Source organism: Phyllobates terribilis, unplaced genomic scaffold (genome assembly GCF_046119375.1).
Source record: "Phyllobates terribilis strain yellow unplaced genomic scaffold, ASM4611937v1 Scaffold_4__5_contigs__length_816908805, whole genome shotgun sequence".
NCBI lineage: Eukaryota > Metazoa > Chordata > Amphibia > Anura > Dendrobatidae > Phyllobates > Phyllobates terribilis.
This window is the reverse complement of record NW_027362764.1, coordinates 477,215,858-477,287,946: the sequence shown is the minus strand read 5'-3', so window position 1 is coordinate 477,287,946 and position 72,089 is coordinate 477,215,858.

Below are 72,089 nucleotides of genomic sequence, written 5' to 3'. Positions count from 1 at the left end.
TCCTCCTCCGGTCACTGAACTCTCTTTAGATAGCTGCCTCCCGTAACTGATAGTCGAGGTTTCAAAGCATTCCTGAATTGTAGTGTAAGGGAGAAAGAATCTGTGACGAATTGAGGAGTGCTCTTCGTCTAACACAGAGACTGCTGTAAAGTCAAGGTTAGGAAACAGTGTATTGAGGTGTCTCTACACTGTCGGGTGGTGCCGTGGTAGGAAAGGAGATAGATTGAGGTGTCTCTCTATCTCATCAGTGTATTGAGGTGTCTCTACACTGTCGGGTGGTGCCGTGGTAGGAAAGGAGATAGATTGAGGTGTCTCTCTATCTCATCAGTGTATTGAGGTGTCTCTACACTGACGGGTGGTGACCTGTAGTCAGGGTGCCGTGGTGAGTCGCACTGTAAAGTCGCCATTCAAGGCTAGGAAAGGAGTTAGATTGAGGTGTCTCTCTATCTCATCAGTGTATTGAGGTGTGCTCTACACTGAGGAGTGGCGACCTGTGGACTGCACCAGTGATCTGAGTCGCGACAGATCATTGCATTCTATAAGAAAATGTTGCGTGTATTCAAATTTGAAAGATCTCGTAAGTTGCGGAATGCTGCTGTGGGAGTTAAGCCAATTAGTGGAGTTACGGGAAGGCAAAAAGGCAAGAAGAATGTTAGGAATTTGTATAACATGATAAGCTTATCCAGTACAGGCAGGCTTTAGCTTTCAGTGTAGAAAGAATGTGTTACACAGAAATTGGGAAAGCTGGGTGAGGACTTCTGCACCAGGCTCAAGCACATTTTAGAGTAGCGAGTGATTTGAAGTCTGAAGGCTGGAAAGAAGTAGATGGTGTGGGGGGGACAGAGAATGCCGAGCCTTTGTTCGGATACATGAAAGCTGCAGACTGTGATTTGTTATGTGCCCCCAAAATGGCCGTTGCACCTTTAATGCCTGTCACTACACCGAGCCCTCAGCCACCGCCCTATAATGGTGCCAACAACAAATCACCGGAGGGGTGGACGTGTCGGGTGTGTGGAGAGCAAAACCCACCATGGGCGGAGTTCTGCTGTGTCTCTGGGGCGGGCCGCCCATGGCACGATGCCCAGCCTGCCTCCAAGAACAATCCCACTCCGCCTCCTCCCTCCAATGGCCATCTTACTACACCTTTTCCTGCCTCCAAGAACAATCCCACTTCCACTCTAACTCCTCCCTCCCACGGCCATCTTGCTACACCTCTTACTTGTTGTGGGAGGCCCGGAAAGCCCCAATCCGGCCTATATCCACTACTAGATCCGTCCGGTGCATATTACCAGCCACCAGCACAGGTGGAAAAGCCCGCAGTCCCAGAGCACCCATCTGAAGCTAATGTGACACCCTCTACTCCAGCCTCCCCTCCTTTACCCCATACGTCTCCTATGGCATCCTCCACCCCACATCCATTACCCGTACTCCGGCCCTTGCTCCAAGCAACTGCTGAAAGAACACCACCCCCCAGCCTCTCAGAAGTTTGGGACCCCTGCCGCTCCCGTAATCTAGTAGACCCATCAGGACGCCCTGTCACTCTGTCAATAGGCTATGGTGACATCCTTACACATCGGCTGGGGGCCATAGTCAACCCTGCAAACACCTGTATGAGCCATGTTGGAGGATTGGCTCGCAAAATTTCCCTTGCTGCTGGTTCTACTCTGGCTGCAGAATAGCAAAAAAGAAGCAAGACAAAAATATATCTCATACCCTACCATAATTATATATAAATGTAAAGCAAAGTTGCATAATAAATATAGGGTACTTAGTGAACTATTTTTGATCAAAAAAAGTATACAAGCCGTCCCACCAGCGGCAAGGTGACCCTAAATTGGGACGGTACCTATACTGCCTATATTAAAAACCTTACTGTATATCAAAGTTGAAATAATGCATATAAAAGGGTAGACAAATAGGACCGGGTCCCAACTCCAGACCACCTAGGCCCGTGGTAAGCTACATATATACCAATCAGCTCAACAAAGGGCATGCCACACCCTTAAATTGCACAGAATGCAAACAAGTCAAAAAACCAGACAATGTGAACTGAGGTCTAAGATGGCAGACATACAAGAAACAGAGGCATGTTCACACTAGCAAAAAAGAAGCAAGACAAAAATATATCTCATACCCTACCATAATTATATATAAATGTAAAGCAAAGTTGCATAATAAATATAGGGTACTTAGTGAACTATTTTTGATCAAAAAAAGTATACAAGCCGTCCCACCAGCGGCAAGGTGACCCTAAATTGGGACGGTACCTATACTGCCTATATTAAAAACCTTACTGTATATCAAAGTTGAAATAATGCATATAAAAGGGTAGACAAATAGGACCGGGTCCCAACTCCAGACCACCTAGGCCCGTGGTAAGCTACATATATACCAATCAGCTCAACAAAGGGCATGCCACACCCTTAAATTGCACAGAATGCAAACAAGTCAAAAAACCAGACAATGTGAACTGAGGTCTAAGATGGCAGACATACAAGAAACAGAGGCATGTTCACACTAGCAAAAAAGAAGCAAGACAAAAATATATCTCATACCCTACCATAATTATATATAAATGTAAAGCAAAGTTGCATAATAAATATAGGGTACTTAGTGAACTATTTTTGATCAAAAAAAGTATACAAGCCGTCCCACCAGCGGCAAGGTGACCCTAAATTGGGACGGTACCTATACTGCCTATATTAAAAACCTTACTGTATATCAAAGTTGAAATAATGCATATAAAAGGGTAGACAAATAGGACCGGGTCCCAACTCCAGACCACCTAGGCCCGTGGTAAGCTACATATATACCAATCAGCTCAACAAAGGGCATGCCACACCCTTAAATTGCACAGAATGCAAACAAGTCAAAAAACCAGACAATGTGAACTGAGGTCTAAGATGGCAGACATACAAGAAACAGAGGCATGTTCACACTAGCAAAAAAGAAGCAAGACAAAAATATATCTCATACCCTACCATAATTATATATAAATGTAAAGCAAAGTTGCATAATAAATATAGGGTACTTAGTGAACTATTTTTGATCAAAAAAAGTATACAAGCCGTCCCACCAGCGGCAAGGTGACCCTAAATTGGGACGGTACCTATACTGCCTATATTAAAAACCTTACTGTATATCAAAGTTGAAATAATGCATATAAAAGGGTAGACAAATAGGACCGGGTCCCAACTCCAGACCACCTAGGCCCGTGGTAAGCTACATATATACCAATCAGCTCAACAAAGGGCATGCCACACCCTTAAATTGCACAAAATGCAAACAAGTCAAAAAACCAGACAATGTGAACTGAGGTCTAAGATGGCAGACATACAAGAAACAGAGGCATGTTCACACTAGCAAAAAAGAAGCAAGACAAAAATATATCTCATACCCTACCATAATTATATATAAATGTAAAGCAAAGTTGCATAATAAATATAGGGTACTTAGTGAACTATTTTTGATCAAAAAAAGTATACAAGCCGTCCCACCAGCGGCAAGGTGACCCTAAATTGGGACGGTACCTATACTGCCTATATTAAAAACCTTACTGTATATCAAAGTTGAAATAATGCATATAAAAGGGTAGACAAATAGGACCGGGTCCCAACTCCAGACCACCTAGGCCCGTGGTAAGCTACATATATACCAATCAGCTCAACAAAGGGCATGCCACACCCTTAAATTGCACAGAATGCAAACAAGTCAAAAAACCAGACAATGTGAACTGAGGTCTAAGATGGCAGACATACAAGAAACAGAGGCATGTTCACACTAGCAAAAAAGAAGCAAGACAAAAATATATCTCATACCCTACCATAATTATATATAAATGTAAAGCAAAGTTGCATAATAAATATAGGGTACTTAGTGAACTATTTTTGATCAAAAAAAGTATACAAGCCGTCCCACCAGCGGCAAGGTGACCCTAAATTGGGACGGTACCTATACTGCCTATATTAAAAACCTTACTGTATATCAAAGTTGAAATAATGCATATAAAAGGGTAGACAAATAGGACCGGGTCCCAACTCCAGACCACCTAGGCCCGTGGTAAGCTACATATATACCAATCAGCTCAACAAAGGGCATGCCACACCCTTAAATTGCACAGAATGCAAACAAGTCAAAAAACCAGACAATGTGAACTGAGGTCTAAGATGGCAGACATACAAGAAACAGAGGCATGTTCACACTAGCAAAAAAGAAGCAAGACAAAAATATATCTCATACCCTACCATAATTATATATAAATGTAAAGCAAAGTTGCATAATAAATATAGGGCTCACTTAGCCGAAAACGGAGAGCTTTCACAAGGCCAGACCTTAGTCACCCGTGCGGGTAGACTGCCCGCTGATGTCATCATACATTCAGTGGGTCCTATTTATGACTCCCGGAACCCTGAAGAGTCATGTTCCACTCTCGCATCTACCATCCGTTCAGTACTCCTTCATGCAGGAAAATTGAGTCATCAGGATATGCCCAGATGCACTTTAGCGATACCACTCATATCTTCTGGAATTTTCGGCTACCCACTCGGGCCGTGCATGGAGGAACACGTACTGGCCCTCAAGGAAGGCATAGAGACCCTCCCTCATGGATTGGACTCGATACGCATTGTCTGTGTCCGTAGTCCAGCAGTTCATGTTGCTATGCCTTTGGCCCTTGAGCTACTAGTGGCAACCTCCTCCCCGACACCGATTCCCAATGCGGTTCTGTTGCCTGAAGAATCCTCCCTAGCGGCCACCCCAAACATCACCAAGGAACAAGCGACGCTGCCCGGTCCTCAACAAGTTCCTGGACCTTTAGGGATGATTAAATATCAACCCTTTACCCCAGTACAAGTAGACACTCTGGTCTCAAAGCTTCCTGATCCCGATAAATCTCCCATGCAGTATGCTAGACACTTGGACACAACCAGAGCCATTTATGGTGCAACCGGGGCTGATTTGGCAGGTATCACATCTGTGAAGGCCAAGTAATATTTCTTGCCTACTATCGAAAAGGCCATGGATTCCACAAAAGCAGGATTTCTTAGTACGTATGAATCCGGCCTAGAATACATGAAACAGTTAAAGGCCTGGGCTCAGGATCGCTTGTCAGATCAAGCTGGGTCTGTACAAGATGTTCAACAAGACCCTGATGAATCTGTGGAAAGATATGCTGCAAGACTCAGCATGCATTTTGAGGATCTCGGATACAGTACTCACGTCAAGACGCAGGCCGCCCTGTTGGTTCAGGCCCTAGTAGATGGCCTACAAGACGCTCTCAGAGATGAAGTCCTGAGAGTACGGCCCGAGATTCGTTCTTCTTCTTTCAACGACGCGGTGGACATCGTTAAAGCTTTCCAAAATTCAATGCTAAAAATGAAAAAGGATACTAAGCCAAAGAAGAAAACCGCTCCTGCCATGGTATATCAAGCTCAAGAAAGCTACCCACCCCCTGGCAACCAACATGGAATCAAGTGGGTAATGGTTAAAGGCACAGGTGATGATACTCCTCCCACATATAGAAAACAAGACAGAAGAGATGACAAGGGACCATCTAGAAACAGAAGACAATCTCGTGATTCTGGAGGACGAATGTTGTGTTGGGAGTGTGGTAGCCTTGACCACATCCTCAGAGACTGTCCAACCCGCAGACAGTACCATGACCGGTCGTTCCGTGACGGTCCACACAACCATGGACCTTCCCGTGAACCATCTCATCCACGCCAATGACGGCTCGGTCAACCAGTGTCCACTTTCCCGGCTACGCATCTCACGTCCGCCTGTGGGACTGTCACTTTACAGGTGGACACTGGGGCGGCCACATCTGTCATTTCCTCTGCACAGCTCCCTCCTTCTGTATCCCTATCACCGGATACCCTCACCTGTGTTGGGGTGAAAGGCCAACATATTTCCTCTCCACTCACAGTCCCTGTGTCTGCAGGACCGTTCACCGGAGTACTCACAAGATTCTTGGTCTCTGAAACTTGCCCTGTCAATCTATTGGGAGCCGATCTCTTAGAGCGGATGAAGGCAACAATTACCTTCGGAAACCATGGTATGGAGCTTCTTTTGCGGGACCCTCATTCCGAACAAGGGACTGAAGACCGCTGTGTTCTTAAAGCCTTCCCTCTCATGATGATGACCATACAACCTCTGTACGACTGTCTCAAGGATGAAGGCTCAGTTTGGCTTCATGCTGAAGATCCACGTGTTTCTCATCAACACAGACTATGTTTTGACCGCCTTAAACAGGCTGTTGTCTCTGCCCCGGCCTTGGGCTTACCAGACTATACTCAGCCATTTCACCTTTTTGTCTCGGAATCGGAAGGTCATGCCTCTGGAGTTCTAGCACAACGCTATGATCATAAGTATCGGCCTTTGGGCTACTACTCAGCCCGCCTGGACCTTGTCGCCCGAACTGCCCCCACGTGCCTTAAGGCGGTCCACGCTGTTCACATCCTCCTTGACAAGTCAGCTGATATCGTCCTTGGACATGATCTAGTTATACAGGCCGGCCATGATCTCTCAGCTGTTCTGCAACAAACATCTCCGAAACATCTAACCAACCAAAGACACCTGCGGCTGCAGTGTTCCCTATTGTTGCCCTCCAATATAACATTTACCAGATGTCTGACTATCAATCCTGCCACTTTGCTTCCACCTTCTAGGGGGGAAGGTGAAGAGGGTGAAGGTCCATTGGTGGAACCTCATGATTGTATAAAAATTTTGCAGGAAGAGACTTCTGCTCCAGAGAATATGGTGGCACATCCGCTCGCAGACCCTCAAGGGAAGTTCCACACGGGATATGCTGTCACAACGGACCTAACAGTCCTCAAGGCTGAAGCTCTACCACCATACATGTCTGCACAAGAAGCTGAACTTGTGGCTCACAGAGGCCTGCCACCTGGCAGCAGGAACAAAGGCGAATATGTATATACCGATTCCAGGTATGGACATGGAATTTGCAATGATTCTGGACTCTTGTGGAAGTCTAGAGGATTCATCACAGCTGCAGGTACACCAGTGAAACATGTCTCATGGATTAAGGCCCTAATGAAGGCCCTGGAACTACCCATTCAGGTTGCTGTTATCAAGGTCAAGGCTCATGGAAGACTAGAATCCAGAGAAGCCAGGGGCAACCACCTAGCTGACCAAGCAGCCAAGACTGCAGCAGTGGAGAATGTGTCATCAAAGTGGCAGGAAAAGGAAGAAGAGATGGGGGAGACCCTGCAAACCGTAGCTGTGGCGCTCACTAGAGCAAGAGCCAAAAGAACAGCCGGCGGAAGACCATACAAGTCCAGCGGAGACACGAGTGGAATCCAGGGGGGTCAAGATGCCTGAAGAAAAATTGTGTGAGGAACAAAGGAAGACCCCCCACTGAAGAAGTCAAGCAATGGAAAGCGGCAGGAGCTGTGCTGGCAGGTCGCAAAGATTCAAAGGTCAACTCGACTCTTTACCAAGTGGATGGGAAGCCTTGCTTGCCTAGACGCATGTACTCAGCTGTGGCAGCATGGGCTCACGGGCCTACACACAGAGGAAAGAATCAAGCCTTGGCATGTATCAAGAAACTGTACTTTGCACCCGGAATCTCTTCCACTGTGACTGCGCACTCAAAATCCTGCTCTGTCTGCGCTACCTGCAACCCAACGTGTGCGGCACGGGTCCCTCTCCAACACCTGGCTAAACCAGACTACCCTTGGCAGAGAATACAAGTCGACCATATCCAAATGCCTAAAGCAGGAAAATAGGAGTACGTTTTGGTAGCCGTGGATATGTTCTCAGCCTGGCCCGAGGCCTACCCGGTTGTCAACATGACTGCTAAAGTCACAGCCAAGAAACTGATCACCGAAATTGCCTGCAGATTTGGAGTTCCCCAAGTCATAGAATCGGATCAAGGACCAGCTTTCACAGCAAATATCTACGAAGAACTCTGGAACATGTTGGGAACAGATTTGGGCCTCCACACTCCATACCATCCTGCCAGTTCAGGTAAAGTGGAGAGAATGAATTCCACACTCAAGACCCAGCTCTTGAAAATGACCTAAGATCATCCCCTCCCCTGGCCCGACCCACTCCCCATAGTATTGTATCACATCACACACACTCCTCAGGCCAAACATGGGCTGACTCCCTATAGAATTTTGTTTGGGACCCCACCCAAGATAGGAGAGATTAGGCCCCAAGAGTTGTCTGAAACACATGATAGAGTGGTAAAATTTGTGATTGCCTTGTCTAGAGAATTGACTAACACCCGCTCTCCAGTATCTGCTTCTCTCCCAGAATCTACAGGTGATGCAGTACATGATTTCATCCCAGGCGATCTAGTGTATGTGAAGAAGTTTGTCCGGAAAGACTGCCTCCAGCCGCGGTTCGAGGGACCGTACACTGTGCTTCTCACCACCACGACGGCTCTGAAGCTTGAGGGCAAGAGCACCTGGATTCACGCCTCCCACTGCAAGAGAGACAGAACGAGTCTATAAAAGATGACTACCTTCTTCTATATCCTTTCCATATGCTTACTGTCTGTCCCAGGGTGGACAGCTACCACACAGAGGTAGATACCTCCTTTTTCTCAGGTTGGTTGGGAGGGCTCAAGGGATTCCTCCAACAAGTTTGTCTAGTAATGGGAGGTCTACTAGTATTGGGCCTGGTGGTCCTGTGCTGCATAGTCCCCTTATACAGGAAAGCTATAACCAATGCTGTCCCAACCTCCGGGACCTTTCTGAATCAAGAGAAGATATGGAGAAATACACTCCTTTGAACAAGCCTGACCAGCCCCCCCATGACAAAGTCCAATTGAGAGATTTAGTTTAGGGACAGTTGGGAGAACTCCATGTGTCACCCAGGATAGGGCTCGATTGTCTGGGGGCGTCCCATAAGGGGGCAGCTTCTAAGATGATTGGGTGAAGAAATCCACCTCCCCTCTCCCCACACATGGACAGTCTCAAAGGCCCCGAAGCAAGGGAAAGCTTAGTGTTTAGGGGGGAATGTCGGGGTAAAAGAGAATATATATATTTTGTAACTTTTATACTTTTGTAACTTTTATACGTTTTTTTTGCTAATGTACTAACCACCATTTTGTGTCTTATAACAATAAGCTTTCCTTGCTACGTATTACTTAAATCGAAACTTAAACTAAGACAGTTCCAGTGTTGCCAAGATTTATTTCAGAGAAACGAAACAAGATTATAAGCTGACGGCTGCAATATCTGCCCAGAGACTGAGATAAGGAGATGTGGACCAATCAGGAGTGGCCAGACACTGGACTTTCATGGCTTACCCCGCCCCGGACAACCCCTTTCCCCTCCCCCTTATGTAGTGTATTTAGATTTGTGTATGTAGGAATAAACACAGAACATTGCTGAGAACGTTGTCTGTAGTAGTCTTTTGAGCGTGCTCTGAGTTTGAACCAGCTTGTTGTCTGACTCATTCTTTGAATGGTTGACCCATGCTCATAGCCTTAATTTGGAGTGACTGGAGGACGAGTGGAATGTCATCACGACCCTCACACTATCAGCTGTGTATCCACCTGACTTCTGCACAACACAACTGATGGTCCCAACCCCATTTATAAGGCAAGAAATCCCACTTATTAAACCTGACAGGGCACACCTGTGAAGTGAAAACCATTTCCGGTGACTACCTCTTGAAGCTCATCAAGAGAATGCCAAGAGTGTGCAAAGCAGTCATCAAAGCAAAAGGTGGCTACTTTGAAGAACCTAGAATATAAGACATATTTTCAGTTGTTTCACACTTTTTTGTTAAGTATATAATTCCACATGTGTTAATTCATAGTTTTGATGCATTCAGTGTGAATGTACAATTTTCATAGTCATGAAAATACAGAAAAATCTTTAAATGAGGTGTGTCCAAATTTTGGTCTGTACTGTATATCCAAAACTGTTAACCTATATCCATATCAGTACATACAATATAGAGTACATAAATATCAATCCCAATAGAGCATTGTACAATACAATCTTCTGCAGATTCGTCTCATTAGAAAAATAAATAAATAAATAAATAAATTTAAAAAAATAAAAAAATAAAAATAAATAAAATAAATAATACATTGATGTAACAGCAAAAACCACACATATCTCTCAATATATGCTATATCGGTGGATTATGCAATCATCTTCTCATGGTGTCTGCAAGACTACATCATCATCATTCTCCATGGAATCCAGGTAGATAGCTGCATGATGTCAAACAATGGAGAACCGGCAGGTAAGGGCAACTCACTCATCACTGGTAACAGAGCAGATAATATGTCACGGGCAACAATCTAGTGAAGAGTCAATGTTCAGCATTAAAATAAGAACAATGATAAAATATGTAATGCAAAAAAGAATATAAAAACAACTGAGGACACCACATGCAGACCGGAAATTAAAGAATTGGGACGAAGCTAATACTCTCGTTCAACCCCTTCGGTTGCAGGGTTTTAAGTGCCCATATCCATTTAGACTCCAGCTGGGCCAACCTCTGGGTCACTCGACCACCACGGATACTTACAACTATATTGTCTATACCTCTCACTCTCAGCCCAGTGGAGTCACATCCATGGTATAATTTGAAGTGGCGTGGGATGGTCTTGAGGGTGGATGCATCAGTGTGGCCAAGTGCCGCCTCTATGCCCAGTATGTGTTCCCTTACCTGTGTTTTAAAATGATGAGTAGTCATGCCCACATAGATGAGACCACACGGGCAGGTTGCATGGTATATCACGTACCATGTTTGGCAGGTGATGTAACTAGTGATCGGAAATCTATTACCGTCAGAGTCCCAAAATTCATTACTTCGATCAATGTTGGGACAGGCGACACACCGGCCACACGGACTACATCCACGCCGTACACCACCCACACCACTCAAAAAAGTCTGTCGGGGTACCCCCTCATAATGACTCCGCACGAGATGATCCCTTAAATTTTTAGCGCGTCTGAAAGTTATGCATGGTTTTTCAGACACATATCTCGTTAGAATCGGGTCATTCATGAGCACCGGCCATGCTTTCTCCAGTGCTCTCCTCATAGCCGGTGCTTGAGTGTGGTACTTAGTGATGAACCTAATGATCTCAGTGTTGGTATCATCTCTTGACCCATATAAGAGATCATCTCGTGCAGAGTATTTAGCCCTATTAAAGGCCTTTTTCACAGATCTACGGCTATAACCACGGGCATAAAACCTCTCCATTAACTCCCTGGACTGAGCGAGAAAATCACTGTCCGTTGAGCAGAGCCGTCTTAAACGCAGAAATTGGCCCACCGGAACCGACCTTATCATGTGTTGTGGGTGGGATGACGATGCATGCAGCAATGTATTGGTGGATGTGGGTTTCCTGAATATATTGGTCTTAATGCTCTGATTCGCTTCTCTATTAAGAGTCACGTCCAGAAATTCAGCCCTGTTGGGATCACACTGATATGTAACGTGGATATTTACGTTATTGCATTTGAGTTTGTCCATAAATTCAATTAAGCATTGCTGTGAGCCCTGCCAGATCAGGAAGATGTCGTCGATGTAGCGTGCCCAAAAGAGGACACGGTCCATCGACGACCCTAGATCTGACAGGGAGAGGTCTCTCTCCCACAGCCACAGGAAGAGGTTAGCGTATGAAGGGGCGAAAGCCGCCCCCATCGCTGTCCCCTGGAGCTGTAGGTAGAAAGACCCCTTGAAAATAAAAAAATTGTGCGTCAGTGTGAAATCCAACAATTCCACCAGTAAGGACCTCATTTCTTCTGACAGGTTAGACCCCCCCAGGAAGAAAGCCACAGCCCGTAAACCGTCAGTATGCTTGATATTGGTATACAGGGATTCAATATCCACTGTTACCATCATAGTGTCATGATCTAAATAAAGGCCATCAACTCTCCTAAGGAGATCACCCGTATCACATAGAAATGATGGGAGGTTCTCTACCAAAGGCTGCAATTTGGAATCAATCCAGCGGCTAACAATCTTGAGAAAGTTACCCCTTCCCGAAATTATCGGACGCCCAGGTGGTTTATTAATGTTTTTATGTAATTTCGGGAGTAGGTACATTGTAGGGATGGTAGGCTCAGTCACTCTCAATGCTGACGCTAGTTCACGGGTGATCACCCCCTCTCCACTCGCCCTATCCAAAATAGATTCCAATTGTACACAGAATGCCGACAAGGGGTTGAACGTAAGCTTCTTGTAGCAATTTTTATTGTGAAGCTGGCGGAATGCTTCGCATTCATACATATCAAGAGGCCAGATAACAACGTTTCCCCCCTTGTCGGCAGGCTTAATTACTACTCCTGGAAGTTCCCTAAGTACCTTTAATCTCCTCCTTTCATTCTTGGTCAGATTGTCACCAGATATGTATTTAGGAATTTTATGAAATTCTTTGCTGACAATCTGAACAAACATGTCCACATTGGTACATGAGGATAATGGAGGGAATTTCTTTGATCTAGGGCGGATGGAAGGGGGTATCTTACCGCTTTCAGATGTATTATGATCTACTGCCAGTTCCTCCAGTGCCTTTAATGCCATTTGCTCTTTTTCTGAAGGAAATAATTTACAGGTATTATCAATATGAAAATGGCGCTTGAACAGCAATGATCGTGCAAACATATGTAGGTCCTTCACCGCGGTGAACTCATCGAACCCAGCAGACGGCGAAAAGGAAAGGCCCCTGCTGAGAAGCGACAGGTCCTCCGCAGAGAGCAAATGACCACTAAGGTTAACCACCTTATTATCAGAATCACTGCCTATGCACGTATGATGTACAACAGCACTGGAGGAACTGTTTACCTTAGCATTCCCAGAATCAGATTGTTCAGAAGGTCCACCATTACGACGTTTATACGGATGAAAATTACGGTACTTTCTGGTATACGTCCCAGGTCCCGTTGAAATCGATGAGGTGGACCCATCAGAAATATCACTTAGGGAAGACGTAGAAGCCGCAATTGACATACGAGGTACATTGGATCGTGCACTAGGGGATGGTCTCCATTTATACACTTGCTTCATTTGATAATCACGTGTATCCCTCTTGAGTTTAGCAGCATGGTTTATTTGAATTTTTTTGACAAGGTCATCAATCATCTGATCAGTCGTGGTTTCAAACTTGGTCAATCTATCAGACTTAGGGTCCAATTTAATAGAGGCCTGAGAGGCATCAATCAGACTGTCCAATTTGTCGATCATGTGGGTATTTAAACCTATTAATAATTTCATAAATCCAATTGAACAACTGTTGTCTAATTCCTCCCACTTTGCTACAAATTCGTCATCCTCCACATGAAAGGCCGGCACCACTCGAACACGTAACCCCCTTGGAATCAATTTTCTCGATATATAGGTTTCCAGCAGGGCACGGTTCCACCATAATTTAGTACGTCTACATAATAGCCCCTGTAGATTATTACATTCATCAGCCCACTTCGCATCTCCGATCTGCTGTGAACCACCAGCCTCTGCCCCAAAAACCTGCTCCGCTTGTAAATGCCAAGTGCGTTCTTTGGCTCTGTAGTCCATGGTCTCAGTAGCCAAACCTGTGCTGAACACAGTAGATATATATAGTGAGAGACAGAAACACAGATGCAAACAACACAGTGAAGATAAATCTAATCCCAATGGACCCATGTTATTGGAAACGTTGTTATCTGGCCTCTTGATATGTATGAATGCGAAGCATTCCGCCAGCTTCACAATAAAAATTGCTACAAGAAGCTTACGTTCAACTCGTTGTCGGCATTCTGTGTACAATTGGAATCTATTTTGGATAGGGCGAGTGGAGAGGGGGTGATCACCCGTTAACTAGCATCAGCATTGAGAGTGACTGAGCCTACCATCCCTACAATGTACCTACTCCCGAAATTACATAAAAACATTAATAAACCACCTGGGCGTCCGATAATTTCGGGAAGGGGTAACTTTCTCGAGATTGTTAGCCGCTGGATTGATTCCAAATTGCAGCCTTTGGTAGAGAACCTCCCATCATTTCTATGTGATACGGGTGATCTCCTTAGGAGAGTTGATGGCCTTTATTTAGATCATGACACTATGATGGTAACAGTGGATATTGAATCCCTGTATACCAATATCAAGCATACTGACGGTTTACGGGCTGTGGCTTTCTTCCTGGGGGGGTCTAACCTGTCAGAAAAAATGAGGTCCTTACTGGTGGAATTGTTGGATTTCACACTGACGCACAATTTTTTTATTTTCAAGGGGTCTTTCTACCTACAGCTCCAGGGGACAGCGATGGGGGCGGCTTTCGCCCCTTCATACGCTAACCTCTTCCTGTGGCTGTGGGAGAGAGACCTCTCCCTGTCAGATCTAGGGTCGTCGATGGACCGTGTCCTCTTTTGGGCACGCTACATCGACGACATCTTCCTGATCTGGCAGGGCTCACAGCAATGCTTAATTGAATTTATGGACAAACTCAATTGCAATAACGTAAATATCCACGTTACATATCAGTGTGATCCCAACAGGGCTGAATTTCTGGACGTGACTCTTAATAGAGAAGCGAATCAGAGCATTATGACCAATATATTCAGGAAACCCACATCCACCAATACATTGCTGCATGCATCGTCATCCCACCCACAACACATGATAAGGTCGGTTCCGGTGGGCCAATTTCTGCGTTTAAGACGGCTCTGCTCAACGGACAGTGATTTTCTCGCTCAGTCCAGGGAGTTAATGGAGAGGTTTTATGCCCGTGGTTATAGCCGTAGATCTGTGAAAAAGGCCTTTAATAGGGCTAAATACTCTGCACGAGATGATCTCTTATATGGGTCAAGAGATGATACCAACACTGAGATCATTAGGTTCATCACTAAGTACCACACTCAAGCACCGGCTATGAGGAGAGCACTGGAGAAAGCATGGCCGGTGCTCATGAATGACCCGATTCTAACGAGATATGTGTCTGAAAAACCATGCATAACTTTCAGACGCGCTAAAAATTTAAGGGATCATCTCGTGCGGAGTCATTATGAGGGGGTACCCCGACAGACTTTTTTGAGTGGTGTGGGTGGTGTACGGCGTGGATGTAGTCCGTGTGGCCGGTGTGTCGCCTGTCCCAACATTGATCGAAGTAATGAATTTTGGGACTCTGACGGTAATAGATTTCCGATCACTAGTTACATCACCTGCCAAACATGGTACGTGATATACCATGCAACCTGCCCGTGTGGTCTCATCTATGTGGGCATGACTACTCATCATTTTAAAACACGGGTAAGGGAACACGTACTGGGCATAGAGGCGGCACTTGGCCACACTGATGCATCCACCCTCAAGACCATCCCACGCCACTTCAAATTATACCATGGATGTGACTCCACTGGGCTGAGAGTGAGAGGTATAGACAATATAGCTGTAAGTATCCGTGGTGGTCGAGTGACCCAGAGATTGGCCCAGCTGGAGTCTAAATGGATATGGGCACTTAAAACCCTGCAACCGAAGGGGTTGAACGAGAGTATTAGCTTCGTCCCATTTCTTTAATTTCCGGTCTGCATGTGATGTCCTCAGTTGTTTTTATATTCTTTTTTGCATTTCATATTTTATCATTGTTCTTATTTTAATGCTGCACATTGACTCTCCACTAGATTGTTGCCCGTGACATATTGTCTGCCCTGTTACCAGTGATGAGTGAGTTGCCCTTACCTGCCGGTTCTCCATTGTTTGACATCATGCAGCTATCTACCTGGATTCTATGGAGGATGGTGATGATGTAGTCTTGCAGACACCATGAGAAGATGATTGCATAATCCACCGATATAGCATATATTGAGAGATATGTGTGGTTTTTGCTGTTACATCAATGTATTATTTATTTTATTTATTTTTATTTATTTATTTTTTATTTATTTTATTATTTTTTTTTTTTCTATTGAGACGAATCTGCAGAAGATTGTATTGTACAATGCTCTATTGGGATTGATATTTATGTACTCTATATTGTATGTACTGATATGGATATAGGTTAACAGTTTTGGATATATATATGTATTCCACCTATTATGGTAATACTTTTGATTGCAGTACTTATTTGTATACACATTTCCTATTTGCTCCCTTTCTTGTCTGCCTCCTATGTTCCACCTGAGTCAATTTTGTCCTCTCCTCCTTCTCCTTTTAATCCTTTCTTCTTTCGTTCCCTTTCTTTGCCTTCTGCCAGCTGTCAGGTGCCTTGGTGGTGGCTCCGGTGCACGCCATCGCTGTCCGGACGGTACGCGATCCCTCCGCTTCGCGCATGCGCCCAGTGGCTCTCGACGTCCTTGTGATGCCGATGCCGCTGTGCGCCTGTGGTGCGGCGGGGTTTCCGCGTCATTTTTGGCCGGGCAGTGGTGGTGTTTATATCCCATGATCATGGGGGTGGCACCTTGGGCTTGATCATGTGAAGCGAGGGGGCGGAACTTGGAGCCACATGACAGGGCTGTTGATGCCTCTCCATGGATACGCAGTGAATGTGGCAGGAAGTCAGTCACATGCAGTGAGTGAGACAGGAAGCCAGTTACTCGGGCTTGATCATGTGAAGTGAGGGGGTGGAACTTGGAGCCACATGATAGGGCTGTTTATGCCTCTCCATGGAGACGTAGTGAATGTGGTAGGAAGTCAGTTACAAGCAGTGAGTGAGACAGGAAGTCAGTTACTTGGGCTTGATCATGTGGAGCGAGGGGGTGGAGCCTGGAGCCACATGACAGGGCTGTTGACGCCTCTCCATGGAGACGCTGTGAGTGAGGCAGGAAGTCAGTTACATGCAGTGAGTGAAACAGGAAGTCAGTTACACGGCACTTCCGCTTTACTGTGCAACATATGCACGCTGCAGATATGGATGTGGGGGTATAAAAGGTGGATGGCTGGTGTGCAGTATTACCCCTTGAAAAAGGTTTTCCTACCGAAACGTGCGTCGGGGTGACGGTAGCAGAGCCTGTCTGGTGGCCTTACCCAGGTACATAGCTATTTTAGCTTATTTATGACCAATTGTTTGTATTACTTCCATCTGTATAAGGGTTTTAACCCTTTTGTTTCTGGGTATTTTGATTGTGATGGGATATTATTGTTTTGGGGGTACAATTTGGAAAAGGTATTCTTGATGGGTGGTATATATTTATTAATACATGTGACCCTGTTGCTGTCCCCCTTATATTTCCACTTGCTATATAGGCTGACCTTTCGGGCGCTGTGTCACAGTTTTTAACATTGTTTTATTCATGTGGATCCAGCACTCTGTGTCTACTCTGTCGTCCGCATTTATCTTTGTAATTTGTGTTTACTACATGTGTTAATAAAGGAATTTTCTTACTTCTTTACAATTTTGAACTTGTGTGGCCATCTTTTTGTTTCTCTGCTTCACAGAGGAACAATCCCCCCTTTCCTTTACTGCAGCTAAACTAGTCTGAAGGTACTCCTTCAAAGCCTCCCTCTCAGGAATTGTCAGATTAAACAGCCGACTCTTAGGGAGCTTAGCATCAGCGAAGAAGTCAATAGCGCAATCGTAATCTCTATGAGGTGGTAAAGCTTTCGACTTCACCTCCGAAAAAACCCTCCAAAAATCCTGAATGGGTTCAGGTAACCCCCCCTTCACAACAGCCGCAATGTGAACATTACAACACTTACCATAACACCCCTGACCCCAGGATCTTATGGAACCAGTCGACCAGTCCAGCAAAGGATTATGCACTTTTAACCAGGGCAACCCCAGGACGACCGGGGAAGGCAACTTAGGAAGTACAAATAAGTCAATCTGCTCCTGATGTTCCATATTTATAGTAAGCGGAAACCCAGTGACCTTTCGAAGAATGCTCCTATGCTCCAGGGGAGTATTATCAATCGCCACCACAGGGAAGGAGACGACAAAGGTTCAGAATCAAACTTATACTTTTCAAGAAATTGTTGATCAATCAAATTAAGTGCAGAACCATAATCCACCATAACCTGAAACTCAATCAAATGACCCTGACAGGTGGTATTACCAGGAAAAAACACCACAGCAGAATGTAAAAACGCAATGCGAACGGGAGTGTTATTTCTGCTGACCATTTTTTTTTCTTTCCTTATGCGAACCTCACATTGCTTTAAAAAATTATCAGCCTTACCGCAATACAAGCAAAGTCCCTCAGAGAACCTCCTGTCCCTCTCACAGGAACGGGATGACATTGCCCCGACCTGCCAAGGTTCCCCAGTGTCGGCAGGAATATCGTGAGAAACAGAATCCAACAATACAGGAAGCTTCTCCTCATTCTGTCTAGCCCTCAACCTTCTATCCACAGGGCATAGCTAACTGCATGACAACTTGCAGAGTATTAGGTGCAGGACATGCAATGAGCAAATCTTTAACCCTTTCACTCAAGCCTGCCAGAAACTGTATCTTGACTGCAGGGTCATTCCACCTGACCTCTGCAGACCATCATCTGAACAGGGTGCAATAACTCTCAGCATCAAGAGAACCCTGTTTGAGACGTCTGAGCTCTGCCTCAGCTGATGCAACCCGATCAGGATAATCATATAGTAAACCCATTGCATTAAAAAATGCCTCCACAGACCTCAGACAATGGTTATCAGGAGACAAGGAAAACGCCCAGATTTGAGGTTCCTTACACAATAGAGACATAATAATTTCTACACGCTGTAGTTCACTACCAGAAGATCTAGGTCTGAGCCGAAAATACAACAAACAAGCATTTTTAAGTGAAAAAAAATCCTGTTGTTTCCCCGAGAAACGCTCAGGTAATCCTACCTTAGGTTCTTCATAGCATTCTGCAGGGTATTTACTGACGTACTGCTGAAGATCGGCAACCTCCAAAGTTAACCCTTGCAAGCGTTGAGCAAGAAAATCCAGGAAGAGGAGAGGAGAGGAAAAAAAAACCTTTTTTTTTTTTTCTTTTTTTTTTAAACGCGTCTGGACATACTGTTATGTTCTGCAACTTAAAACTAAGGAATAGGAGGGAAAAGCTGCCCCTGCACTGAGACTTAGCTTTACCCTATGCTGGGGTGGGTGCCCTATTCCTTTTGAATAGCCCCACCGGAACTCCTGCACTGAACTCAAACGAAGACCTCTAGAAAGGGGAAAAGGGGTCCCTAAAATATCTAAGGACTGGGAGCAAAAGCAGGAGACCTCCAAACAGAAAAGCTAGTTGCAGAAACGAAAATTAAAGGAAACAAAACTGGTGGAACAAGAAGTCCCAGGATTACTATAGTCCAAAGCAAGAAGAACTAAACAAGGCTACTTAGCCAGAGCACGAGCATTACAACACTGATGTCCAGCAGGGAATGGGGGACAGGTGCTGGGTAACAAAGAGTGCAGAGATCACGTGACTAAGAAACCCAGCACCAGAGGAAAAGACTAGAATCAAGCAAACGACAACAAGATGGCCGATAGTAAAACAACAAAGATTCTAATAATTACGCCATGGTATCAGCAGTGCCCCCAGTACCAGTAGCGAAGCCATCCACAACTTCCTTCTCAGGAATTTTATTTGGTAAACTGAGTGGCTGCCCAAATACATTAGTTTCTCACAAAGGAGCTGAAGATACTGAGTGGCAGTAGGTGCAAGTTTCTCCAGTTCTCCAGCATGTAAGATATCAGAGGGAGAACAGAGAGGGCAGCACAGTGGCTCAGTGGTTAGGACTGAAGCCTTGCAGCGCTGATATTGTGGGTTCAAATCCTACCAAGGACAACATCTGCAAGGATTTTGTATGTTTTCCTCATGTTTGCGTGGGTTTCCCCCTCATAATAAAGGAGCCATAGAGTGTCCAGGAACCTTCATACAGACTTTTCTTAGCCAGGACTGTTTCTCAGCAGGGTTGGACGGGCCCACCAGAGAATCCTCCGGTGACCTCTGGCTTCTCCATCAGGAGAGTTCATATAGCACAAACTTTGCACCTATTATGAGGCTCTTGAGTGGGGGAGAAAGGTGGGCCCTCAGAATCAAATCCTCTGGTGGGCCCAATGTTTTTCAGTCTGATACTGCTTCTCGGTGAGAGTGTTATTTCACCACAGCCATATTCTTTAGCTCGGTGAAAGGACTGGCATAAAGGGAAACCGTATCTGCTCCGGCTGTCATTTCTTCCAGGAAGTCCTCTAATGCAGCTTGTTGAATAAGCAATGGCAACCCGTTCAACATAAGCTGACACTTCTCGGTGGTGCTTCGACACACAAAGATCTTTCTTTGCGCCTTGAATTTCATGACTACAGAGTTGGGCAATGGCCTGATCTGCAATGAAGTTTGAGAAATAACATGCATAAGTAGCACATCCAATCCACAGTAAAAAAAAGCAGCCATATAGTGTCTGGGAACCTTCACACAGACTTTTCTTAGCCAGGGCTGCTTCTCGAAGAGAGTTGTATTTCACCACAGCCATGTTCTTTAGATCAGATGAAAGGACTGGCATACAGGGAAACCATATCTACTCCGGCTGCCATTTCTCTGCCACCTGGTTCTGGCCACTGTCACACACGACCATGCCTGGCTATATGTTCAGCAGTGAGAGCCACAGATCTGCCTCCTGTGTTACACCTTTCAACAACTGTGCAGCAGTGTGCGGTTTGCCACCTAAGCATTAAGCATATTAGCTTCAGCACAGCCTGTTGCCGCTTGGCCGAGGCAGTGCTGCAGTGCTTCCAGCTTGTGACTGATGTGGTCATTTCAGAGATGGAGGCTGAACAGGAGGAGGGGGTGCAAGAGCTGAGCAATGTGATTACATTGAGATTACATTGGCGAGTCTGGTTTTTATACTAAAAAAAAGTTCCTACTGTGCTTTTATTTATTTATTTATTTTTTTGCATCTCTTCAAATGTGTATTGGAGTGCGTCCTAATTTTTGGCAGCCCTTGAAATTGCTGCATATGCAATAACAGTATAGGAGATCCACTCCTTAATAATGGGAAGGACAATTCAAATACATTTTATATTCTAGAATATTAACTGTCTTATCTGAAATTCGTTTATGGGTGAGGTATCGCAGTATGGATAGCGTATTATACCGATCCAGCCAGGTATTATTGCCTTATACTGCGTGCTGCTGGTGCTGCCCCCAAAAAAATAAAATATATTCTATTCCCTATCCATAACGCTGTTAGATGCATTTACAATAGGGACAGGTACTGCTAGGTGGTATCATCAGCTCCAGATGAGTGTTCATGTTCATTCTTGTAGCATAAATGTTTTCCACGGTCCATAACTTTTTTTTGTATTTCTTTGGCCTTATATACAAGTCATTAACCTGGAAAGAATGTTTCTTAACATTTTTTCCATTTTACCTTGTTTTTGTATGTTTTTTTTTTGTCAGTCCGTAAAAGTGGTGTAATACTCTGACAAAATTGTTCACAGATATGCTATTTGTCAGCGACCAACTGTAAATAGGTTTGAACCCACAACTACAGTACTTTAAATGGAGTGTAATATTTGACACGCTCATAAAAATTGCTGGATTATTGCAGCAGTCATATGGGATCACGTCTGATAGTATGGTATTTGTCAGCAACCAAGCGTCAATTGGTTCAACAAAACACAGCTGGCTGCCTTTACATTCAGTGGAATATTTGGCACGCTCCACAAAGTTTCTGTATTATTACGGCAGTCATATGTGATCACGTCTGATGGCCACGGTTTCAGTCAAGCGCCTAATAGTATGGTATTTGTCAGCAACCAAGTGTCAATTGGTGCAATAAAACACAGCTGGCTGACTTTAAATTCAGTGGAATATTTGCCACGCTCCACAAAATTTCTGCAATATTACTGCAGTCATCATGTCTGATCATTGAAAAAAGTTTCTCTGCTTCCACAATACAGTAATGTAAATAAAATCAAAAAACTCTGTCTGTATTCTGTGAACAAGCAAATGGAGCAGTAAAATGGTGTACACTGACAAACTGCTACAAACTCTAAATGGAGGTCAATATTTTCCACTACAAATGGCTGGATTTGTACCGCAGTTATATGTGATACGTCTGACAGACACTCACGGTTTTAAATAGCTGGCTTGTAGTTTACAATTCTTCACAGCGACCACGTGTGAATATCTTCACTTACACACTGATGCAAAACTCTAAATGGAGGACAATATTTTCCACATTCATTACAAATTTCTGGATTTTTATCGCTGTAATATGGGATCATGTCTGATGATGGAAAAGACCTGGCTGTATTCTGCAGTGCTAAGTGGAGCAATAAAATTGTGTACTCTCTATAGCTTTTTAAGCAAATAATCAGGATTAAGATAAAAAAAAAATTAGCCGTGGCATCTGATATCTGGGGCTATGTCTACGGATATCTGTAACAGCAGGAGCTGACAGAACATGCAATGGACCCTCTTGTGCTGTATACACTGCCACAAACCATGCCTGCCTGCCTAACTCCTACTATCAGGATTAATATATACTGCTTGATTAGTCCTCAGAAGGACTGTTAGTTCAGATGGATATATATATACTCCTCGAGTACCACTACCAATTCCTAACTATTACACCGCCAATTCTGTCGCTCACACAGCAGCACCTCTACCTACTCTGCCTGTTCCTGGGATAGACTGTGATGAGCCTAGCATCACCAGGTCTTATATAGACCCGATGACGCTGTGCGGCCAGCCAATCACTGTAATGCCACAACCAACATGGCTACGGCATTACAGAGCGTGGCAGACAATCCCTGCATGTTCATTGGCTCTCTAAAGAGCGCCAAACATGCAGGGCGGGGACCCGCGCTCCTGTCCGAGCAACCCGGAAATATTCGCTGAGCTTGACGAGCAGGGTGATGCTCGGGTGAGTACCGAGCAGTGGCGATCAAGCTCGCTCATCACTAATTACTAACCCTTGGGCTTGATGTCAGCGGTCATAAAACAGCTGACATCAACCCCAAACCTATTACCCCACTTGCCACCCCACCAGGGCAAGTGTGAAGAGCTGGGCAAAGTGCCAGAATTGGGGAATCTAATAGATGCACCTTTTCTGGGGGGCTGCGGGCTACTATTTTTAGGCTGGGGAGGGCCAATATCCATGGCCTCTTCCCAGTCTGAGAACACCAACCCCCAGTTGTCTGCTTTAGCTTGGCTGGTTGTTGGACCCCACGCCTTTTTTTTAATAATTTATTTAAATAATTTAAAAAAAAATGTCGTAGGACCCCTTTATTCTTGGTAACCATCCATGATAAAGATGAAGCTGGGGGTTGCAGCCCGCTGCTATCAGTTTTGCCTGTGCTGGTTATCAAAAAAAGAATAGACCCCACGTCATTTTTTTTATTATTTATTATTTATAGCACAGGTGTCGGCTGACGAATACTTTCATCAGCGGAGCCTTCTCTCACTGCTATCACTGACAGCAGGCATACACTGATTTAAGTAGTACTCTCATCAGCAGACACCTGTCAGAGGTGCGGGCTCACATGCTGTTATCCGACAACGTGGGAACCGCAGGTCTCTGACCGGCAGTAACGATGCCATTCAGAGCCGCCGGTGTTTCTCACACTGTCACACAGAGGCCGCATAGGAAACAGCTGTTTTTTGAGCTGCCGAAACCAAACAGTAACATGACCTTCCTGGAGAAATCCATGTTACTTCACGGTGTCCGTGCATGGGGTTTCACGTACGGAAACTAGGTGTTCAGTACGCACCCCAAACTTTACTATTTGCAACCTCAGACACCATAGCTTCCTTCGTTCACCTTCCCTCTAGCATCTATTCATATTTTAGCAATTTTCTCCTGCAACATCTAAATGACCAGCCTACTGATATTGTTTGATTGGAACATTTTCACCATACTATTGTTTTAGCACATTTTGATACCCCACATGTCGAATGGTTTAGTTGACGCAAAGATTGTGCAACATCTTTTCCTTTCTTCATCATACATGTTTGCATTTTTTAGTATGTTCAAATAAATTATGTTTTTTTCATATGTGCACAAAAACTTTTTGAAGAAATACAGGACACAATATAAGATTTATTTATTGATTTATTTTACTTGCTTATATAGTGCCGTCATACTACACACAGCACTTTACAAAAATTATCATCACAAACCCCATTGGTTCTTACACTCTTAATTCCCTTTTAGTATGTCTTTGGAGTGTGGGAGGAAAACTGAAGTACCCAAAGGAAACCCACGCAAACATGGGGAGAACAAACAAAGTCCTTGGGGAAGTCCTTGGTGAGATTTGAATCCAGGACACCAGCTCTGCAAAGCAGCAATGCTAACCATTGAGTCACTGTGCTGTCCATTGCTTTTATTCATGCCACATCAAAATTGTAAAATGTAGATTTGATCATGTGTATCCTAATTTTTTGTTTAAAAAATATATCATATCTCAACCTTTTTAATGCAATCTTATGACTTCACCCCTACAAATATTTAGTAACAAAGTTGTTCTGTTAATTTACTGCCTGTGTAAAATGGTAAGAAATCGAGAAAAGCAAATTTATACTTCAAATTAAGATCTAATTTTCATAAACTTTTTTGCATGCGTTTGAAGCTGATGCACTTTGAAATCACTAACAAAAACAGCTTAAAATACTCTTTTGAATATGCTTCGTATTGATTTAAATGTAAAATCCACATTTCTGTTCATACAGCAAGTTACTTTTCATAAGGTTTTGAAAACCTTGCTGCAGAAAAAAGGGGACTTGTCACTTCATTAATGTGGATTCTTTGTGAAAAAACACTTCAAATTTGGCATTGTCAAGTTGAAAGACTGCACAAAAAAACACATGGAAAAAAAACTGCTTCAAAACCGATTTAGGTCTGAAAAACCTCATGCAAATGCATGCGTATCTGACATAAATTTATCTTTAAAGCCACATTGTTTTTTTTTCATCCTCAAAACCAAAAACTCAATGTGAACATAACCTATGACTTTCTAGTTCATGTGTCTAAATCTTTCTTCTGTGTATCTAAAACCCCTCATCTTTAAACTGTTTGGGGACACACTGTAAGCTGGGACTTCCTGGCAAACTGATTTTCTTGCTCATAGTACAGTTTCATTTTTTAACAGCTGAATACTTAATGAAAGATGTGCTGTGATTGATTGCTGTAGACAACAAAGGCAGTTTTTCTTTTAGACAGTTTTTCTTTTTTCCTGTTTTCTTACTGTCATCAAAAATTAAACATAGATGATTGACCACATGGATTATTTAGTCTGCCCTTATATTAACATCTTTTTATTTTAGTTTATGATGCATGTAGTATTATTCCAGAATGTTTAAATTCACTTCCATTTGTTAAAAATTTGTTCTAGGCATCTCTTTCATTAATATAAGATTTTGTAACATTGCTCCTGCACACTCCAACTGGTTTAATTTGATGCAGTCTTTCTTTTATATTTAGTTTCTTATTAAAAGAATACAAAATGTATATTCAAAAAAGGGGACTGGGCATCTGAAAATGAAACTTTATTATGAAAAAGTAGCAACAAGCAAAACACAATGATTAAAAACAATTAACCCCTTTACCCCCAAAGGTGGTTTGCACGTTAATGACCAGGCCAATTTTTACAATTCTGTCCACTGTCACTTTATGAGGTAATAACTCTGGAACCCTTCTACGGATCACACTGATTCTGCGATTGTTTTTTCCTGACATATTTTACTTCATGATAGTGGTAAAATTTCTTCGATTGTGTTTATTTGTGAAAAAATCAGAAATTTGGCGAAAATTTTGAACATTTCGCAATTTTCATAATTTGAGTTTTCATGCCCTTAAATAAGAGAGATATGTCACACAAAATAGTTAATAAATAACATTTCCCACATGTCTACTTTACATCAGCAACATTTTGGAACCAAATTTTTTTTTGTTAGGACGTTATAAGGGTTAAAAGTTGGCCAGCGATTTCTCAATTTTCCACCAAAATATACAAAACCATTTTTTTAGGGACCACATCACATTTGAAGTGACTTTGAGGGGCCTTCATGAGAGAAAATACCCAATAGTGACACCATTCTAAAAACTGCACCCTTCAAGGTGCTCAAAATCACATTCAAGAAGTTTATTAACCCTTCAGGTGCTTCACAGGAATTTTTGGAATGTAGAAGAAAAAAATGAATATTTAACTTTTTTCACAAAAATTTTACTTTAGACCCTAAATTTTTTATTTTCGCAACGGTAACAGGAAAAAATGGACACCAAAATTTGTTGTGGAATTTCTCCTGAGCATGCTAATATCCCATATGAGGGGGAAAACCACTGCTTGGGCGCAGGGCAGGGTTCGAATGGGAAGGAATGCCATTTGACTTTTTGAATGTAAAATTTGCTTGAAAAATTAGCAGACGCCAAGTTGCGTTTGGGGTGCCCTTGATGTGCCTAAAGAGTGGAAACCCCCCACAAGTGACACCATTTTTTAAACTAGACCCCTCAAGTAACTTATCTAGATGTGTGGTGATCACCCTGAACCCCCAGGTGCTTCACAGAAGTTTATAACATATAGCCGTGAAAATAAAAAAATCACTTTTTTTCTACAAAATGATCTTTTAGCCCCATTTTTTTTATTTTCACAAGGGTAAGAGGAGAAAATGGACCCCAAAAGCTGTTGTGCAATTTCTCCTGGGTAGGCAGATGCCCCATATGTGGGGAAAAAACACTGTTTGGGGGCACTGCATGGTTCAGAAAGGAAGGAGCACTGTGTGACTCTGAACGCAAAATTGGAATCGAGAGCAGACGCCATGTCGCGTTTGGAGAGCCCCTGATGCATCTAAACAGTGGAAACCCCCCCCACAAGTGACACCATTTTGGAAACTAGACCCTTCAAGGATTTTATCAAGGAGTATACTGAACATTTTGAACCCAGAGGTACGACGCAGAATTTGATAACATTGGGTCATTATATTGAATATGTTGTCATTAGTCTTGAGCGCAAATGCTCGCTACTTGAGTTTGCATCTGGTACTCAGGTATGCACCAAATATCGCAGGTGCTCAAGTGACATGCTCAAGTTCCCGCCATGTTTCACGGTTATTAGACACAAAAAAAAAAACATGCGGGGATTGCCCGTGCATGGCAGGCAATTCCCACATGTTTCTTTTGACTGTATAACAGCTGCGAAACATATGGAGCGGAGACTCGAGCATGTCACTCGAGGACCTGCAATACTCGGTGCATACCCGAGCACCCGATGCAAACTCAAGTCGTGAGCACTTGCGCTTAACACTAGTTGCCATATCGTCATTTTATTTTTTCTTTACTTTTGAAAAAATCCCAACCCCAGCACAACCCTAATACAACCCTAAACCTAGCTCAACCCTAACCCTAGCACAGTCCTAACCCTAGCACACCCCTAACCCTAGAGATTATTTTTTACTCCTCGTGCGGTATAAATGATTAGACAACTTTATTCTTTGGGTCGGTGCGATTACAGCGATACCAGATTCATATCAAGGTTTTATGCTTGGCAGCTGTCACACACTAAAAGACTTTTTTTTTGCAAAGACTAGTTTTTGCAATCATTTTTCCATATTTCGGCTGACAGAGCAATGTAAGGGCTTGTTTTTTGCAGGACAAGTTGACATTTTTATTGGTACCAATTTCGGGCCATGACATTTTTTGATCGCTTTCTATTCCGATTTTTGGCAGGCAGAATAAACAAAACCCAACAATCCAATAATTCAGGATTTTTTTTTTATGTCATTCTGCGTGTGGTAAAATTGATAAGGCGGCGTTATTCTTCGGGTCAGTACGTTTACAGTGATACTACATTTGTATTTTTTTTATGTTTTGGCGCTTTTACACAGTAAAACTATTTTATATAAAAAACATTTTTGTTGCATCACTTTATTCTGAGAGCTATAACTTTTTTATTTTTCGGTTGATAGAGTTGTATGGCGGCTTGTTTTGCAGGACAAGATGATGTTTTCAGTGGTATCATTGTTATTTACATTTGTCTTTTTGATCGTGTTTTATTCCATTTTTTGTTTGGCGGTATGATGATAAAGCATTGTTTTTTGCTTTGTTTTTTTTCACCGTGTTCACTAAGGGGGTTAACTAGTGGGACAGTTTTATAGGTGAGGTCATTCCAGACGCGGCGATAACAAATATGTGTACTTTTATTGTTGTTTTTTTTTATGATAATATTTATTTATGGGTACAGCATATTTTTATTGTTTTAGATAATTTTTTCTTTTTCTTTTTTTTAAATATTTCTACAAAAATGTTTTTTTTCACTTTTACACTTTGTCTAACTATGGGACTTTCATATTTTGCAGGCTGACCGCTTGCATAGCATAGAGATGCAGCAGCAGCATCTCTATGCTATGCGGCCTGTCAGCCCTGCAGACACAAGTTAGATAGATCGTGCTCTGAGAGCGATCTATCTATCTTTCTGATGCCTGGTGCCCGGATGTTGTCATGACAACATTGGGTCACCATGGCAATGTTTGGGACCCCGTGCTGTCTTCACAGGGTCTCCGATCCAAGGTAAGAGGGGTGTTCTTATCTCTGCTTGCCCCGGAAATGCTGCGATTGACTTCGATCGCAGAATTTCGGGGGTTAATGTGCCGGAAGCGGTGTGGGACCGCTCCTGGCCCATAGTACTGGGTGTCAGCTGTTAGAATCAGCTGACACCCGGTGGCGATCGCGTCAGCACAGCCTCTGTGCGGACGTAATCGCCAAGGCGTAATAATACATACCTGGTCAATAAGGCCCAGGGTGCAGGTATGTATTATTATGTCTTGCGTCAGAATGAGGTTAATAAACATGAAATGTGTAAGTGGAAACATATCAAAGCCAAAGATAATGAGCAATAATGTACCATGTAGTCACACCAAAATAATGGGTCCAAATCAAAAACTACTCCAAATACTCCAAATAAATGACTATGTAATATAATACAAAAATAGTTGATAAATATTTTATGCACCGTCGGACTGGGGTGTCTGGGGCTTACAGGAGGAATTGGGGCCCACCCTAGCTATAGGGGCCCAGCCTACAACCATATGCAAATACCTGTTAGCCATTATCCCCATTATAGTGGAGCAGTGACTGTAAAACATAGGCGGCTCCTGCACATCTACTGCCACCATAACTGTGATGCACAATTACAATAGTTTTGGGATTCTTTAGTTAATACACACCGATCCATAGGCTCCACAGGATAGGTGATAACTTATTGATCGTTTGGGTCCGACCATTGGAAACCGCACCGATAGGAAGAATTGGGAACTTTTATCACTGACAGTACACTTTTATCCCTATTTTAAAATGGAGCGGCAGGTGGGTTGTCTGACCACAGCTCCATTCATTCTCTTTGGGGCTTCCAGGAAAAAACAAGGGGAGCGTGTGCAGCCACTTAGGGAATGAATGGATCAGTGGTCGAGTCGCACATGCCACTCCAGTCTAATGGGGATAAAAGCTCCACATTCTGTCAATCAGTGTGAGTCCCCGGAGTTAGACACCCACCAATCAATAAGTTATCACTTATCCTGTGGAGAGGTGATTACTTGTTTTCACCGGAGAATCCGTGTAAGTGCATCTTGTTCCAAGTATTTAATCACTAATGGAAATTAATAATCTCCTAATTAATATTAGAGAGAACAATTGACCCCCATACACAATACAATCCACTATACCAAGAACAATAATACCACATGCAAGGGAGAAATACCGCCACACTGTGTCCTGACCACATATTACCACCACATGGTGACCAAATAATAATACATACTGTACAAGGAAGAAATACCACCATATCATGACCAGATCAGATATTACCAGCATATAGCAACCAAATAATTCCACATACAAGGGAGAAATACCACCACACCACGACTGGACTACATATTACCACCACATAGTGACAGAATAATACTGCATACTGTAGTGTACAGGTAATACAGTGATCACCAGTTATATTATACACAGGATCCCTGTATATAGTGTACAGGTAATACAGTGATCACGAGTTACATTATACACAGGAGTAGTGTTGAGCCACCCCAGTAGTGTTCGGGTTTGGTTCGTCGAACACCGGCATGTTCGCCCGCCGAACGGTTCGTCGAACGGTTTGTCGAACACCGTCGAACACTGTTAAAGCCAATGGCAGGCAAACAAAAACACATAGAAACACATAGAAAACACATAGAAAACACCTTCAAAGGTGTCCAAAAGCTGACAAACTGCTCAGAAGACACAACTAACACATGGAAAAGTGACAAGTACATATAGTCATGCGAAATGAAAAGAGGTGGAGGAGTAAAAGGAGGAGGAGACACAGATATAGGCATGTCATGCCCTTCTAAAATCAAGAAAGGCTGGAGTAAAAATCTAAAATCAGCCTACCAACACCCAGACGTCGTGACAAGAAAATTAAAAAAAGAAATATCTTTAGGTAGAATGGCGGTTCCATTCAGAACACTTTCCTTACAAGACGTAGTGGTATCCCTGTTGGGAGTCGTGCCAAAAACGGAACCCAATATATTTGGACTAATCCACCATTTGTTATATCCAAGGGGCAGGTCAGTAAATGACAACATCGATGCAGTACTGTACCTCCTTTAACAAGGCAATCAGGCGGGTCAAGAAGTTGGGAAGGGGCACCCTAATGGCCAAAACAGACATTGAGGGGGTGTTCCGGTTACTTACTACCTGTGCCTCCAAATAGTGTCCGCCTATTGGGCTGCTTCTGGGAAGGAGCATACTATATAGATCGCTGTTTGCCCATGGGGTGCTCCATATCCTGCTCACTATTTGAGGCGTTTAGTTGCTTCCTCGAATGGGTCATCATGGACGTTTCTAAGGGGGCACATATTATCCATTAGCTCGACGACTTCTTATGCCTGGGCCCAAAAGATTCTCCACAGTGTGAATACACGCGGTAGTCCACTTGTGAGAAGGAGAGAGCTGGAGGGAGAGCAGACACCACAGAGCCGAGGGGTTAGATGGAGAATGGAAGAAGGAAAGAGGGCGAGGGAGGTAAGGGAGTACGGTGGAAGGCCGACCAGAGCTCCCCCACATTCCTGCTGGGCGGGGAACAGCCCTGGGAGGAAAAGCCGCTTGCGCATCCCTTTAAGGTTACGGGCGCGAGCGGGCAAACGCACTACGCTGGAGTGCGAAGCCGACACGGCCAGGCTGTTCCTGCACGTGCGACCTCCGTGTCACCGGGTTTGTGCCAGAGCCGCGGTGGACACCGACGGCCAGCTTCCCTCTCCAATACTGGTGCCTGTCCGCTGGTGGGTCGAGACCCCCTACGGTGGAGGCAGGTCTAAGCTCTGTAATTTAAATTGGCTCTGTAATTTGAAGGAGTACACTTTTAAATCCTTTTACAAGGATCTATTGGAGGGCAAGTCTGGTGCCAGCAGCCGCGGAAATTCCAGCTCCAGTAGCTTCCTCTAAAGCTGCTGCAGTTAAAAAGGTTTTATAAGGATCGAGCTTGGCGGTCCGCTGCAAGGCATTCTACCGCCAGTCCCAGCCCTTTTACCTTGGGGCGCCCGAAGCGCTTCCTTTGAAAAAATTAAGTGTCCAAAGCACAGGTGGTGTAGCTTGCTTAACAGCTGGGCTACTCCGCTGACTAGCAGACACTGCTACTAGGCCCAAAGTATTGCCTGGGCTAGATGCAGTTAAAAATTTGTAATTAGATCTACAGGCGGTGTAGCTTGCAAAACAGCTGGGCTACTCCGCTGACTAGCAGACACTGCTACTAGGCCCAAAGTACTGCCTGGGCTAGATGCAGTTAAAAATTTGTAATTAGATCTACAGGCGGTGTAGCTTGCTTAACAGCTGGGCTACTCCGCTGACAAGCAGACACTGCTACTAGGCCAAAAGTATTGCCTGGGCTAGATGCAGTTAAAAATTTGTAATTAGATCTACAGGCGGTGTAGCTTGCTTAATAGCTGGGCTACTCCACTGACTAGCAGACACTGCTACCAGGCCCAAAGTATTGTCTGGGTTAGATGCAATAAAAAATTGTTATTAGATACACAGGCGGTGTAGCTTGCTTCACAGCTGGGCTACTATGCTGACTAGCAGACACTGAAGCTTTGGAGCAGACCTCTGATTCCCAGGCTATAGTATGAGTAAACAGCTCTGCAGACTCAACCACCTGTGTTACCCCAAGCCATAGTGTATGTAGTTTCTTACGGTTAAAAGGGGGGGAGAGCGACCCGACCCACCTGGAATTGACAATGCCAACTTCATGTAAAACACAGCAAGGGGACTCCAAAAAGAGTCTCCATTTTTTCCAAAAATTGTGGCACAGACACCACTTAAGTGGCATCAATTGCCCCAGAGTTGCTTAAAATGGTTGGTGAGGTGATTTTCCAAAATCCTCAAGCTTTTAGTTTGCCCAGGATGACACAGGGGTAGAAAAGACCTTGCGGATCCATGATCTGTTCATCTTTATGAACGTGAGTCTGTCTACATTCTCAGTGGACAGCTGCGTGCGCTTATCTGTCAGCACACCACCAGCAGCGCTGAACACACGTTCAGAGAGAACGCTGGCTGCGGGACATGACAAGATCTCCAAGGCATGAGTGGCGAGCTCAGGCCATTTTTCCAGATTGGAAGCCCAAAATGAGCAAGGTTCCAGTGACACAGTCATGGCTTCGATGTTCACTTGGAGATACTCCTGTACAATACTCTCTAGGCGTTGACTATGTGTCAGACTTCTTGTCTCCTGTGACCTTGCAAAGGATGGTCTAAAAAATTGGTGAAATGATTCCACAAAATTGCTCTTACCAGCAGATACGGTGTTACTGTTATGGTTTGAGTGATGAAGACTCGACAGTCCCACGGTTGGCAAGTTAGAACTGTGAGATTCACAGCAGATGTAAGATTCTGTAACAGCCTCTGCTGATATTCCTGCATACGTGAATCCCTTTCTATGGCAGGAATTATTTTGTCAAATTTACTTTTGTACCGGGGATCTAAGAGTGTGGCAACCCAGTAGTCGGGATTACTTCTAATTCTGACAATCCAAGGGTCATGTTGCACGTAGTGCAGCAAGAAGGCACTCATGTGTCTTGCGCATCCAGGAGAACCAAGTCCTTGTTGTTTTGGTGGCGAGGTAAGAATCATGCTTCCTTCCTCTGCCCTCTCCCCCCAACCTCGCACAACAGAAACGTGATCAAGGTCTCCCTCATCTGATGAGTCTTCCATGCCCACCGCCAGTTCGTCCTCCACTTCTTCCTCGGCTCCTGCACCTTCCTCAACAGTTTGGCTGCTACCATGCGCACTCGTTAATCCCTCTCCCCCACCCTCCCATGCCTGCCGCCTTGGTGCTGCCGACCGTTTGGACCTTGGAGATGTTATCCCTTCCGCATATGACTCATGCTGTACTTCCTCCCCCTCTTCTTGTCCCACCACCTGACTCCGAATACTGTTTAAAGTATGCTCCAGCATGTAAATGACCGGAATAGTCATGCTGATAATGGCATCGTCAGCACTAAACATCTTCGTTGCCATTTCAAAACTGTGCAGAAGGGTGCATAGGTCCCTGATCTGAGACCACTCCTGCAGCGTGATTTGCCCCACCTCTGGATCTCGTTGGCCAGGGCTATATATCATAACTAGTGTTGAGCGAGCACTAAAATGCTCGGGTGCTCGAAGCTCGGGCCGAGCTCACCATGATACTCGGGTGCTCGACCCGAGCAATGAGCCCAATGTTAGTCTATGGGAGACCCGAGCATTTTTGCGGCAGCACCCCCGTCAGCCTGTAGAAAGCCTAAAAAGTGCCCAAAACGATAGTGACAGTGCTCAAAAGACATGGGGACAGTATGGGCATTGCCCCAGGAAGCATTTCTGACCCCCAGGTCACTGATGTCAACAACGTGGTCAGAGGTATTAAGCCACTTTTACGGGCTCACAAGAAATTGTTCAAAAACGAAACTGAAAGTGCTTTCCTGTGAAATATGTTAAGGAACTTCCTTTCCAGTGTAATGACTTGTGTATAAGGTAAAATAAATAACTAAAAACAAAAATACTCCTCCACACCTTGGGCTATGTTCATAAGTAGCATTTTTTATGTGTTTTTGCACTTTTGTATTGCTTTCAACCGTGACAAATGCATTCACCGGGAAATGTCATTTTAACATTTTACAATCTTATCTGGCCATGTGCTGTGTGACACATACAGTGCTGAAAAGACATGTGAACAGCATGGGGAAGACCCCAGGAAGCATCTACGACACCCAGGTCACTGCCTAAAAGTGTGCCCATCAGCAGTGATCCTTGCCGCATCAGAAGATGCAGACTTGCAACTATCCCTGTGCAAGTCCTTCTCCCAGAGCAGTGTTCAATTGTACCTCCCCCATTCCTTGCAATGCATGCGCAAGTATGCAGCCTGCCGCCCACCCACCCCCAGGCTGCAATACCATACTGCTAGCTTGCTTGCACTTGAAATTGGGCCTTTTAGGCATGTGGAGGCAGACGCCGGCCACCATATCATGGCTGCGTCGGCGGCCTGGTATCAATACTCAGTCCCCAGCCGCCCGGCGGCCGGGTGTCCACGCTTGGTCCCCAGCCGCCCCTATTTCTCTGTTGAACTTCCCCCACACTTTTCTTAGCCTGGCCTGTTTTAGGGCAGCATTGGACGAGCCCACCAGAGAACCAGACTCCTCCGGTGGGCCCTGGCTTCTCCATCAGGGGAGTTGAGAGTGCCAAGGTGAGGAGCATTATAATGATGATAGAAGTTAGCATCTGCTTTGTTTTCTTGGAATGCAAGCGTAAGTGTGCAACCTGCCACCCTCCCACCCCCAGGCTGCAATACCATACTGCTAGCTTGCACTTGAATTGGGGCCTTTTAGTTTGGAGGAGGCCGAAGCTGGCCATAACCTCATGGCTGCTTCGGCAGCGAGGTATCCATACTCAGTCCCCAGCCACCCGGCGGCCGGGTGTCCACGCTCGGTCCCCAGCTGCCAGGGGGCAGCCGGGTGTCCATACTCGGTCCCCAGCTGCCCCGCGGCCGGGTGTCCACACACGGTCCCCAGCCGCCTGGGGGCAGCCGGGTGTCCATAAACCGTCCCCAGCCACCCCTATTTCTCCGCTGAACTTCCCCCACACTTTTCTTAGCCTGACCTGCCTTAGGGCAGCATTGGACGAGCCCACCAGAGAACCAGACTCCTCCGGTGGGCCCTGGCGTGTCCATCAGGGGAGTTGAGAGTGCCAAGGTGAGGAGCATGATGATGATGATAGTATGTATGTAGTAGCGGCTAGGCCTCAGGTGGTCAGCGTTTTGGCGCATATCCTACCTCCTCCGAGGATTGCTGGATGTTTTCCTGCTACTATCTCAGTTCTATGACTCCCGTTAAAACAAAGCTTCAGGTGATGAATGATGGATGAGGTGGTGGCAAAGGAGAAAGAGCAGGAGGAACAGGGACCATTCACATCAATATCAGGCCAGTCAACCACACATGTCTTGTAGGATATGTTTCTGTACCAAAAGTAGCGGTTCGGCTACACAGTTATAGGGCATGCAGTGAGTGCAATGCGTAAATTTTTTTTCGAGGCACTCCAATGCCCCTTGGAAGTGACATGGAGGTCAGAGGGCCTCCTGTGCACTGTTGGCCTAAGCAGTGATGGAAGGCTTTCCAAAAATTATGAGGAACTGCAATGCCCCTTGAAACAGACGTGGATTACAGCATATTAAAAACCTTCTACCCATTATTGGGGAGTGGGTCTCCCTTAGTGTTCGCCTATGCATTGAAAAGCAAAAGCTGACTAAAATTAGGAGGAAATGCAATGCCCGTTGGAAGAATGGTGGAGGTCGCAGTGCAATAAAAAGACAATATCAATGCCCCTGGGAAAAGTTGTGGAGGTCGCAGTAGCTTAACAAGACGGTTTTAATGCCCCTTGGAAGAGACGTGGAGGTCGCAGTAGCTTAACAAGACAGTTTTAATGCCCCTTGGAAGAGACGTGGAGGTTGCAGTGGAATAAAAAGCAATATCAATGCCCCTGGGAAAAGTGGTGGAGGTCGCAGTAGCTTAACAAGATGGTTTTAATGCCCCTTGGAAGAGACATGGAGGTTGCAGTACCTTAACAAGACGGTTTTAATGCCCCTTGGAAGAGATGTGGAGGTCGCAGTGGAATAAAAAGACAATATCAATGCCCCTGGGAAAAGTGGTGGAGGTCGCAGTAGCTTAACAAGACGGTTTTAATGCCCCTTGGAAGAGACGTGGAGGTTGCAGTGGAATAGAAAGACAATATCAATGCCCCTGGGAAAAGTGGTGGAGGTCATAGTAGCTTAACAAGACGGTTTTAATGACCCTTGGAAGAGATGTGGAGGTTGCAGTAGCTTACCAAGACGGTTTTAATGCCCCTTGGAAGAGATGTGGAGGTCGCAGTGGAAGAAAAAGACAATATCAATGCCCCTGGGAAAAGTGGTGGAGGTCGCAGTAGCTTAACAAGGCGGTTTTATTGCCCCTTGGAAGAGACGTGGAGGTGGCAGTGGAATAAAAAGACAATATCAATGCCCCTGGGAAAAGTGGTGGAGGTTTCAGTAGCTTAACAAGACAGTTTTAATGCCCCTTGGAAGAGACGTGGAGGTTGCAGTAGCTTAACAAGACAGTTTAAATGCCCCTTGGAAGAGCCATGCAGTACAGCATCTTTAAAATATTATTCCCATTATTGGGGAGTGGGTCTCCCATAGTCTTTGCCTATGACTTCCAAGCAAAAGCTGCCAAAAATTAGGATGGAGGAACTTGCAATGCTGGCAAGCAAGAGCCATGCAATACAGCATCTTCAAAACATTATTCCCATTATTGGGGAGTGGGTCTCCCATAGTCTTTGCCTATGCCTTCCAAGCAAAAGCTGCCAAAAATTAGGATGGAGGAACTTGCAATGCTGGCAACACGGACCAAGGTCACACTGGTGGTATAGTGGTGGTGGAGGCTGAGAATAAGGAGAAGAGCAAAATGCAGCCGAAATGAGGAAGCGTATACCCATGTGTGGGTGTGAAGCGGTGCATGGGAATACACCTCCCGAAATAACACAGTGGATTTGACTTTATGTTACTCTGCTGTCATTTGGTGGTGATAAGAAGTCTGGCCCAATCCAGCCCTTGTTCATTTTGATAAGGGTCAGCTTGTCAGCATTGTCAGTTGACAGGCGAGTGCGCTTATCAGTTATAATTCCCCCAGCGGCGCTAAAAACAGGCTCCGATAACACGCTAGCGACAGGGCAGGCCAGAACCTCCAAGGAATACAGAGCAAGTTCATTCCTAGTGTCCAGCTTGGATACCCAAAAATTAAAAGGCACAGAGGAATCACGGAGGACGCTGGTACGGTCGGCAAGGTACTTCCTCACCATCTTTTGAAACTTTCCACTCCCTTTGGAAGTGCATTGAGGTGAAGGGTACATTGCTGGAAAAGGAAGAAAAAAAAAAAAACTCTTTAAATCTCTTAGTTTGCGAGTTTGAACGAGCTGCGTGTGTCCGGAGCGTAAGTGCGAACGAAAGTAAGTGTGTGACTTGTTTTTCAGTGACTTTGGATTCAGGGAGTTTGGAAGGGAGGACTTAGGACTCAATTGCTGACTGTATTTCATTCTTTCTTTACTTTACTTTTACTTAATTAATCCACCTGACCTACTTATCTGATTCCCCCGTCCATACTTAATACTTAACTGATCCCCCGCCGATATCTAATTGATACACTTGCACATCCCTAATTGATCCCCATCCATACACCTATATATAAATAATTGTGTTTTGTACTTGTATATATATACTGACTGTATCCCCATATTTAGAATGACTTCTATTTTGGCCGGAGCCGTGCAGTGTACATCTTGCGCAATGTATGCATTCCGTGAGCAACCGCTCGAGGATCCATACTGCTGCGAGAGATGTGAGCATATCGTGCACTTGGAAGCCCAAATTCTGGATCTAAGTGCTCAGATAGCGGTACTGAGGAGCATCAACAACATGGAACGGAGTTTGCTGCTCACCGAGCAGACACTCAATGGGTCAATACTGGGGGTGGAGCATAGAGGGGAAGTGCAGGCTGAACAGGCAGGGAGCTGGATAACAGTTAGGAGGGATAGAGGGAAGAAGTATAGGAAGGCTGGTTCAGAACCGGCATTATTGGAGCACGACAGATCCTCTGACCGCCGGGGGAGTGTATGCTCCAGTAATGAGGGGGAGGGGGGAAGTGTAGGGCAGGCAAGACAGGTTCTGGTAGTGGGTGACTCTATTATTAGGGGGACAGACAGGGCAATCTGTCACAAAGACCGGGATCGCCGAACGGTGTGCTGCCTCCCTGGCGCTTGAGTCTGGCACATCGCGGATCGGGTTGACAGATTACTGGGTGGGGCTGGCGAAGACCCAGCAGTCATGGTCCACATCGGCACCAATGACAAACTGAGTGGTAGATGGAGGGTCCTTAAAAATTATTTCAGGGACCTAGGTAGGAAGCTTAGGGCAAGGACCTCCAAGGTAGTTTTCTCAGAAATACTACCAATCCCGCGAGCCACACAGGAGCGCCAACGGGAAGTTAGGGAGGTGAATAAGTGGCTAAAGAGTTGGTGCAAGGCAGAAGGGTTTGGGTTCATGGAGAACTGGGCCGACTTCGCGGTCGGCTACAGGCTCTACCGTAGGGACGGGCTGCACCTCAATGGGGAGGGTGCAGCGGTGCTGGGGAAGAAGATGGCTAATAGGTTGGAGGAGTTTTTAAACTAGAGACGGGGGGGGGAACCAAGGAAATAGGTGGGATGTGAGGCAAGCAATGGGGAAGGGGAGAAGTGAATATAATGAGGGTGGAGAGGGGGGTGGGGATAGTACAGTTAGATCGTTAGAGAAGAATAGGATGCTAAATAACCCCAAAGTTTTATCTTGCATGCTGACCAACGCAAGAAGCCTGACCAATAAGGCGGATGAGCTGCAGGCGCTTATATCGGAGGAGAGGTATGACATCGTAGGTATAACAGAGACTTGGCTAGACGATAGCTACGACTGGGCGGTAAATTTATTAGATTATAGTTTATTTAGAAGGGACCGGAAACAGGGGAAAGGCGGAGGAGTCTGCTTATATGTAAAGTCATGTCTAAAACCCAGACTAAGGGAAGATATAGGAGAGGGAGAAGAGGGGGTCGAGTCCATGTGGGTAGAGATAGAGGGGGCAAAAATAATAATAAAATATTACTGGGGGTCTGCTATAAGCCACCAAATATAACAGAGGAGAATGAGAATCTGCTCTTAGGACAAATAGACAAAGTAGCAAAACATAATGAAGTGATTGTAATGGGGGATTTCAACTACCCGGATATTGACTGGGAAACAGAAACCTGTAGATCTCAGAAAGGAAAAAGGTTCTTGACAAATATTAAGGATAATTATCTCTCCCAACTAGTGCAGGAACCAACGAGAGGGAAGGCCGTGTTGGACTTAATATTGACTAATAGGCCTGATAGAATAACTGAGGTACAGATAGGGGGGCACCTAGGTAATAGCGACCATAATATTATCGACTTCAAAATGCCCTTCAGTAGGGTTATCAATAAGGGAACAATAAAAACATTAAACTTTAGGAGGGCGAAGTTTGATCAGCTGAAAGAAAGCCTTCAACTTATTGACTGGGACAAAGTTCTTAATCAAAGGAATACAAATAGTAAATGGGAAACCTTCAAAAGAATTCTGAATACTCAGTGCGAGAGGTATATACCGTATGGGAATAAAAGGGCCAGAAATAAGAGGAAACCAATATGGTTGAACAAGAACGTAAAAGGGGCGTTAAATAGCAAAAAAGAGGCATTCAAGAGATTAAAACAGGAAAACAGTAAGGAGGCACTAATGTGTTACAAGTAGTGTTGAGCATTCCGATACTGAAATATCGGGTATCGGCCGATATTCGCGGTATCGGAATTCCGATACTTAATTCCGATACTATTGCAATATCGTATACCGGAATCGGAAGTTCCCATAATGCAATGAGACATTTTCATTTTATTCAGCCAATGAGGATCCTAAGAAGTGTGGGCACATCCTGTTAGGCATGTAGGCATCTTAACTAATGGCATGGCTGTGATTGGCTGCTGAAATGATGTCATGATGCACTATAAAAGCCACCGCCGCCATTTTGAGCTCACTCTGCTGTGAATTCAGTTAGGGATAGGACGCTGTTGTTCTGAGGGACAGTTTTAGCTACCTATTTGCTCTATACTGCTTTACCCAAGCTACTTTCTAAATCACTGTGCCTTGCAGTGCTAGTGCACAGTTCCCTGTGCTGTTCACCGCTATCTGCAAGGTCTGTGTGTGTGAGTGCAGCTCACCCTGTAGTGTGTGCTTCAGCCAAGTCTGGTTGTAGTGCACTCAGTGTGTGTCACTGCCTCATACATTGTCCTTTTTTGCCAATTCATAATTTTTCCTGATATCTCCTATTAGTGTGGTGGTTCCATCTGTATTCAGCTAAATTGGTTCCAAACACACTATATAGGAGTAGATAGAGAAATTTTTTTCCGTCTTGCAGCACTAGTGCACAGTGCTCTGCATCTGTACTGTTCACCGCTGTCTGCAAGGTCTGGTGTGTGAGTGCAGCTCACCCTGTAGTGTGTGCTTCAACCCCGTCTGGTTGTAGTGCACTCAGTGTGTGTCACTGCCTCATACATTGTCCTTTATTGCCAATTCATAATTTTTCCTGATATCTCCTATTAGTGTGGTGGTTCCATCCGTATTCAGCTAAATTGGTTCCAAACACACTATATAGGAGTAGATAGAGAAATTTTTTTCCGTCTTGCAGCACTAGTGCACAGTGCTCTGCATCTGTACTGTTCACCGCTGTCTGCAAGGTCTGGTGTGTGAGTGCAGCTCACCCTGTAGTGTGTGCTTCAACCCCGTCTGGTTGTAGTGCACTCAGTGTGTGTCACTGCCTCATACATTGTCCTTTATTGCCAATTCATAATTTTTCCTGATATCTCCTATTAGTGTGGTGGTTCCATCCATATTCAGCTAAATTGATTCCAAACACACTATATAGGAGTAGATAGAGGAGCCTTTCTGCAGCATTGGGCCCTGCAGCCCCAGCCAGATTAGTATTAGCCTATTTTTTGCAGCCTCATCTATTGCATTGTAGGTTACCTTCCTACATTGTAATAGCTACAAAAAGTTTGTGATACTATCGTTATTACATCTTTAGGCACATCCAGTGTCTTTTTGTGACAAAAAAAACCTAAATAAAGTTCACCAAACACTCCACTTTACAGTTGTGTAGGCCACATTAGCTCATATTAAAGTCTAGTCCACACTTTATAAAATTAGTGTTTCTTATACCTGTTAGCAGCTGTTCAGGAATAAGCACACTAAGCCCTTAGTACTTTTCTGCCTATCTTTATCAGTCTACCAAGATGAAGAAGGCAGGGAGTAAGGCATGTGGTCGTGGTCGTGGGCGTGGGCGTGGAGTTTCTGCAGGGAGAGGACGTGAGGATTCTGTGCCTGCAGGGAGAGGACGTGGGGATTCTGTGCCTGCTGCGGGCACCAGTGACTCAGCATCCCCCAGTTTTACCAGGGAACAGTCCTTTATGCGCAGCTTTGTAGGAGCTAGCCGTACCCCACTGCTGCGCGAGGACCAAATTGAAGCCGTTGTCGGATGGATGGCAGCTAACGCATCGACTTCAATTAGTTCCAGATCCTCTCAGGTCCTGAGCACTGAAGAGCACCCATCTGTCTCTTCACCACCTGCCAAATTGCCCAGGCAGTCAGAGAGCCCTGGACAGGAGCCATCTCTACTTCTGTTCTCTGAATCTCTTGGCTTGGAAAGAGGGGGCCAGCCAAGCAGAATTCGAGAATTTGAAGAAGAGGTAGTATGCAGTGATGCGCAACCGTTTTGTCTCTCTGAATCTGAAGAGGCGGGTGGGCCAGTGCCTATGGTCAGCAGCACACCTCAGTACGCATCTGATGATGAGACTCAGGTGCCACTTTCTGGTGCGTACTGTGCTGTCGAGACTACCCAGGAGAAGCAGTTGTTTGAAGAGGGTGGTGTAGATGATGAGGTCCTTGACCCATCATGGCGTGAGGGACAGGAAGGTGGTGGGAGCAGCTCTGAGGAAGAGATTCCCCGAACGGCCCAAAAAGGAGGGAGAGGGAGGGGGCAGACTTGGTTGCCTGTAGCCTCCACTTCGGCACCCATTAGGAGCATGGCTCTTCCAAAATCCAAAGCGGGCGCTCCCAAGACTTGCAGTGCCTGGTCCTTTTTTGACACAGTTGCAGATGACATTTGCTTTGTCAAATGCAAGCTGTGTAATCAGAAGGTGAAAAGAGGGAAAAGTGTCAGCAACCTCAATACCACAAATATGTGGAAACATGTGCGGACCAAGCACGTGGTGGAGTTACACAAACACACTGAAGACCTAGGCCAACCTACAGCGCCACCTACCACCTCTTCAGCTCGTGTTGTAGCCTCTTCCTCCAGCTCACACACAGCTGGTTCGGCTTCCTCACAGGATCGCCATGGAAGAATCTCTGGCACTGTTGTACAGAGACACAGTGTAATTCCACCCACAGCACCACTTTCCCAGTCATCCTCACACTCCCAGGCCAGTCTACAGCCATCGTTAGCACAGGCATGGGAGAAAAGGCGCCCATACTCGGCAAACCACCCCCGAGCACAGGCTCTGAATGCTGGCATTGCTAAACTACTGGCCCTTGAAATGCTATCATTCAGGCTGGTGGAGACTGACACATTCCGTAACTTTATGGCATTGGCAGTCCCACAATACAATGTGCCCAGCCGCTTTTATTTCAGCAGGCAAGCCGTCCCTGCCCTGCAACATCATGTGGAGGGAAAAATTAAACATGCGCTACAAAACGCCGTCAGTAGCAAGGTCCACCTGACCACTGATGCGTGGACCAGTAAGCATGGACAGGGACGATACCTTTCCCTCACTGCCCATTGGGTAAATGTTGTGGAGCCGGGTACAGATCTTGAGAGTGGCGCTGTACGTGTTCTGCCAACTCCAAGGATTGCAGGAATCCAGTCTGTACACATTGACTCCTCCTCATACTCCAGTTCCTCTGAATCAGCGCTGCAGGAGCCGTCACGGTCTACCTCCACATCGACCCGTGAACGGTTACCTGTTATGATGACCGATATGAGCACAGCCGTGGCCAAACGTCAACAGGCCGTATTAAAATTAATTTCTTTGGGGAATCGAAGCCACACAGCGCAGGAGCTCTGGAATGCCATCAAGCAGCAGAGTGACGTGTGGTTTGTGCCAGCGAATCTCCAGCCAGGCATGGTAGTGTGTGACAATGGCCGAAATCTGGTGGCAGCTCTGGGCCTAGGCAACCTCACTCACATCCCATGTCTGGCACATGTGCTCAACTTGGTCGTGCAGAGTTTTTTGAGGGACTATCCGGATCTTGATGCACTGCTTCACAAGGTCCGCATAGAGTGCGCTCACTTGCGGCGTTCCAGCAATGCAAGATCACGCATTGCAGCTCTGCAGCGCCGATTATGTCTTCCGGAACATCGCATCATATGTGACCTACCCACCAGGTGGAATTCAACGTTACATATGTTGGAGAGGTTGTGTGAGCAGCAGGCAGCAGTAATGGAGTACCAGCTGCAGCAGGCGCAAACAAGTCGCAGTGCGCGCCGTTCACACTTCACCACCACTGAGTGGGCCTCTATGAAGGACATTTGCCACGTTTTGCGTGCCTTCGATTATTCCACGCGGATGGCGAGTGCAGATGATGCACTAGTCAGCATGACTATCCCCCTTATCTGCCTGCTTGAAAAAACACTGCAAGCACTAAGGGACGAGGTTTTGGAAGAGGTGGAGGATGAGGAGTCACAAATGCCATCTGCTTCTCTACAGTCTGCGCAACGTGGTTCCTCACAAAGGCCTAGGCAGGGGACACTTTGTGAGGAGGATGAGGAGGAGTCAATGGATGAGGAAGACATCTGTCCAGAGGAGGGAGGTACACAATGCTCTAGTAGTCAGTATCTAGAGCGAGGGTGGGGTGATGCAGAGCAGGCAGAGATCACGCCTCAAGCAGGGGACAGCGTTTCTTGGCCAGTTGGCAGTCTGCAGCACATGGTTGATTTCATGCTGCAGTGCCTCAGAAACGACCGCCGCATCGCCCACATTCTCAACACGGCTGATTATTGGGTGTCCACCCTCCTAGATCCTCGCTACCGGGACAACTTACAAAGCCTCATAACACCATTGAACCGGGAGCGTAAAATGCGGGAGTACCAAGACGCACTGGTGCATTCCATCATGTTCTCCATTCCAACCGAGAGCAGTGCTGCTAGTGCTTTACAAAGCAGCTCAGTGCGTCGAGGCAGTGGAGGAAGCTCTGCACAAAGAGGGAGCAGAAGCAGCGCCTCAGCACAAGGCAAGACCAGTATGGCCGAAATGTGGCAAAGTTTTGTGTCTCCGCCCCCACAAATGTCTACACCATCACAGACAGCTCCAGTCAGCAGGAGGCAACGTTTCCGTCAGATGGTGACAGACTACATGTCTTGCCCTCTTAGTGTACTCCCAGACGGCTCTTCTCCCTTCAAGTTTTGGGTCTGTAAGCTGGATACATGGCCAGAGCTTAGTCAGTATGCACTGGAGGTGCTAGCTTGCCCTGCTGCTAGTGTATTATCGGAACGCGTCTTTAGTGCCGCAGGTGGTGTACTAACAGACCGTCGCATGCGACTATCCTCCGATAACGTTGACCGGCTTACTTTTCTCAAAATGAACAAGGCCTGGATCTCTCATGAATTTGCCAGTCCTCTTCCAGAATAAATAATTGGTTGGCAACAGTATCCAGGTCTCCTGTTCTGTTCATGTTTCTACCACCTGAACTGTAATCCCTGAGCTCCAACACCGCCAGTTGGCGCTCGGAAGTGCCGTCTGCACAGTCAACACTTGCTGCCGTGTTATTGGGGTTCAGTAACGTCAGCTGTTCTCCTGCTGTGCGGACGGCAATTTCTCCTGATTTGTCCACATCCACTGTACTACACATTTTAAAGTTGCTCCAATTACTCCTCTGGCTCCTCTGTTTTCATTCTTATCCCTGGGCTCCAGCACCGCCAGTTGGCGCTCGGAAGTGCTGTCTGCACAGTCAACACTTGCTACCATGTTATTGGGGTTCAGTAACGTCAGCTGTTCCCCTGCTGTGCGGACGGCAATTTCTCATGCTCTGTCCACATTCTCACTACTACAGATTTTAAAGTTGCTCCAATTACACCTCTGGCTCCTCTGTTTTCAGTATTATCCCTGAGCTCCAACACCGCCAGTTGGCGCACGGAAGTGCCGTCTGCACAGTCAACACTTGCTGCCGTGTTATTGGGGTTCAGTAACGTCAGCTGTTCTCCTGCTGTGCGGACGGCAATTTCTCCTGCTTTGTCCAAATCCACTGTACTACACATTTTAAAGTTGCTCGAATTACACCTCTGGCTCCTCTGTTTTCATTCTTATCCCTGGGCTCCAGCACCGCCAGTTGGCGCTCGGAAGTGCCGTCTGCACAGTCAACACTTGCTGCCGTGTTATTGGGGTTCAGTAACGTCAGCTGTTCTCCTGCTGTGCGGACGGCAATTTCTCCTGCTTTGTCCACATCCACTGTACTACACATTTTAAAGTTGCTCGAATTACACCTCTGGCTCCTCTGTTTTCATTCTTATCCCTGGGCTCCAGCACCGCCAGTTGGCGCTCGGAAGTGCCGTCTGCACAGTCAACACTTGCTACCATGTTATTGGGGTTCAGTAACGTCAGCTGTTCCCCTGCTGTGTTCACGGCAATTTCTCCTGCTCTGTCCATATTCACTGTGCTACTTATTTAAAACTTGCTCCAATTACACCTCTGGCTCCTCCGTTTTTAGTATTTACCCTGGGCTCCAACACCGCCAGTTGGCGCTCGGAAGTGCTGTCTGCACAGTCAACACTTGCTGCCGTGTTATTGGGGTTCAGTAACGTCAGCTGTTCCCCTGCTGTGCGGACGGCAATTTCTCCTGCTCTGTCCACATTCTCACTACTACAGATTTTAAAGTTGCTCGAATTACACCTCTGGCTCCTCTGTTTTCAGTATTATCCCTGAGCTCCAACACCGCCAGTTGGCGCACGGAAGTGCCGTCTGCACAGTCAACACTTGCTGCCGTGTTATTGGGGTTCAGTAACGTCAGCTGTTCTCCTGCTGTGCGGACGGCAATTTCTCCTGCTTTGTCCAAATCCACTGTACTACACATTTTAAAGTTGCTCGAATTACACCTCTGGCTCCTCTGTTTTCATTCTTATCCCTGGGCTCCAGCACCGCCAGTTGGCGCTCGGAAGTGCCGTCTGCACAGTCAACACTTGCTGCCGTGTTATTGGGGTTCAGTAACGTCAGCTGTTCTCCTGCTGTGCGGACGGCAATTTCTCCTGCTTTGTCCACATCCACTGTACTACACATTTTAAAGTTGCTCGAATTACACCTCTGGCTCCTCTGTTTTCATTCTTATCCCTGGGCTCCAGCACCGCCAGTTGGCGCTCGGAAGTGCCGTCTGCACAGTCAACACTTGCTACCATGTTATTGGGGTTCAGTAACGTCAGCTGTTCCCCTGCTGTGTTCACGGCAATTTCTCCTGCTCTGTCCATATTCACTGTGCTACTTATTTAAAACTTGCTCCAATTACACCTCTGGCTCCTCCGTTTTTAGTATTTACCCTGGGCTCCAACACCGCCAGTTGGCGCTCGGAAGTGCTGTCTGCACAGTCAACACTTGCTGCCGTGTTATTGGGGTTCAGTAACGTCAGCTGTTCCCCTGCTGTGCGGACGGCAATTTCTCCTGCTCTGTCCACATTCTCACTACTACAGATTTTAAAGTTGCTCGAATTACACCTCTGGCTCCTCTGTTTTCATTCTTATCCCTGAGCTCCAACACCGCCAGTTGGCGCACGGAAGTGCCGTCTGCACAGTCAACACTTGCTGCCGTGTTATTGGGGTTCAGTAACGTCAGCTGTTCTCCTGCTGTGCGGACGGCAATTTCTCCTGCTTTGTCCAAATCCACTGTACTACACATTTTAAAGTTGCTCGAATTACACCTCTGGCTCCTCTGTTTTCATTCTTATCCCTGGGCTCCAGCACCGCCAGTTGGCGCTCGGAAGTGCCGTCTGCACAGTCAACACTTGCTGCCGTGTTATTGGGGTTCAGTAACGTCAGCTGTTCTCCTGCTGTGCGGACGGCAATTTCTCCTGCTTTGTCCACATCCACTGTACTACACATTTTAAAGTTGCTCGAATTACACCTCTGGCTCCTCTGTTTTCATTCTTATCCCTGGGCTCCAGCACCGCCAGTTGGCGCTCGGAAGTGCCGTCTGCACAGTCAACACTTGCTGCGGTGTTATTGGGGTTCGGTAACGTCAGCTGTTCCCCTGCTGTGTTCACGGCAATTTCTCCTGCTCTGTCCATATTCACTGTGCTACTTATTTAAAACTTGCTCCAATTACACCTCTGGCTCCTCCGTTTTTAGTATTTACCCTGGGCTCCAATACCGCTAGTTGCTGCTCAGAAGTGCCGTCTGCACAGTCAACGCTTGCTCCAGTGTTATTGGGATTCAGTAACGTCAGCTGATCCCCAGCTGTGTGTCCGGCAAATTCTCCTGCTTTGTCCACATCCACTGTAGTACGGATTTAAAACCTCCTCCAAATACACCTCTGGCTCTTCTGTTTTTAGTATTTACCCTGGGCTCCAGCACCGCCAGCTGGTTCTCGGCAGTTCCATTGGCTCTTGTACCTTCTGCTACCCATCCGGGTTCCAGTACCGTCAGCTGGTTCTCGGCAGTGTCTTTGGCACGGGTACTCCCTCCTGCCCAGCCTGGTTCCAGCACGCCAGCTGTTTCCGGGTAGTGTCAACGTCACTTTGCCTCCAATGCGTTGTCCTGTCGTGTTGCGGTCGGGTTAGCCGACTCTATGGTGCCTGCAGTTTAGGTGACTCCTATGTGGGCTGCGGGATCTGGCAATGAAGGCTGGTTCCATAGTGCCAATAGGACAAGCACCCTCTGTAGGACTGTGGGTTTTGGTAACTGCGGCCGGCTCGCGGCCTTGAACTTTTTTTTTACATGGGTACCTTCTGCTACCCATCCGGGTTCCAGTACCGTCAGCTGGTTCTCGGCAGTGCCTTTGGATTAGGTGCCTCCTTCTCGGTATCCAAGTTCCACCAACGTCTGCTGGTCCTTGGTAGTGCTTTCTGGCACAGGTACCTCCTGCTTAGTAACCGAGTTCCAGTAACATCAGCTGGTCCTCGGTAGTTCCATTGGCTCTTGTACCTTCTGCTACCCATCCGGGTTCCAGTACCGTCAGCTGGTCCTCGGTAGTTCCATTTGCTCTTGTATCTTCTGCTACCCATCCGGGTTCCAGTACCGTCAGCTGGTTCTCGGCAGTGTCTTTGGCACGGGTACTCCCTCCTGCCCAGCCTGGTTCCAGCACGCCAGCTGTTTCCGGGTAGTGTCAACGTCACTTTGCCTCCAATGCGTTGTCCTGTCGTGTTGCGGTCGGGTTAGCCGACTCTATGGTGCCTGCAGTTTAGGTGACTCCTATGTGGGCTGCGGGATCTGGCAATGAAGGCTGGTTCCATAGTGCCAATAGGACAAGCACCCTCTGTAGGACTGTGGGTTTTGGTAACTGCGGCCGGCTCGCGGCCTTGAACTTTTTTTTTACATGGGTACCTTCTGCTACCCATCCGGGTTCCAGTACCGTCAGCTGGTTCTCGGCAGTGCCTTTGGATTAGGTGCCTCCTTCTCGGTATCCAAGTTCCACCAACGTCTGCTGGTCCTTGGTAGTGCTTTCTGGCACAGGTACCTCCTGCTTAGTAACCGAGTTCCAGTAACATCAGCTGGTCCTCGGTAGTTCCATTGGCTCTTGTACCTTCTGCTACCCATCCGGGTTCCAGTACCGTCAGCTGGTCCTCGGTAGTTCCATTTGCTCTTGTATCTTCTGCTACCCATCCGGGTTCCAGTACCGTCAGCTGGTCCTCGGTAGTTCCATTTGCTCTTGTATCTTCTGCTACCCATCCGGGTTCCAGTACCGTCAGCTGGTTCTCGGCAGTGCCTTTGGATTAGGTGCCTCCTTCTCGGTATCCAAGTTCCACCAACGTCTGCTGGTCCTTGGTAGTGCTTTCTGGCACAGGTACCTCCTGCTTAGTAACCGAGTTCCAGTAACATCAGCTGGTCCTCGGTAGTTCCATTGGCTCTTGTACCTTCTGCTACCCATCCGGGTTCCAGTACCGTCAGCTGGTCCTCGGTAGTTCCATTTGCTCTTGTATCTTCTGCTACCCATCCGGGTTCCAGTACCGTCAGCTGGTTCTCGGCAGTGCCTTTGGATTAGGTGCCTCCTTCTCGGTATCCAAGTTCCACCAACGTCTGCTGGTCCTTGGTAGTGCTTTCTGGCACAGGTACCTCCTGCTTAGTAACCGAGTTCCAGTAACATCAGCTGGTCCTCGGTAGTTCCATTGGCTCTTGTACCTTCTGCTACCCATCCGGGTTCCAGTACCGTCAGCTGGTCCTCGGTAGTTCCATTTGCTCTTGTATCTTCTGCTACCCATCCGGGTTCCAGTACCGTCAGCTGGTTCTCGGCAGTGTCTTTGGCACGGGTACTCCCTCCTGCCCAGCCTGGTTCCAGCACGCCAGCTGTTTCCGGGTAGTGTCAACGTCACTTTGCCTCCAATGCGTTGTCCTGTCGTGTTGCGGTCGGGTTAGCCGACTCTATGGTGCCTGCAGTTTAGGTGACTCCTATGTGGGCTGCGGGATCTGGCAATGAAGGCTGGTTCCATAGTGCCAATAGGACAAGCACCCTCTGTAGGACTGTGGGTTTTGGTAACTGCGGCCGGCTCGCGGCCTTGAACTTTTTTTTTACATGGGTACCTTCTGCTACCCATCCGGGTTCCAGTACCGTCAGCTGGTTCTCGGCAGTGCCTTTGGATTAGGTGCCTCCTTCTCGGTATCCAAGTTCCACCAACGTCTGCTGGTCCTTGGTAGTGCTTTCTGGCACAGGTACCTCCTGCTTAGTAACCGAGTTCCAGTAACATCAGCTGGTCCTCGGTAGTTCCATTGGCTCTTGTACCTTCTGCTACCCATCCGGGTTCCAGTACCGTCAGCTGGTCCTCGGTAGTTCCATTTGCTCTTGTATCTTCTGCTACCCATCCGGGTTCCAGTACCGTCAGCTGGTTCTCGGCAGTGTCTTTGGCACGGGTACTCCCTCCTGCCCAGCCTGGTTCCAGCACGCCAGCTGTTTCCGGGTAGTGTCAACGTCACTTTGCCTCCAATGCGTTGTCCTGTCGTGTTGCGGTCGGGTTAGCCGACTCTATGGTGCCTGCAGTTTAGGTGACTCCTATGTGGGCTGCGGGATCTGGCAATGAAGGCTGGTTCCATAGTGCCAATAGGACAAGCACCCTCTGTAGGACTGTGGGTTTTGGTAACTGCGGCCGGCTCGCGGCCTTGAACTTTTTTTTTACATGGGTACCTTCTGCTACCCATCCGGGTTCCAGTACCGTCAGCTGGTTCTCGGCAGTGCCTTTGGATTAGGTGCCTCCTTCTCGGTATCCAAGTTCCACCAACGTCTGCTGGTCCTTGGTAGTGCTTTCTGGCACAGGTACCTCCTGCTTAGTAACCGAGTTCCAGTAACATCAGCTGGTCCTCGGTAGTTCCATTGGCTCTTGTACCTTCTGCTACCCATCCGGGTTCCAGTAACATCAGCTGGTCCTCGGTAGTTCCATTGGCTCTTGTACCTTCTGCTACCCATCCGGGTTCCAGTACCGTCAGCTGGTTCTCGGCAGTGCCTTTGGATTAGGTGCCTCCTTCTCGGTATCCAAGTTCCACCAACGTCTGCTGGTCCTTGGTAGTGCTTTCTGGCACAGGTACCTCCTGCTTAGTAACCGAGTTCCAGTAACATCAGCTGGTCCTCGGTAGTTCCATTGGCTCTTGTACCTTCTGCTATCCATCCGGGTTCCAGTACCGTCAGCTGGTCCTCGGTAGTTCCTCAGCTTTCTTGTACCTTCTGCTACATTTCCAAGTTCAAGCTTTTTGAAATGGTTCTTGGTAATCACTCTGGATCTCCCTGACGAGGACCCTGAAGACGAGGACCCTGAAGACCAACCCTAAGAAGACGAGGACCCCGAAGACAATGACCCTGAAGACGAGGACCCTGAAGACCACCCCGAAGAAGACGAGGACCCTGAAGACCACCCCGAAGAAGACGAGGACCCTGAAGACCACCCCGAAGAAGACGAGGACCCCGAAGACGAGGACCCAGAAGACCAACCCGAAGAAGACGAGGACCCCGAAGACGAGGACCCCCGAAGACGACGACCCTGAAGACCACCCCGAAGAAGACCAAGAAGATGACCCTGAAGAAGTTGACCAAGAAGACAAAGAAGAGAAGACAAGCACCAAGATACAGAAAAACAAGAGACAGAAAACCAAGAAGCAGAAATACAAGAAGCTGCAGAACAAAAAGCGGAAGAACATTAAGCATAAGACTAAAAATCAGAGCAAAAGATAATATCTAAATTATAAGCAGAAGATGACTAAGCAGTGTATGGGGGTGAGTCCGTTCCTCCTCGTGGTGCCCCTGGAAAAGACCTGCTGCTGCAGGCCAAACTGAACGCGGACAAATCCTGTTGTAAATCTTTTGTGACGGGCAGAACGAAAGGTGTAATGTCCAACCTTTTATAGATAACAACTACAGGAATGCCTGTCACAAATAAGAATATGATGAAGAAGAAGAATATGAAGAAGATGAAGAAGTAGAATATGAAGAATGTAAAAAAAAGAATAATACGAAGAAGGTGAAGAAGAAGAAGGTGAAGAAGAAGTGGATGAAAAAGATGCTGAGGATGATGAAGGAGAAAGTGTGGGAGAAGTAAAAAAGAAGGTGAAGAGCATGGAAGTAGTGAAACATAAATATCTGACAAAATATAAAAATACTTAACATAGTTAATATTTCCGTAACTCAGAACATAATAAAAAAATATTAATTCCTGCTATTCCATTTGACTGGGCTAAACCTCTATGCCTTTATTGTCTCCCCCACCTCCCCCAATACATTCTACATTATTCTTAGTTGTTTTCCTTCATGTAGAAATAACCTACAAGGAAAGAAAGGGTTTATTTTAATTCCGATATTTATGTCCCATTGACTTGCATTGGTTTCCGGTATCGGAATCGGCGATATCCGATACTTTTTCGGTATCGGTCCGATCCAATCCGATCCGATATTTCCCGATATCGGAAGGTATCGCTCAACACTAGTTACAAGGAAAAAACGAGAACCTGTAAAAAACAAATAAAAATAGCGAAGGAGGAAACAGAGAGACGTATTGCTAGGGAAAGTAGATCAAATCCCAAACTGTTCTTTACGTATATAAATAGTAAAAGGATTAAATCGGATAATATTGGACCGATAAAAAGTGAGGAAGGCAAAATCATAGAGAAAGATGAGGATAAAGCTAATCTATTAAATAATTTTTTTTCGACAACTTTCACAAAGGAAATCGAACTAACAGGAGAAATGAGAAGTGACAAGCTTAATCCTCCACTAAGTATGACAAATCTAACCCAAGCTGGGGTACAGAAACGCCTCAGTAACATTAAAATAAACAAATCACCAGGACCTGATGGCATACACCCACGGGTACTAAGGGAACTAAGTAATGTGATAGACAGACCGTTATATCTTATATTTAAGGACTCTGTTGAGACTGGGTCTGTGCCACTTGATTGGCGACAGGCGAATGTAGTGCCAATATTCAAAAAGGGAGCGAAAAGTGACGCCGGAAACTATCGGCCGGTGAGTCTGACGTCCGTTGTGGGCAAAATTTTTGAAAGCTTCATTAAAGAGGCAATTACGGAGCATCTTGATGCTAATAATCTTTTAATCCCGAACCAACATGGATTCATGAGGAATCGCTGCTGCCAAACAAACCTGATTGACTTCTACGAGGAGGTTAGCTCTCGAGTAGATCAGGGGGAACCAGTGGATGTCGTGTATCTCGACTTCTCAAAAGCGTTCGATAGCGTGCCACATAATAGGTTGGTATACAAAATGAGAATGATGGGGCTGGGGGAAAATGTCTGCAAGTGGGTAGCTAACTGGCTAAAGAATAGAAGGCAGAGGGTGGTTATAAATGGAATACACTCAGATTGGGTAAGCGTCACTAGTGGGGTACCACAGGGGTCTGTACTAGGCCCAATGTTATTTAATATCTTTATTAACGACATAGTCAACGGGATAAATAGTAAAATATCAATATTTGCAGATGACACAAAGTTATGTAAAACAATTAATACAAAAGAGGACAGTGCAGACCTACAGAGGGATTTGGATAAGCTGGGTAGGTGGAGCATTAAATGGCAAATGAGGTTTAACGAGGAGAAATGTAAGGTCATACATATGGGAAGGAAAAATGGAAGTCACCAGTACTCACTGAATGGGAAATCATTGGGGAATTCAGAGATGGAGAAAGACTTGGGCATCTTGATTGATAGCAAACTAAATTGGAGTGCCCAAAGTCAGGCCGCTGCTGTAAGGGCAAACAGGGTAATGGGATGTATCAGAAGAGGTATAGCTGCAAAGGATGAGAACATTGTTCTTCCACTGTACAAAGCACTGGTCAGACCACACTTGGAATACTGTGCTCAGTTATGGGCCCCAATATATAGAAAGGATATAAATGAGCTTGAAAAGGTACAAAGGAGGGCAACAAAATTAATAAAGGGAATGGAGGGACTGCAATACCCAGAGAGGTTGGCAAAACTAGAACTATTCAGCCTGGAAAAGAGAAGGTTGAGGGGGGACATAATAAATGTGTACAAATATGTTAGGGGACAGTATAGAGATCTTGCCCGGGATTTGTTCAAAAGGAGGGATATTACGGTAACAAGAGGGCACTCACTAAGACTGGAAGAGAAAAGGTTTCAGCACCAGCATAGGAAGGGGTTCTTTACGGTAAGAGCAGTGAGAATATGGAATTCACTGAGTGAGGAGACGGTAATGTCGGATTCACTACACCAGTTCAAGCGGGGACTGGATGCATTTCTAGATACCAGGCAGATTTCAGCATATACTTAAAAATAAAATAAAATAGTAGGTTGATACAGGGATTTATTCTGACTGCTGGTTTCAGAGTCGGGAGGGAATTTTTCCTCAGGTGAAGATTGGCCAAATCATTTGGGGTTTTTGCCCTCCTCTGGATCAACTTTAGCAATTACAGAACTAACAGGTCGAACTTGATGGACGCAAGTCTTTATTCGGCTTTACAAACTATGTTACTATGTTACTATGTTACCCCACGCCTCAGGGCCTGTAAGCTGGGAGGGTCTCAGAAAACTGTCCCAGAACGTTGACAGTGTTCCCCTGCCTCTGCTGGATTGGAGTTGCGTCTCTCTCGCCTGTACGCCTTGGTTGGGCAACGAACTGTGACCTCTGCCGCTAGCCTATTCAGATGGGAATTTTTTTAACAGTTCTGCAGCAAGGGCCTTCTGGTACTGCCCCATTTTTGTAGACCTCTCCACCTCAGGAATAAGAGAGTGAAAGTTCTCCTTGTAGCGGGGGTCTTAAAGTGTAACCAACCAGTAATGACTGTCACCCAACATTTTGACAACGCGAGGATTACGGTTAAGGCAGCGTAACATAAAGTCAGCCATGCGTGCCAGACTGGTAACGGGCAAGACTACCGTGTCCTCACCAAGATGACGACTGACCATGCTCTCCTCATCCTCCTCCTCCTCCCCCCTGTCCTCAGGCCACCCATGCTGAACCGACGGTATGACAGTTGTACAGGTACTACCGTCTACAGCGCATGATACCAGCTCCTGTTCATCCTCCTCCTCCTCATCCTCCTCCTCTCCCTCATTGTCCCCCAATGCACGTTGGGATGAGATGAGGCTGGGCTGTGTGTAATTGCCCGCTACGGCTTCTTGATCCATCTCATCATACTCTGGCTGCAATGCCTCCTCTTTAATGCTCTGCAGAGAGCGTTGCAAAAGACAGACAAGTGGGATGCTGACGCTAATTATGGCATCATCGCCACTCACCATCTTGGTGGACTTCTCAAAGTTTGTCAGGATGGTACATATGTCAGACATCCAGGTCCACTCCTGAGGTCTTATGTGTGGAGTCTGACCTGAATATCGACGGCCTTGTTGCAGCTGGTACTCCACAACTGCTCTCTTCTGCTCACAAATCCTTTGTAACATGTGGAGGGTAGAGTTCCAATGTGTGGGGACATCACACACCAGTCGGTGTGTGCCGGAAGCTGCAAACGCTGCTACAACACAGCAAGGGCGGCGGAAGCTGTAGCCGACTTCCGAAAATGAGCTGACATGCGGCGTACTTTGACGAGCAGATCTGGCAACTCGGGGTACGATTTAAGAAACCGCTGAACCACGAGGTTAAGCACATGAGCCAGGCATGGTACATGTGTGATCTCGCCGCACCTCAGAGCCGCCACCAGGTTACGGCCATTGTCACACACGACCATGCCTGGATGTAGGTTCAGCGGTCTCAGCCACAGATCTGCCTGCTCTTTGACAGCTGTCCACAACTCACAAGCAGTGTGAGGTTTATCACCTAAGCGTATGAGTTTCAGCACAGCCTGTTGCCGCTTGGCTGAGGCAGTACTGCAGTGCTTCCAGCTGGTAACTGATGTGGTGATATCTGAGATGGAGGCTGAACATGAGGAGGGGGAGGAGGAGGATGATGCGCAGGAGCTGTACACTGTGGGGGCATCTCTGACTGACATAGGGCCTGCAATCCTCGGTGTGGGGAGGATGTGTTCCGTCCCAAGGTCCGACTGGGTCCCGGCTTCCACTATGTTTATCCAGTGTGCCGTCAGGGAGATGTACCGTCCCTGGCCACAAGCAATTGTCCACATGTCCGTTGTCAGGTGAACTCTGCCAGTAACTGCGTTGTTGAGGGCACGGCGCATGTTTTGGGACACATGCTTGTGTAGTGCGGGGATGGCACACCAGGCAAAATAGTGTCGGCTGGGGGCCGAGTACCGAGGGACGGCCACCGCCATAAGGTTGCGGAAGGATTCCGTCTCCACCAGCCTAAAAGGCAGCATTTCCAACGCAAGCAGTCGTGAAATGTGCGAATTTAGGACTGTGGCCTGTGGGGCGTTGGCTGCAAATTTACGCTTTCGTTCAAAGGTCTGGGGTATGGACAATTGAACGCTGCGGTGGGACGTGGACGTGGACGTTGATGCTGTTTCTTGAGAAACTGCCATAACAAGTGAAGACTGAGAGGAGGGGGCATCTTTGCATGCAGTATGGACAGGGGATTGCCTTGCACACACAACAGGGGGTTCTATTGCACGCACAACAGCGGAAGAAGCAGTGGTGACACCCGCTGACACTGGTCGTGGACCCTGGGGTTCGCCTCACAAAGTCGGGTGCTTTGCTGACATGTGCCTGATCATGCTGGTGGTGGTCAGGCTGGTAGTTTTGTCACCCCTGCTGATGCTGGCCTGGCAGGTGGTACAAATGGCCTTTTTGGGGTTATCAGCAGAGTGTTTAAAAAAATTACAGACTCTGGAAGATCTACCGGTTTTACTGGCAACGTCCCTCGTGTTGGTGTTACGGGGAACTGTTGCCCGCCTTCTGTGTGTGGCCACCACACTGCTTCTTCCTGCCTGTTGGGGTACTCTGCCTCCCTCCCCCTGTGTGCTGCTGGCCTCGCTCTGTGTGTCCTCCTGCCACGTTGGGTCAGTTACTAGATCATCCACCACCTCCTCCTCTTCCACTTGCGCACCACGATCCTCCTCCTCACTTCCTGGCAATTGTGTCTCGTCATCATCCACCTCTTGTGACAAATTGCCAGCGTCGACTTCCTGTGGCCGTGGCTGTTCAAATATTTGGGCATCGCTACATGGGATCTCCTCTTCCACCACTTCAAGTGGAGCAGGCGAGGGGCACAAATATGGAAATGGACCAGTGAACAGCTCTTCAGAGTGTCCAAGTGTGGGATCAGTTGCTGTCTGACGACACTCGGCATGGTGGGAGGAAGAAGCATCAGGGTGAGGAGGAGTATGCGGTCGAGACTCACGGCTACTAAAACTTGACCGTGTGGAAGACAGACCGGAGGTGGTGGTGCCCAGGTAACTGGAAGTATTATCTGCTATCCAATTAATAACCTGTTCACACTGATCAGTTCGCAATACTGGTGTTTTAGTGTGCTTCCCTAGTAATTCGGTCAAGAAGTGGGAGCGAGAAGATGTGGCTGTTGGTTGTGGCACATTTTCACCTTGGCCACGGCCCCGTCTTCTACACGCACCATCACCAGAACGTCCAGTTCCACGTCCCTTGCCACGCGCCTTGCCCATTGTAAATGAAGTAAAATAGCTTACACTCGAACTATCAATGGAAAAAGGGTAATAAAAAAGAGATTAGAAACGTGGAAGAGGAAAACCACAGTTCTATTTGTCTGGCCTACACCAGAATCTTTTAAACAGATATATTTGTGAATGAACAGACAGGGAGACACTATTACTGTTTTTTTTATGTAAAACAGGCAAAGAGGTGGATAAACAGAGATTTGACCCGTGGAACTGCAAAACCACAGTTATAGTTATGTGGCGTACACCAGACTCTTTTAAACAGATATTATGGTGTCTGACCAGTCAGGGAGACACTATTGCAGTTTTTTTTACGGCAAAAAATGCCAAAAGCAGGATAATACAGAGATTTGACCCGTGGAACTGCAAAACCACAGTTATAGTTATGTGGCGTACACCAGACTCTTTTAAACAGATATATTGGTGTCTGACCAGTCAGGGAGACACTATTCTAGTTTTTTTTTACGGCAAAAAATGCCAAAAGCAGGGTAATACAGAGATTTGACCCGTGGAACTGCAAAACCACAGTTATAGTTATGTGGCATACACCAGACTCTTTCAAACAGATATATTGGTGTCTGACCAGTCAGGGAGACACTATTACAGTTTCTTTTACAGCAAAAAATGCCAAAAGCAGGATAATACAAAGATTTGACCCGTGGAACTGCAAAACCACAGTTATAGTTATGTGGCGTACACCAGACTCTTTTAAACAGATATATTGATGTCTGACCAGTCAGGGAGACACTATTACAGTTTTTTTTACGGCAAAAAATGCCAAAAACAGGATAATACAGAGATTTGACCCGTGGAACTGCAAAACCACAGTTATATTTTTCTGGCCTACACCAGACTCTTTTAAACAGATATATTGGTGTCTGAACAGTCAGGGAGACACTATTACTGTTTTTTTACGGCAAAAATGCAAAAAGCAGGATAATACAGAGTTTTGACCCGTGGAACTGCAAAACCACAGTTATAGTTATGTGGCGTACACCAGACTCTTTTAAACAGATATATTGGTGTCTGACCAGTCAGGGAGACACTATTACAGTTCTTTTTATGGCAAATAATGCCAAAAAACAGGATAATACAGAGATTTGACCTGTGGAACTGCAAAACCACAGTTATAGTTATGTGGCGTACACCAGACTCTTTTAAACAGATAAATTGGTGTCTGGCCAGTCAGAGAGACACTATTAGACTGTGTGCCCACGATTCGTTTTTAATTTGTTTCTGCTGCATTTTTTGCAGCTCTGGAAACGCATTAAAAACGCATGGTAGAAGGGCAGCAATGTTCCCCAATGATAATCCGCATGTGCTGTGCACATGCTGCGGAAATTTCTGCTGCGGATTATCATTGCGGAAAAAACGCAGCACTACCAATTATTTTGCAGAAGTGCTACGTTTTTGCCGCCATTGACTTGCATTAGAACGCGCCAATTCCGCAAGACTGCATCTGTACTTGCGTAATTGGCCCGTTCTAATGTGCGGATGGTACCCGGGTGTAGAGGAGAGGAGAGTCTCATCCACACCCAGGTACCATTAAAAAATCTGTAAATAAAAGAATAAAATAAAAAATAAATGTATATTTACCTTCCGGCGGCCCACGCTGCGCTCCTCCTTGCTTCCCGGCACTTCACAGTGGATTGAAGGACCTGCGCTGATGTCAGAGTCATGTGACGGGTCACGCGACGCTGACGTCGGCAGGTCTTTCAATTCACCGCTGCCGGCAGCCGGGACGGTGAAGCAAGCCAGCGCGGGCCATCAGAGGGTAAGTATATATTTATTTTTTTATTTTTAACCACTCTCTCGGGTCACACTATATAAATCCATGCCGTTTGCATGGATTTATATAGTGTCACCTAGTTGTCACAAGCAATTTCCAAGTGATGCTAATCGTTTGGAAAGCGCTTGTCAATCCGCATGCGGAAATGCAAGTGAATAACGCTCCATTTCCGCATGTCCCTTGCAGGAAAACGCATGTACAATCCGCATGCGTTTTTTTCTGCCAGGGAGATGCAGAAACGGTCAGGAAAAAAATCCTGAGCATTTCTGCATCGTGGGCACATAGCCTTACAGTTTTTTTTTTATGGCAAAAAATGCCAAAAACAGGATAATACAGAGATTTGACCCGTGGAACTGCAAAACCACAGTTATAGTTATGTGGCGTACACCAGACTCTTTTAAACAGATATATTGGTGTCTGACCAGTCAGGGAGACACTATTACAGTTTTTTTTACGGCAAAAATTGCCCAAAACAGGACAATACACAGATTTGACCCGTGGAACTGCAAAACTACAGTTCTATTTTTCTGGCCTACACCAGACTCTTTTAAACAGATATATTGGTGTCTGAACAGTCACAGACTGTAGTATCGGCGTCTCTGCCTCCTGCCAGGCAGAGACGCCGTCCCTCTCACCTCCCCGCACCCCGCGCGGCATCCTCCTGCGCTCCTCTTCCTGCTGCTGTCGGCGCGTGCAGCTTCCCGGGCACTGTGCTTAGGGCGCGCGCGCGCGCTCCCTCTCTCTTTAAGGGGCCGCACGCGTCGTCCTAAGAAGTCCCCGGCCAATAGCCGAGGGTCCTCCCATATATAAGGCACCTCCTCCAAAATGGAGGTGCCCGAGCAAAAGTTGATGCACAGCATACTTACCTCTTCTTAAGCCCTCAGGTCCAGTTGCCAGCCTGACTACTGTTCCAGTCCACCAGTCTGACTACTCTCCAGCCCGACAGTCTGCCTTTCGTTTAACCCTCCAGTCTGTCTATGGGCAAGTCCGCATGCTTACCAGGGAACACCTGCCAGTTACCTGCCTGCTACCTGCCGTGCCTGCTAGCCCGCTCACCTGGGAGCACTCGCCTGTTACCTGCCTGTTACCTGCTAGCCTACCTGGAGGCTCTGCCGTCACTTGCCGTGACCACCCGCCTGCTAACCTAGAGACTTCTGCCTGCTTGACCGTCACTTGCCGTAGTCTACCTGGAGGCTCCTGCTGTCACTTGACGTGACTACCTGTTTGTTAACCTAGAGACTTCAACCTGCTCTGCCGTCACGTTCCGTGACCACCTGTCAACTATCCAGAGACTTCTGCCTGCTTGTTGTGACCATCCGCTATACCGGTCAGTCCCAGTCTGCTGACCGATGGATTTCACCACCCGGATCCGTAACACAGACACACTCAATTTTTTTTGGGGGGGGGGAGGGGGAATACCAAATGGTTAATAAGACTTGTATCTGGACAGTCTGACTGAGGAAAAAAAAATACAGGATTTAGATGAAAAAAAAAAAAATTTTCCTGGTCCCTGAGACCGGCGTGATAAGTGTAGCAATTTGACCAACAGGAGCACACAGGACTGTAATGCAGCGTTTGCTGGTATAACCACTGCGTCTCCTATACAGCCTGCCTGCCTGCCTGATATCTGGGATGGATATTAGTCCTGAGAAGGACTGTTTGTTTGATTTGGCAGCCTTTAGAGACCCTACACTGCCTATTTTGCACTATATACCTCTCCCTAACTCAGCAGCACTGACCCTACACTGGCTGATCCAGAGCGACTGTGTCCAAGATGGCGGCGCCCGGTTTTAAATACTCGAGGTGACGCTGTGCGGCCAGCCAATCACTGTAATGCCCACAAACAGCATGGCTGCGGCATTACAGTGACTGGCTGGCAATCCCTGCATGCTCATTGGCTCTGTAAAGAGCGCCAAACGTGCAGGGCAGAGACCCAAGCTCCCACCCGAGTAACCCGGAAATGCTCGCTGCTCGCCGAACATCCCGAGTAGTGTGATGCTCAGGTGAGTAACGAGCAGTGTCGAGCATGCTCGCTCAACACTAGTCATAACGTATTGCACCAGGGCTCGTCGGTGCTGCCACAGTCGCTGCAACATGTGCAGAGTTGAATTCCATTGTGTCGGCACATAGCATTTCAGCCGGTGAACTGGCAGGCCCAACGGCTTCTGTAGAGATGTAAGTCATTGAGCTGCGGGATGCGAATGGCGGAAGTGAGCACACTGCGACCGTGCCCTCTGCAGAAGGCCATATAGTCCGGGATAGTGGGCTAAAAATTGCTGGACAACCAGGTTCAACACGTGAGCCATACAAGGCACGTGTGTGACATTGCCCCGGTGAAGGGCCGCACCCAGGTTTGCAGCATTGTCGCACACGGCCTTCCCTGACTGCAGGTTCAGTGGAGACAACCATTCATGAAACTCGGTCTCCAGAGCTGACCAGTACTCCTCAGCTGTGTGACTCACATTTCCCAGACATTTCAAAGTAAACACCGCCTGATGCCATTGAGCCCTGCTGCCAGCATAGTAAGGAGGTGTTCAGGATTCCTTCTGCGCAGTTAGAACGCGGGTGGCATTACCAGACAGGCTTTGGGTGCAGGTGGAGGACCGAGAGGAGGTTGAGGAGGCAGAAGCAGTGGAGGAACTTCTAGAAAAAGAGGATTGACGCACAACTCATGGGGACCGCAAGACTTGGACAGCAGCCCCTTGTCCTGCTGTCACCATAGTTACCCAGTGCCCAGTCAGCGACATGTAACGCCCCTGTCCTGACCATGTCTACTCGTCCAAGTGTCTGAGGTGAAATGCACCCTGTCACACACAGAGTTTCTTAAGGAAGAGGTGATGTTGTGTGCGACATGCTGGTGTAGCGCAGGCACAGCTTTCTTTGAGAAGTAGTGGCGACTGGGCATCTGGTACTGGGGCACTGCAACGGACATAAGGTCTCGAAAATCCTCTGTGTCCATCAGGCGGAAAGGCAGCATTTCTGTAGCCAACAGCTTGCAGATGATGAAATTCAACCTCTTAGCTTTGTCATGGCTAGGAGGAAATGGTCTTTTACTTGTCCACATCTGAGGGACCGAGGGCTGGCTGTTGTGCTTAGACAGGGTTGAGAATGGTGTCCCCGGCAAACTGCCGGTCTGTGAGGAAGATGCAGGCGGACATGTTATGTTGCCTTGATCCAAAGGTGGTGCTCTTGATCTCGGAGAGAGCTCAACACCAGCAGGTGTTTCCACTTCCAAATGAACTGACGACCTGCCAATCACACTGGCTGTTGCGGGTAAAGAGGTGGAAGGTCTGTGACCAAAAACATGTGTGACTGCTGTCCCCCCAGTCACAGAGGATGAAGAGGATGCACAATATGGGGCAGATGGTGGTTGGCCCGGCCAGCTAGGCCGCATTGTAGCACAGTTAGCTTCCCACTGCAACTTATGCTTCATATCCATGTGATGGTTCATGCATGAAGTACTCAAACTATGGATTTTTTGGCCTCTACTTAGCTTTTGGTGACAAATGTTACAGATAACATGAGCTGGGTAATCCTTTGCGATCTCAAAAAATGCCCAGGCTATGCAAGGCTTAGAGCCCATGTGACCTGAAGAGCCACCACGACTTGTGGTCAGAGGCTGAGTTGTGGTTGAGGATGCAGTTGTTGACGTGCTTCCAGTACTCCGTCTCTGTTCAGGAAGGCGCAACCTAACCTCGTCGTCACTAGCATCCTCTTCCACCTCCTCTGCTGACCTCATCGACTGGCTGAATGTGGGTTGACAGTGATGCACCCCCTGGGCCGTGGGGTACTCGGCAGCCGGGCCTCTGGTTGCTGGGGGATATCACGGTGGCTGGCCCGGTCCGTTACCCAGGGCGGTCAGTAAAAAAGGGCATATTTATAAGGGATTTAAGTGTTCGTGACTAGTGTTGAGCATTCCGATACTGTAATATCGGGTATCGGACGATATTCGCGGTATCGGAATTCCGATACTTAATTCCGATACTTTTACAATATCGGATACCGGAATCGGAAGTTCCCATAATGCCTGCGCTCTGCAGTGTCTGTGAAGGATGACAAGTTGGATGGCAGCGCGATCCAGCCTGTCATCAGAATGCCATCCCAGCGGGGGAGAATTCTCCTGATTGTTTAAAAGCCGGCGGGCGGTATAAAGCCGCCGGCTTTTAAACAATCACACAGCCCCATACTGCTTCCCCGCAGCCTCCCACACCGATCCTCCGCTCCCCTTGCCACCTCCCATCCCGATCGTAAGTTAAGACCGGGCGGGGAGCGCAGCACCAAGGAGCGGGGAGCGAAGGACCCGGGCGGGGAAGCCGGCAGTGAAAAGACTTCACCGCCGGCTTTCCCGTTCTGTGCTGCGCTTTCCCGCCGGTTATTTCAAATGAACAGCTGAGGTATCAGCTGATGCCGATCAGCTGTTCATTTGAAGTCGCCGCGTTGCCCTCAGAGGGTTCATGTGAGTTCATGCTTGACTGCATGAACTCACATGAACTTTCCCACGGCCGCACAGGTCAGCCTCACCTCCCAGACCATCAGCCCGTCATGATTAGTGTGTGTGCGGGTGTGTGTGCGGGGTGTGTGCGCGATGTTTGTGCGGGTGTGCGCGGTGTCTGTGTGATGTCTGCGAGTGTGTGCGGTGTCTGTGCGGGTGTGTGTGCGCGGTGTCTGTGCGATGTCTACGAGTGTGTGCGTGCAGGCAGACATAGGCCGATGTGACACTACTACTCCCATCGGCCTATGTCTGTCCCCCGTCCACTCCTGCCAGCAGGATCAGCTCGATGGGAGCAGTAGTTCCCATCAGACTGATCCTGCTATTTAAATTGCCCTACTGTGTCCCCAATAAATGTTAAATACATGTCATTGGTGGCCAGTGGTTACCTAAAAGAAATTAGTTCATACATTACCTGTCCCCGCCGATCGCCACCTAAAATAAAGTAAAAAATAAAAAACTACACCTATACTCACCTAGACACCTAATTCCCCGAAGCCATCGATCTCCTGTAATAAAATATAAAATAATAAACCACAACCTTATCCTTACCCCTCCGTAGCAGTCCACGAGTGTCCCACGATGATCTCCAGTTCAGAGCAGCCACATAGAATGTGACCGCTCTGAACCGCTGCCGCCGCTAGAATGACGGGGCCGTAAGGGTTCACCGGAGTTCAGGCAGCGCTGCTCCGGTTAGCTCCTTTACGGCCCTGCTGTATCGTGAGAAATTCCCACGGTACAGCAGTGCCGTAAAGGAGGTCTCCGGAGCTGCGCAGCCTGAATGCACTCCGGTGACCTCAGTCAGTGGCTCCCGCTGCCGGGAGCGGACGTGTTCCCGGCAGCGTGAGCTTACAGCAGCCATGCACAGCTGTCACCATCTCCAGATGTGACAGCTGTGCATGGGAGATCAGCGCAGGAACGTGGACAGGTAACTATTATTTTTAGTAAACTAAGAATTAAATAAAATTGTGTGTTTTATTTCAAATAAATTATTTTTTTCTGGGTGTAGTGTGTTTTTTCTTTTTAACACTTTGTAGGTTAGTAATGGGGGTGTCTTATAGACGTCCATCATTACTAACCTGGGCTTCATGGCAGCTGGCGCTGACATGAACCCCACCACTATTACCCCCTGCCACCGCACCAGGGCAGCGTGGAAGAGCGAGGCTAAGTGCCAGAGTTGGCGCATCCTATGGATGCGCCATTTCTGGGGCGGCTGACGACTGGTGTTTCTAGCCTGGGAGGGGGCCAATATTCATGGCACCCTTCCTGGGCTATTAATATCAGCCCCCAGCTGTCTGCCTAGCCTTTGCTAGCTATTAAAATAGGGGGGACCCCACGTCATTTTTTTGGGGGGGGTCCCCCATTTTAATAGCTAGTAAAGGCTAGGTATTCAGCTGGGGGCTGATATTAGTAGCCTGGGAAGCTCCGTGGGTTTTACCCCCTTCCCAGGCTTCAAACATCTGCCCCAGCCGTCTGCTTAACCTCCGCTAGAGACTAAAATTATGGGGGATCCCACGCCATTTTTTTTTTAAATAAATCCATTATTTTAACACTAAATGACATTTGAGGAGTTAATAAAGATGCAGTCCCTAAATTATTATTTATTTTTTAATTCATTTTTCCCAAAACTTTTGACGTGGGCTTCGCCATATTTTTGTATGCCAGCCAGGTACAGCATCCAGCTTCTATGAACGCGCCATTTTCCGGGGCGGCTGCGGATTGCAATTTTCAGCGGGGGGTAGAAAGCTTGGGCCTCCCTGCGCTGCAGATTCCATCCCCCAGCTGCCTAGTTGTACCTGGCTGGACACAAAAATAGGGAGAAGCTCCACGTTTTTTTTTTTTTAATTATTTCATGAAATTCATGGAATAATTAAGAAAAAAAGGGCTTCCCTATATTGTTGTGTCCAACCAGGTACAAATAGGCAGCTGGTGGTTGGGGGCAGCCCGTTCCTGCCTGCTGTACCTGGCTGGACCCAAATATAGTGCAAAGCCCCACGTCAATTTTTTTTTAATTATTTCAGGAAATTCATGAAATAATTAAAAAAAAATTATGTGGGGCTTCGCCCTATATTTGTGTCCAGTCAGGTACAGCAGGCAGGAACGGGCTGCCCCCAACCACCAGCTGCCTATTTGTACCTAGCCGGACACAACAATATAGGGAAGCCCTTTTTTTCTTAATTATTCCATGAATTTCATGAAATAATTAAAAAAAAAAATACGTGGGGCTTCGCCCTATTTTTGTGTCCAGCCAGGTACAACAAGGCAGCTGGGGGCTGGAATCCGCAGCGCAGGGAGGCCCAAGCTTTCTGGGCCCCACCCGCTGCAAATTGCAGTCCGCAGCCGCCCCGGAAAATGGCGCGTTCATAGAAGCGCCATCTTCTGGCGCTGTACCCAACTCATCCAGGGCCCTGGTGCGGTGGCTCACTGGGTAATAAAGGGGTTAAGGCCAGCTTGGCATTATCAGCTGGCCCTAAGCCCGAAATTCATGGGGTCACGCCAATATTAGACATGACCACCATGAATTTCTAGTAAAGTATTTAAAAAAAACACAAACACCCAGAAAAAAGTCCTTTAATTGAAATAAAGACACAATTCTTTATTGTTCTAAATTAAACCATACTTACAGTCATGCCCATTCCAGCTGAAGCCAACGATCTCCTGCAATAAAAGTAAAATAATAAAGCAACCTCATCCTTACCTTTCCATGGTTCCCAGGACAGCTTCAGCTCTGCTACATCGAGATGACAGGCTGGACCGCAGCAGAACGCTGCCATCCAGCCTGTCATCCCGCAGACACTGAGAAGCGCAGGCATGCTTGCGCTCCTCAGTGTCTCGCTGTGACGGCATCCAGATGAGCCGAGGTCATGTCCAATGAACTCAGCTCACCTCATGCACGTCACTGACAGCGTGGGAAAATTCTCCTGCACTCAGCGCTTCAGCGTGAGAATTTTCCCACGCTGTCAGTGACGTGCATGAGGTGCGCCAAGTTCATTGGACATGACCTCACCTCATGCACGTCACTGACAGCGTGGGAAAATTCTCACGCTGAAGCGCTGAGTGCAGGAGAATTCTCCCACGCTGTCAGTGACGTACATGAGGTGAGCCGAGTTCATTGTCGGCTCATCTGGATGCCGTCACAGCCAGACACTGAGGAGTGGAAGTATGCCTGCGCTTCTCAGTGTCTGCGGGATGACAGGCTGGATGGCAGCGTTCTGCTGCGGTCCAGCCTGTCATCTCGATGTAGCAGAGCTGGAGCCGTCGTGGGAGCCATGGAAAGGTAAGGATGAGGTTGCTTTATTATTTTTCTTTTATTTCAGGAGATCGTTGGCTTCAGCTGGAATGGGCGTGATGGTAAGTATGGTTTAATTTAGAACAATAAAGAATTGTGTGTTTATTTCAATTAAAGGACTTTTTTCTGGGTGTTTGTGTGTTTTTTAAATACTTTACTAGAAATTCATGGTGGTCATGTCTAATATTGGCGTGACCCCATGAATTTCGGGCTTAGGGCCAGCTGATAATGCCAAGCTGGCCTTAACCCCTTTATTACCCAGTGAGCCACCGCACCAGGGCCCTGGATGAGTTGGGTACAGCGCCAGAAGATGGCGCTTCTATGAACGCGCCATTTTCCGGGGCGGCTGCGGACTGCAATTTGCAGCGGGTGGGGCCCAGAAAGCTTGGGCCTCCCTGCGCTGCAGATTCCAGCCCCCCAGCTGCCTAGTTGTACCTGGCTGGACACAAAAATAGGGCGAAGCTCCACGTTTTTTTTTTTTAAATTCATGAAATTCATGGAATAATTAAGAAAAAAAGGGCTTCCCTATATTGTTGTGTCCAACCAGGTACAAATAGGCAGCTGGTGGTTGGGGGCAGCCCATTCCTGCCTGCTGTACCTGGCTGGACACAAATATAGTGCGAAGCCCCACGTCAATTTTTTTTTAATTATTTCATGAAATAATTTTTTTAAAAAAGGGCTTCCCTATATTGTTGTGTCCGGCCAGGTACAAATAGGCAGCTGGTGGTTGGGGGCAGCCTGTTCCTGCCTGCTGTACCTGGCTGGACACAAATATAGGGCGAAGCCCCACGTCAATTTTTTTTAAAATAAATCCTTTATTTTAACACTAAATGACATTTGAGGAGTTAATAAAGATGCAGTCCCTAAATTATTATTTATTTTTTAATTAATTTTTCCCAAAACTTTTGACGTGGGCTTCGCCATATTTTTGTATGCCAGCCAGGTACAGCATCCAGCTTCTATGAACGCGCCATTTTCCGGGGTGGCTGCGGACTGCAATTTTCAGCGGGGGGGCAGAAGGCTTGGGCCTCCCTGCGCTGCAGATTCCATCCCCCAGCTGCCTAGTTGTACCTGGCTGGACACAAAAATAGGGAGAAGCTTCACGTATTTTTTTTTTTTAATTATTTCATGAAATTCATGAAATAATTAAGAAAAAAAGGGCTTCCCTATATTGTTGTGTCCGGCTAGGTACAAATAGGCAGCTGGTGGTTGGGGGCAGCCCGTTCCTGCCTGCTGTACCTGACTGGACACAAATATAGGGCGAAGCCCCACATCAATTTTTTTTAATTATTTCATGAATTTCCTGAAATGATTTAAAAAAAATTGACGTGGGGCTTCGCACTATATTTGTGTCCAGCCAGGTACAGCAGGCAGGAACGGGCTGCCCCCAACCACCAGCTGCCTATTTGTACCTGGTTGGACACAACAATATAGGGAAGCCCTTTTTTTCTTAATTATTTCATGAATTTCATGAAATAATTAAAAAAAAAAAATACGTGAAGCTTCTCCCTATTTTTGTGTCCAGCCAGGTACAACTAGGCAGCTGGGGGATGGAATCTGCAGCGCAGGGAGGCCCAAGCCTTCTGCCCCCCCCCCCCCCCCGCTGAAAATTGCAGTCCGCAGCCACCCCGGAAAATGGCGCGTTCATAGAAGCTGGATGCTGTACCTGGCTGGCATACAAAAATATGGCGAAGCCCACGTCAAAAGTTTTGGGAAAAATGAATTAAAAAATAAATAATAATTTAGGGACTGCATCTTTATTAACTCCTCAAATGTCATTTAGTGTTAAAATAAAGGATTTATTTTAAAAAAAATTGACGTGGGGCTTCGCCCTATATTTGTGTCCAGCCAGGTACAGCAGGCAGGAACAGGCTGCCCCCAACCACCAGCTGCCTATTTGTACCTGGCCGGACACAACAATATAGGGAAGCCCTTTTTTAAAAAAATTATTTCATGAAATAATTAAAAAAAAATTGACGTGGGGCTTCGCACTATATTTGTGTCCAGCCAGGTACAGCAGGCAGGAATGGGCTGCCCCCAACCACCAGCTGCCTATTTGTACCTGGTTGGACACAACAATATAGGGAAGCCCTTTTTTTCTTAATTATTCCATGAATTTCATGAATTTAAAAAAAAAAAACGTGGAGCTTCGCCCTATTTTTGTGTCCAGCCAGGTACAACTAGGCAGCTGGGGGGCTGGAATCTGCAGCGCAGGGAGGCCCAAGCTTTCTGGGCCCCACCCGCTGCAAATTGCAGTCCGCAGCCGCCCCGGAAAATGGCGCGTTCATAGAAGCGCCATCTTCTGGCGCTGTACCCAACTCATCCAGGGCCCTGGTGCGGTGGCTCACTGGGTAATAAAGGGGTTAAGGCCAGCTTGGCATTATCAGCTGGCCCTAAGCCCGAAATTCATGGGGTCACGCCAATATTAGACATGACCACCATGAATTTCTAGTAAAGTATTTAAAAAAAACACAAACACCCAGAAAAAAGTCCTTTAATTGAAATAAACACACAATTCTTTATTGTTCTAAATTAAACCATACTTACCATCACGCCCATTCCAGCTGAAGCCAACGATCTCCTGAAATAAAAGAAAAATAATAAAGCAACCTCATCCTTACCTTTCCATGGCTCCCACGACGGCTCCAGCTCTGCTACATCGAGATGACAGGCTGGACCGCAGCAGAACGCTGCCATCCAGCCTGTCATCCCGCAGACACTGAGAAGCGCAGGCATACTTCCACTCCTCAGTGTCTGGCTGTGACGGCATCCAGATGAGCCGAGGTCATGTCCAATGAACTCAGCTCACCTCATGTACGTCACTGACAGCGTGGGAAAATTCTCCTGCACTCAGCACTTCAGCGTGAGAATTTTCCCACGCTGTCAGTGACGTGCATGAGGTGAGCTGAGTTCATTGGACATGACCTCACCTCATGTATGTCACTGACAGCGTGGGAGAATTCTCACGCTGAAGCGCTGAGTGCAGGAGAATTTTCCCACGCTGTCAGTGACGTGCATGAGGTGAGCTGAGTTCACTAGACATGAACTCGGCTCATCTGGATGACGTCACAGAGAGACACTGAGGAGCGCAAGCATGCCTGCGCTTCTCAGTGTCTGCGGGATGACAGGCTGGATGGCAGCGTTCTGCTGCGGTCCAGCCTGTCATCTCGATGTAGCAGAGCTGAAGCTGTCGTGGGAACCATGGAAAGGTAAGGATGAGGTTGCTTTATTATTTTACTTTTATTGCAGGAGATCGTTGGCTTCAGCTGGAATGGGCGTGATGGTAAGTAAGGTTTAATTTAGAACAATAAAGAATTGTGTCTTTATTTCAATTAAAGGACTTTATTCTGGGTGTTTGTGTTTTCTTTTAACTTTGACTATGGGGTTAGTAATGGGGGTGTCTTATAGACGCCTCTCCATTACTAACCTGGGCTTGATGTCTGCTGGCATTATAAGCTGACATCAACCCCAACCCTATTACCCCCTGCCACCGCACCAGGGCAGCGTGGAAGAGCGAGGCTAAGTGCCAGAATTGGCGCATCCTATGGATGCGCCATTTCTGGGGCAGCTGACGGCTGGTGTTTGTAGCCTGGGAGGGGGCCAATATTCATGGCACCCTTCCTGGGCTATTAATATCAGCCCCCAGCTGTCTGCCTAGCCTGTGCTAGCTATTAAATTAGGGGGGACCCCACGTTATTTTTTTGGGGGGGGTTCCCCCATTTTAATAGCTAGTAAAGGCTAGGTATTCAGCTGGGGGCTGATATTAGTAGCCTGGGAAGCTCCGTGGGTATTACCCCCTTCCCAGGCTTCAAACATTTGCCCCAGCTGTCTGCTTAACCTCCGCTAGAGCCTAAAATTAAGGGGAACCCCACGCCAATTTTTTTTTAAATAAATCCTTTATTTTAACACTAAATGACAAGTACAGTAATCAACACTGTCACTGTACTTCATATATATGTGACTGACATGTTTCTATCTATCTAATCTATGTGTGATTCTCTATTCTTTCTATTCTAAATTGTCGGGTACAGATGCTGAATTGCCGGCCGGCTTTCTTAAAGAGACGGTGCATGAAAACACTATTATTTTTTTAAATAAATCCTTTACACTAAATGACAAGTACAGTAAGCAACACTGTCACTGTACTTCATATATATGTGACTGACATGTTTCTATCTATCTGATCTAAGTGTGAAGCTCTATTCTGTCTGTTATAAATTGTCGGGTACCGCTGCTGAATTGCCGGCCGGCTTTTTTAAAGAGACGGTGCACGAAAACACTAATATTTTTTTTAATAAATCCTTTACACTAAATGACAAGTACAGTAAGCAACACTGTCACTGTACTTCTTATATATGTGGCTGACATGTTTCTATCTATCTAATCTATGTGTGAAGCTCTATTCTGTCTGTTATAAATTGTCGGGTACCGCTGCTGAATTGCCGGCCGGCTTTTTTAAAGAGACGGTGCACGAAAACACTAATATTTTTTTTAATAAATCCTTTACACTAAATGACAAGTACAGTAAGCAACACTGTCACTGTACTTCATATATATGTGACTGACATGTTTCTATCTATCTAATCTATGTGTGAAGCTCTATTCTTTCTGTTGTAAATTGTCGGGTACCGGTGTATGCCGCTGATGAATTGCCGGCTTTTCATGTCATTCTACATTATTCTTAGTTGTTTTCCTTCATGTAGAATTAACCTACAAGGAAAGAAAGGGTTTATTTTCATTCCGATATTTGTGTCCCATTGACTTGCATTGGTTTCCGGTATCGGAATCGGCGATATCCGATACTTTTTGGGTATCGGCCCGATCCAATCCGATACGATATTTCCTGATATCGGAAGGTATCGCTCAACACTATTCGTGACGCCACCTGTGGAATGCGGCTCCAGGGCAGGTAGAGCTAGCTCCAGGGCAGCGTGGGGTGTAATGGATGGTGGTGCAAGGGAGATGGGACCAAGCCGGGTCAGAGGAAGAACAGACACACACACCGGGGCTAGTTTCAGTACCTTTACTGCATGATGGTAGTCAGGTACAGTCCGGGGTACTTCTAGGTGGTGTGCACTTCTGGTCTTGCTCCCCAGTGAGCGGGTGTAAGGCCTCCTTCCTGTATCTTCCTGTCTCTCTACCTGGAGCTTCTGACATGCCTGGAACAGGGTCTAGCTCCTTTGATATTTCTCTCACCCGTCTTTCTTGGCGGCGAGGGCTTTCCCACTGGTTACCACGATCCCTGGATGCTGGGGCCTTCGTGGTACCTAGTCCTCTGAGTGTGCGCTATTCACGGGTGGACTGAGGGATATGAAATCCTCCTCAGTATGCTGGATTC